The sequence below is a fragment of the Stegostoma tigrinum genome, unplaced genomic scaffold (assembly GCF_030684315.1).
Source record: "Stegostoma tigrinum isolate sSteTig4 unplaced genomic scaffold, sSteTig4.hap1 scaffold_156, whole genome shotgun sequence".
In the NCBI taxonomy this organism is placed as follows: domain Eukaryota; kingdom Metazoa; phylum Chordata; class Chondrichthyes; order Orectolobiformes; family Stegostomatidae; genus Stegostoma; species Stegostoma tigrinum.
Window position 1 is genome coordinate 589,920 of NW_026728097.1, and position 72,089 is coordinate 662,008.

A 72,089-nucleotide genomic window follows, 5' to 3' on the forward strand; every position below is an offset into this window, starting at 1 on the left:
TGGAATACTGCGTCCAGTTCTGGGCGCCCTATTATAGGAAAGATGTGGATGCTTTGGAGAGGGTTCAGAGGAGGTTTACCAGGATGCTGCCTGGACTGGAGGGCTTATCTTATGAAGAGAGGTTGACTGAGCTCGGTCTCTTTTCATTGGAGAAAAGGAGGAGGAGAGGGGACCTAATTGAGGTATACAAGATAATGAGAGGCATAGATAGAGTCGATAGCCAGAGACTATTTCCCAGGGCAGAAATGGCTAGCACGAGGGGTCATAGTTTTAAGCTGGTTGGTGGAAAGTATAGAGGGGATGTCAGAGGCAGGTTCTTTACGCAGAGAGTTGTGAGAGCATGGAATGCGTTGCCAGCAGCAGTTGTGGAAGCAAGGTCATTGGGGTCATTTAAGAGACTGCTGGACATGCATATGGTCACAGAAATTTGAGGGTGCATCCATGAGGATCAATGGTCGGCACAACATTGTGGGCTGAAGGGCCTGTTCTGTGCTGTACTGTTCTATGTTCTATGTTCTATGATAAGGAATTAATTGATTCGCATGAAAATATTCTCCCAGTTGATGAACTTATTCCCTCAAACACCCGCTCTCTCCCATGTCTGTGTTTGATGTATCAGAATACAAACCCATCTCTTCCCGCAGATTTTTCTCCCTCCCACAATCACTAACTCTCCTTTATGTCCCTTCTCCCACTTCGCTGAGGCACTGCACAATCTATCACACACTGCCATATTCACACCATTTAGCCTCTGCTCTTGCGGTCATTGTTGCTGGGTGAGCGTGCCCCAGTCTCACCATGTGGACCTTCAAATCAGTCGATCCATTTAGTTGCCGCAGTTGGGAGTAGAATATCTTTTACAGACATGGACCAGTGATTGTTGGGACATCAGGTTCAGGAAAAAGACACAGGATACGTTTGAGCAAAAGAATCTTTATTGGAAAGGAACAGTTTCTGTAGCTGTTTGAATCATTTATTTCATTTGTTCATTCCTTTACAGCGACAGCATTGTGTGCAGTTCTGCAATTCTCCTCTTGTAGAGATGTGCTCCTATAGGGAACGGTGCAAAAGGGGTTTACAAGGATATTGCCCGGGCTGAAGAGTTTCAGTTACGAAGAGAGATTGGACAGACTGGGGTTGTTTTCTTAGAGCAGGGGTGATTGCGAGGGAAGGTGATCGAGATATGCAAACTAATGAGGCATACGAACAGGGGAGACTGAAGGTGCTGTTTCTCTTTGATCGATCACCATGGAGCCGTAGATTTAAGGTAAGAGGCAGGCCGGTTTGAATAGATACTCAGAAAGACTTGTTTCAGCCAGCAGATGCTGAGCCAAGTGATGGTAAATAGGATTGGGATAGTTCAGTGCTTGTTTTGTCCAGTGCAGCCGCAATAGACTGAAGGGCCTTATGCTGTGTGGAAGACAGCAGTAGTGGACTGGTTCGTATCCCTGCGTCTCACGTGGGAGAGCAGCGTTAAACTCCCCACAGGAGACCATCCTCATATTCCAGGGTGGTTCAGCATTGCCTCGTGGTGGCGAGAACACAGTTTCGACTGTAGTTTTGTGAGACTCTCTGTATGGAGTTTGCGCATTCTCCCCAAAGTTGTGCCGTTTCGGTAAATTGTCCTGTCATGGTTCGTCGTAGTAAATGTGGGTTTGTGGGGTTAGGGTGGAGAAGTGGAAAGCTCGAGTGGTGTTAGGTGCAGAAGCAGTGGGCTGAAAGATCTCCATCTGCATTGTAGGGATTCTGTGATCTCTGACTCTGAGTTGTGTCTCTCTTAGGAATTTGAAATTGCCCGCTCCGTTTACAGGTGTGGGTTATTACTATCTGTCCTTCCATTCTCGATGGGACATGTCAGAGGAAGGACGGTGCTGTCTGACTCAGTGCTGGGCAGGACTACATCCGGGGGAGACAGAGTGTCAGTGAAAGTGCCAACACATGCCTTCTGCAAGCTGCGCCTTTTGTCTGCGTTGAAATCAAAATGATTTGATAGATTTGTTCCAGAGTGAAGTGTTTACTGGAAGCAGAAATCCGAGGGAGGCACTGGATAAACCGATCCCGATTTGAGTGCAGTAACAGCAAATACCTTTCCTGCAGCGCTAATGAGATTGTACAGCACAGAGGAGAGTTTTGCTGCACTGCATTTGGGTTCGTGGGTCCCGCGTGCTTTCACTAAACTGGGTTACCGGGAATAAAGATATCAGAAAGGGCACAGATGGTGCTTACTGGGGTTCACGGTTGTAAAGATATCAGATATGACACAGACAGGGTTTACTAGGATCGTACAGTGTCTCAGTGGTTACACTGCTGTTGGATGGGCAGGTTCGGTGTATTGGCCTTGCTAAATTGCTCTGTGCTGTCAGGGATGTGTAGGTTAAACCATAGTTAATGCAGAGATAGGGCGGCCGCTAGGTCTGGGTGGGATGTTCTTTCAAGGGTCGGGGCAGACTCGATCGGCACTTTCCACACTCTAGTGATTCTATTATTTGAAAAGGAAGGGCATGATGGAGCTTACTTGGGTGTTAAAACATTCCAGAGAACACCAATGGGGTTTACCGCGACAGGATTTTATTCACGAGGGATGTTAGAAAAGTTGGAAATGCTCACACTAACGAAAGGAATACCTCATGGACATTTTGCAGATGATTTGAGTTGTGGAGAGAGGAAAAAGGGGAAAGTTCCCTCTTTCAAGTGAACCAATAACTGGAAGTCAGACATTCAAAACCATTGACGAAAAATAAAAGATAGGAGCTGAATTCCTGTCACACCGAAAAACCGTTTCCAAAATATTTTGAAAGACTCGTTTGCAGTCGCACAAGGAGTGCATTCTCAGGGAGAGAGAGAGTCTGTGGGTGGTTGAGGGATTAGGGGTAGGGTGTGGTCAGGGAAAACGTTGAGAAACAATCTCTGACTTGAAATGTAACGAAATTTCGTGAACGTGTGCCGCTGTATAAGATTGAGTAAAACAGAAGCTCATGGCTTTGGAAGATCTGGCATAAATTTCCATGTGATCAATTCTGACTGCAACTGACCAAACTTTATTTAAAATTGTACAGGAAAGATATTCCCGAATGAACAATTGCTCGGAGATCCGTTTCCAGCTTTAATCAAGTGCCTTAAAAATGCAACAGTAATCAATACCAAGATGTAGAATCCATTTAGTACTCAGTAATCTCCACCCAAGAAACACAGGAACAAGGCACATTGGTTTTGCAGTTTAACTCTCTTCTTATCAGCAGCGCTTTCTTTAAGCTGAAATAAATGCGGGACAATGTTAAAAATTAGATAACTCTCATTCATTTTCGACTATTGCAATGAACTGTATGTGTGGGTGCAAAGTATAATGAGCAAAACAGCTTTGCCCTGAATTTAACCACGTTCAGGGCCAGCCATACGAGAAAGGTCGTGGCGCTCAAATGCCATCTTCATTCTTACCTCCCATAGATGCTTCTTCGCGAGTTGAATATTTGCAGGGTTTTCCTTGACCACTGGGACAGTTCCCCAGGACCAGACATTTCTCAAACCCAGAAACCAATCTTTATCAAAAGAGGCTATTATGCTGAAAAATGCTCTTTATCCTTGTCCTGCTGGTCCGTGTCACTAAAAGCTGGCCCGGGTGAGGTTGGAGCTCACAGCCTGGGCATTTCACGCGCCTCTGTACCGTCAGAGAAGGACCGCGCGCTCACCGATTGCATCACTGGAGGCACAGAGTAGCTCCGTGCCCTCATTCAGTGTTCCTTCATCACAGTTTACTGTTTGAGTATTCCTGTCGAGGGTCTGATGGTGCTCCTTACAAACCCTCTATCACTGTACTTATTTCCTGCTCCCGCTCGTTTCATTATGTGGCGCTGTGACAGTGTCGTGACCCGTTCTTTGTAATGTGGCAGCATGAGCTTCGGCTCGAGTCTGAGTCAAACCACTGACTGTTGTCCCCAATATTTCCTCTTAACATATCCTGAAGTGATACTGTAAGGGATCAGTTAATATTGCAATCAGACATGCAGAGACCGTGGTAAGAATTGCCGAGGTTGTGAGATGAAGTCTCCTCCACACCATGTTTTGTTGACACAGATTATAAGTGTGAAGCTAGATGAACACAGCAGGCCAAGCAGCATCTCAGGAGCACAAAAGCTGACGTTTCGGGCCTAGACCCTTCATCAGAGAGGGGGATGGGTTGAGGGTTCTGGAATAAATAGGGAGAGAGGGGGAGGCGGACCGAAGCTGGAGAGAAAAGATAGGTGGAGAGGAGAGTACAGGTGGGGTGGTAGTGAGGGGACAGGTCAAGGAGGTGGGATGAGGTTAGTAGGTAGTAAATAGAGGTGTGGCTTGGGGTGGGAGGAAGGGATGGGTGCGTTGTATGATGCGTTGTATGCCGTGGTCGACCCATTGACTCAACGTGTTCCTGCCCCACCGAACTCATCTCCACCTATCTGGACTCCATTTTTTCGCCTTTGGTCGAGGAACTCCCTCCCTACATCTGTGACACCACCCACGCCCTCCACCTCCTCCAGAACTTCCAATTCCCTGGCCCCCAACACCTCATTTTCAGCATGGCCGTCCAGTCCCTATACACCTGTATTCCGCATGCAGATGGCCTCAAGGCCCTCCGCTTCTTCTGCCCCACAGGCCCAACCAGTCCTCCTCGACTGACACCTTCATCAGCCTAGCCAAACTCGCCCTCAACCTCAACAACTTCTCTTTCGATTCCTCCCACTTCCTACAGACAAAGTGGGTGGCCATGGGCACCCGCATGGGCCCCAGCTATGCCTGCCTCTTTGTCGGTTACGTGGAACAGTCCCTCTTCCGAACCTACACAGGCCCCAAACCCCACCTCTTCATCCGGTACATTGATGACTGTATCGGCGCCGCCTCTTGCTCCCCAGAGGAGCTCGAACAGTTCATCCACTTCACCAACACCTTCCACCCCAACCTTCAGTTCACCTGGGCCATCTCAATCACATCCCTCACCTTCCTGGACCTCTCAGTCTCCATCTCAGGCAACCAGCTAGTAACAGATGTCCATTTCAAGCCTACTGACTCCCACAGCTACCTAGAAGACACCTCCTCCCACCCACCCTCCTGCAAAAATTCCATCCCCTATTCCCAATTCCTCCGCCCCCGCCGCATCTGCTCCCACGATAAGACATTCCACTCCCGCACATCCCAGATGTCCAAGTTCTTCAAGGACCGCAACTTTCCCCCCAAAGTGGTCGAGAACGCCCTTGACCGCGTCTCCCGCATTTCCCACAACACATCCCTCACACCCCGCCCCCGCCACAACCGCCCCAAGAGGATCCCCCTCGTTCTCACACACCACCCCACCAACGTCTGGATACAACGCATCATCCTCCGACACGTCTGCCACCTACAATCCGACCCCACCACCCAAGACATTTTTCCATCCCCACCCTTGTCTGCTTTCCGGAGAGACCACTCTCTCCGTGACTCCCTTGCTCGCTCCACACTGCCCTCCAACCCCACCACACCCGGCACCTTCCCCTGCAACTGCAGGAAATGCTACACTTGCCCCCACACCTCCTCCCTCACCCCTATCCCAGGCCTCAAGATGACTTTCCATATTAAGCAGATGTTCACCTGCACATCTGCCAATGTGGTATACTGTATCCATTGTACCCGGTGTGGCTTCCTGTACATTGGGGAAACCAAGCGGAGGCTTGAGGACCACTTTGCAGAACACCTCCGCTCGATTCGCAATAAACAACTGCACCTCCCAGTCGCGAACCATTTCAACTCCCCCTCCCATTCTTTAGATGACATGTCCATCATGGGCCTCCTGCAGTGCCACAATGATGCCACACGAAGGTTGCAGGAACAGCAACTCATATTGCGCTTGGGAACCCTGCAGCCCAATGGTATCAATGTGGACATCACCAGTTTCAAAATCTCCCCTTCCCCCACCGCATCCCAAAACCAGCCCAGTTCGACTCCTCCCGCCACTGCACCATGCAACCAGCCCAGCTCTTCCCCTCCACCCTCTGCATCCCAAAACCAGCCCAGCCTGTCTCTGCCTCCCTAACCTGTTCTTCCTCTCACCCATCCCTTCCTCCCACCCCAAGCCGCACCCCCATCTACCTACTAACCTCATCCCACCTCCATGACTGTCCGTCTTCCCTGGACTGACTTATCCCCTCCCTACCTCCCCACCTATACTCTCTCCACCTATCTTCTTTTCTCTCCATCTTCGGCCCGCCTCCCCCTCTCTCCCTATTTATTCCAGAACCCTCTCCCCATCCCCCTCTCTGATGAAGGGTCTAGGCCCGAAACGTCAGCTTTTGTGCTCCTGAGATGCTGCTTGTCCTGCTGTGTTCATCCAGCCTCACATTTTATTATCTTGGATTCTCCAGCACCTGCAGTTCCCATTATCTCCGGGTCAAAGGCCTGTAGATTCATTTTTAGTTTTCATTGCCTTCCAGAGGTGTTTAGAAACCCCTCTCAGGCCACAGTGGTGTCCATCGCTCCCTTCGCACTTTCAATCTTTACTGACTGCGAATGTGACAAAAGAGCAGAGCATCTTCCCCCGTCGCCGTCACTCTCAGCGCATACATTCCAAAGAACTCAACGGCACGACGCCTGCGCAGTGCTCGCCTATAATGTTAATCAGGGACCTTTACCAGCGCGGGGACTGCTGGGTAACGGCCGTGACATTGAAAACCCTCAATCAATACAAATTTTACTGTGATGCGGCAGTTGGAAAAGGGTGCAGTACAAAACAACAATACAGCACAGACGCAGGCACTTCAGCCCTCCAAGCTTGCGCTGACAGATTTTGCCCTTCCATATTAAAACTGTCTTCTCTACAAGATCTACATCCCTCTATTCCCTTCCTATTCATAGACAATGTATATATATTTACTTTTTCCATCTTTCAAGTCTGAATCTATAAATAAGACAATTTTGTTAACTTATTTTAAATAAGTCTCGAGCGGTACCCATCTAAAATTAAAATTGTAACTACATGGCAATGGGTAAATGGAAAGGAGGTGATGGGATAGTGCTAATATGTAAGTGGTCAGTACTCCAGAACCCTCCCTCTGACACTTTCAGGCTGTGACTTACAGATAGTCACTCACCTCCTTTTGGAAGAATTTGTTTTCCCTCAAATCCACTTAAAACCTCCAACTACTTATTTTAAAAGTGTTTCCCCCGCCCCGGTTATTGATTTCTGTACTAGGCGGAGATGATTATCCCTATCTAAGCAATCTATGCCCTCCAGAGCTTTGTTCACTTCAATCAGGTCCCCACCCAGCCTCCTCTTCCACCAGGAAAACAACACAGCCTCTCTACTTTTTCTTCATAACCCCATCACTCCAGCCCAAGCAACATCCTGCTGGATCTCTGCACTTGTGCAGTCACATCATCCTTTGATGTCATTTATGTAAATGATTTGGATGTGAACATAGGAGGCATGGTTATTAAGTTTGTGGATGACACCAAAATTTCTGGTGCAGTGCGCAGTGAGAATGTTATCTCAGAGTACAGCAGGGCCTTTATCAGATTGGCCAACAGGCTGAGGAGTAACAGGTGGAGTTAAGTTTGGATAAATGTGAGGTGTTGCATTTTGGGAAGGCACACCAGGACAGGAGTCATGCACTTAATGGTAAGGTCCTGGAAAACATTGCTGAACAAAGACTTTGGGGTGCAGGTTCAAGAGTTCCTTTAAGGTGGAACCAGAGTTAGATAGGACAGTGAAGGAAGACTTTGGTATTCTTGCATTTGTTGGTCAATGCATTATAGGTGTTGAAGTGTCATATTGTGACTATACAGGATATTGGTTAGGCCAATTTTGGAATGTTGCTGTCAGTAAAGACACTTGAAGTGGTTCAGAAAAGATTTAAAAGGATTTCACTGGAGTTGGAGGGTTTGGGCTACAGGGAGAGGCTGAATAAGCTGGGGCTATTTTCCCTGAAATATTGGAGGCTGAGGGGTGGCCTTGTAAATGTTTATAAAATCGTGAGAGACGTGGCAAAGGTGAGTAGTCAACGTCATTTTCCCAGGCTAGAAGTCCAAAACTGGAGCACATAGCTTTAAGTTGATAGCAGAAAGATGTAAAAGGAACCTAAGGGGCATTTTCTTTTCATGTCGAGGGTGGTACATGTATGGAATGAGCTACCACAGGAAGTGGTAGAGGCTGGTACAATTACAACATTTAAAAGGTATCTAGATGGGTGCGTGAACAGGAAGAGTTTGCAGGGGTATGGGCCAAATGGTATTAAATGGGACCACATTAATTAGGATACCTGGTTAGCTTGGACGCATTGGACCAAAGATTCTGTTTCCATGCTGTACAACTCTGTGGCTCTAAGTTGGAGAGTGGCAGAGTTGCTTCTGAGACTAAGATCCTGAATTTAAAAAGAGGAAGCCGTGAATGGCATGGCACACAAGCTGGCCATAATAAATTGGGGAGCATAACTTAAGGAGATAGAATTGGATAGGCAAGTGAAAACACTTAAAGAAAATATTGGAGAACTGCAACAGTTGTTCATTCCTATCTGGCACAAAAATAAAATGAGAAATGGGGCCTATCCATGACTAGGAGGGAAATTAAGAATAGTGATCTAGAGTCTTAGAAAATAAGAACATGACGTGCTGGTGTTGGACTAGGGTGGACAAGGTCAGAAATCACACAACACCAGCTTATTAGTCCAACAGGTTTATTTGAAAACACAAGCTTTCGGAGCCTCAGACCTTCTTCATGAACAGATTGCTCTTTCGCCCTTGAGACTGTTCTGCCATTCATGCTGATATTGCTGATCACCAACTCAGTACTTTCTCACTTTCAACACCCTTTGATCCCTTTATCCCTCTGAACAATAATCTAAACCTTCTTCACAACGTTCAATATTTTGCTAAACCACTTTCTTTGGTAGTTGAAGTCCACAGATTTACTCCTCTCTGAATGAAGAAACCCCCTTCCCGGAATCAGTCTGGTATATCTCCATAGCACTGTGACTACAAAGACAGACTATCATTCTTTAGATAAGGAGAACAATACTGAACGGAATACTCCGGGTGCAGTTGCCCTGGTGTCATGCAGTGTTGTTCAGTTCACTGGGTGTATGATATGTCGTGTCCGCCCCGGAACTATGACGCTTGGTATGAGTTTCAGCCAATGAGCGAGAGCTACATATATTCTTGCCCGTCATTCACTCCGATTGGTTAGACAATCGCCCGTGTTTTGTTGGTCACTCATATCTGCACCCCCCCCCCCCCCCCCCCCCCCGCCCCAACATTCACATTGACGGCAGCTCCAGGCCAATCACACAGGCCCAGTGCGCAGTGCAGGCATTGCAGCAGGCTGCAGGTGGTGCCAGGTTGGAGGAGGGGACTCAATTTGAGAAGCTCTCCAGGCTCAAGCAACAAAATCCCTGTCCTGCTCTCGAGGCAGGAGTTTGTGAGACGGGGTAGGAATGGAAACCGCGGGAGGTGATGGCCTGGGCAGTTTATAATCTCGTAGGGAAGGCCTGGGGCCCCCATGTATCAGGCCAAGGATTACTAACCGCCATCTTGGTTAGGTCGGGGACGGGAATTCTCCCCAGATACTTGGCCGCCATTTTCGGAAAGGGAAGCCGTGTCTCACTTGGGCAGAAATCGATGAGGCTGTAACTAAGAAGGAAATCCTAGAGGTGTATGGGGAGGATTCACCAAACAGCCACTGGAGACTCAAACCCCGAATCAGACTCACTGATTTGATTTTCAGTCAGCCGACTGGAGTTGGGAACTTGATCCAGAGAGAAGAGGACGGAGAAAGGGAGAAAACTGGAAGAGGAGGACAGAGATAGGGGGATAGATCTGGATTTTAGTTGAAAGAGGAAGGAGGGTAGCGCCAGGAGTTTACAGAATTGAGAAATAAGAGAGAAGAATAATGTTCCTTAGGATCTGGACATGTCTGTTCTGAATTTTTTCCTGCAATGACAGTAAATGACTTTTGTAAACTCCTTTTGCAGGATATTAGAAGAGAAGTATTTGCAGATATTAAACACAAATCAAATTTCCTGCTGTGAATGGTTGACTCATGCAATTTATGAGGAGCTGAGTCCCTTCAGCCTCTGAATGTGGAAGGAGAAATGTTTGACCTGTATGTAGGTGATACAGACAATATTCAGCTGACAATATTGCAGTGAGGAGACTGCATAAAAGATTTACCCTGTTACACATCCAATGTGGGAGCATTCCAGCATATTTCTTGTGGAGAGAAATTGAACCAATCAATCAAGAAGGTTGGGAAAACATTTACACCATTCGCAGTGGGGAGATACTCTGCTCGAGCAATGTGCTGTCAAGGCTTCAGTTGATCAACCATTCTGAAGTGATACAAAGGTGACAGTACTGTGCAGAAACCATGGAAATGTGAGAACTATAGTAAAAAGATTCAATTACCCATCCCAGCTGGAAATCCATCAATGAATTCACATCAGGAAGAAGCCACTTACCTGTTCTGTGTGTGGGAAGGAATTTAATCAAACAACCAAACTCATGTCACATCAGAGAATTCACACTGGGGAGAGACCGTTCACCTGTTCAGAGCGCGGGAAGAGATTTACAGACATCCTGGCTCATGTGACATCAGTGGATTTGCACCGAGGAGGGGAGAAGCCATTCAATTGTTCGGTGCATGGGAAGAAATTCCCTCATTCATCCAGCCTTCAATCACACCAGCAAATTCATACTGAGCAGAAACTATTTGGCTGCACCTCCTATGGAATGAAGTTCAGACACGCATCTGCCCTCATTGGACACCAGCGAGTTCACGCCAAGGCTGGGGGGGGGAGAAAACCATTCGCCTGCTCTGTATGTGGGAAGGGCTGCAGTCAATCATCCAGTTTGCTGAGACACCAGCGAGTTTATCCCAGAGAAAAGCTGTTCAGCTGCACTTCCTGTGGGAGTAGTTTCAGGTGTTCATCTTCGCTCTGCTCATCAGCAAGTTCACACGAGAGAAGGCCATTCACCTGCTCCATTTGTGGGAAGCGATTCACTCAGTCCTTCAACTAGAGATAAATAAGTGAACCTGAATACGTTTATACTGCAGTAGTTCAAGGAGGAAACTCACCAGCATCTTCTCCAGGGTGACTAATGATGGCCCAGCAAGAGATTTCCGTATTTTAAGAAAGAATTGAATTCTGCTACCAAAATTAAGTCTGACAATATTAGATCTGTTTCAACTGATGTAAACACAACTATAATTGGCTGCAGTTTGGTAATCTGGATATATTGCTGATGGTTTGGACAAGTGTCCCTTTTTAAAACCACCAACGGTCATTCTGAATTCAAGATTTGTGTTTGGAGAAAGAAGCAGATGCCTTGTGAAAGGGAAAACATAAAAATCAATTTATAGAAAGAAAGCTGACAAAGGAGATGACCAAACAAGTTTTGTTCATCAATGCTTGCAGGGCCAACTGCTCCTTTCACTGCCCTGTATTGTACAGATTAACAGCGTCACATCTGATAGGGCCAGGGTAAAGAATGAAGTGAAACTGGGCTATTGTCATAACCTTAACTTTGTTTCACATTTTCTTCTTCTTTCTCTTGGCCTTGACATTCCCCTCTGAAATGAAGAAGTTTACCTGTATACCTGGTCAGGCAGCAAGCCTGACTCTCAATCCAGACCGAAAACAAAGACAAAAATAAAGCTTGTCTTTAAGCCTCTACCCTACACTGATGACAGTGCACTGGTGCACTCAACTTTCTTCTTTACCACCTTATCCAACTGTGTTCAGGGAGCTATCTGGAATTAGGCCCCAAGATCCCCCTTTATACCAATGATCCTAATGGCCCTGCCATTTACTGTATACTTTCCTCTTGCATTTAGCCTCCCAAACTGCATTACCTCAATTTTCTCTGAATTAAAGTCCGTCTGCCATTTCTCCATCCAACTTTCCGATTGATCTACATCCTGCTGTGTCCTTAGACACCCTAACTCACTATCCTCAGCTGCACCAATTTTCACAGCATTAGCAAACCAACTTAGATTTTCATCCAAATCTTTTATAAAAATAACAAACCTTGTGGAACACCCCTGGTTACAGATCTCCAGTCAAAAAACACCATCGCCACCCACCCTCTGTCCTCTAACCCAATCCAATTTACCAACGCACCATGGATCAATCTCATGTGACTTAATCTACTGGAACCACCTACAATGAGGGAGCTTGTCAAATATTTCCGTAGAGTACATGCAGACAACATCCACTGCGCTGCCTTCAATCAGCCTCTTGACTTCAAAAAAAACAAAAAAAAACACAAGCCAGTTTGTGAGACATGACCTCTTCTGCAGGAAGCCACGTTGCATGTTATCCACATGAACTTTAGCAAGGCCTTTGACAAGGTTCCTCGTGGCAGGCTGATACAGAAGTCGAAGTGACCTTGGTTACACCATGAGTTGGGTACAGAACTGGCTTTGTCATAGAAGATGAAGAGTAGCTATAGATCTGAAACCAGTGCTTTTCTGTAGGAATCAGACCGCTGTCGTTAACATATTTATTATAAAAAATATTTGGAGGAGAACATAGGTGATCAAATTAGTAAATATGTGAATAACAGATCTGTGGAGCTGTGAGTAGTGAGGAGGAATGCTAGACGATACAGCAGGATATAGATTGACTGGAGGCTTGTATGGAAAAATGGCAGGTGGCATTTAATCCAGACAAATGTGAGGTGATACATTTTGGAAGGTCTAATGAAGGAGGGAAGTGCACAGTAAATGGTAGAATTCTGAGAAGCACAATCATAGAGCAGTATCTAGGTCTACAGGTTCACAGTTCCCTGAAAATGACAAGTCTAGTGGAGAAGATGGTCAGGGCAAAGTGTATAAAAACTGGTCATGTTGCAGCTCGCGAGAACTTCAGTGAGGCTACATCTGCAATGTTGTGTACAATTCTGCTCACCAAACCACCACAAGGATGATCAGCTTTGCAAAGGGTACAGAAACAGGTTACCAGGATGTCACTTTGTTTGGAGGATATTAGTTATGAGGAGATGTTGGATAAAATTGGTTTATTTTCTTTTGAACATCAGAGGCTGAGGGGCAACCCGGTAGAAATTTACAAAACTGGGAGAGACATGGATAGTTGGAGTCTAGAGTAGAAATGACAGTTTGTGTAGGGGACATAAGTTTAAAGTAATAGGGCAAAATGTAAAGGAAGTGTGAAAAGTAAGTTTTTACACACAGGACAGTATGTGCCTAGAATGCATTGCCAGAGGAAGTGGGATAAGCAGGTACAATCACAATGCTTAAAAGACATCTTGATGGATTTGTGAATTGGCAGGGAATAGAGAGATACAAACTGTGCAGGGGAAAGAAAGAGATTTCATGATTAGAAAATCATGCGTTAATGGAGGCTTGTGGGCTAAAGGGACTATTCCTGTTCTGTAGTGTTATTTGAGACCTCAGTTTTTCAAATACAGACTGGAATATTGGTAGAGTAAGAGGCAGCAAGGGTAAGTTTTCCTGGATTGTATGCACGATAAATTTCCGAAAACAGTGCATTCAGTTCAAAAAGAAAGAGCGCTCGTTTGGTCCTACTTCTTGGGAATGATGGGAGCCAAGTAGATCAAGTGTCAGTGTCAGACCATTCAGGAGACCATGATCACGTGTAGGAAGGTACAGAATAATGTCAGATAATAACCAGCATTAATTCAGAATGAGAAAACTCAATTGATGGAAAGTTGTCTTCAAGGGCAAGGTCAAAGCTGGACAGCAATGACTGGAGTGACAGGTTGATGGGACAAAGTATAAATAATAATAAGGGCTACTTTCAAAGAGAAGATGGCTCAAGTACACTCAAAAAGGAAAGGAAGTGCAAACATTCAGGGCTGCTTGTATGACAATTAGAATTTAAGATAAGATTTAAAAAAAACACTTATGATAGGTGTCAAGGAGAAAAGTCCAAATTGACAGTCACAAGGAATACAGAAGGTCCAGAAGTTGGGGCAAGCAGATGAAAAAGCACACAAGGAAGGGAGACAGTTAGGAGAAAAGGTTGGCAGCCAGTTGAGAGGCGCTGGTAACACACTGGCTGTAACAATGTAGGAGAGAAACATGCAGATTCTGGGCTCAGACACAGGGCAAAATTTAGGAGCCCCTTGGCCTTATCGGAAGCAGCAGAGGCAGTGGATCGATTGCCACCATGAGTGAGACAATGAAGCTCTTTGAGCTCCTCAGTTGTTGTTGTAGGTGAGGATGGAGGATACATGGGGGAGGGGGAAGAAATGTTCAATGAGAACAAACTTGTATTAGAGATATCATTAAAAAATAAACATACTGCAGGTCACACAGAAAGCTGATTTGGCTCTTATGCTAAATATAAAGACTGAGAACTGGAGTTATAAACCAGTGGAAACAGATTCCATTGAAATGGTTCAGTACTGACTGTGATTGAAAGCAAAATCCAAACATCCAATAGCTACCTACAAACTCACTTCTGTGTCAGCAAATGAGATAAATGAGTGAATCCCTTCCCACCCTCAGAGCAGACGAATGGCCTCTCTCCAGCGTGAACTCGCTGGCGTATACTGAGGCTAGTTGATCACCTGAACATATGTCTGCAAAAAACACACAAATAGTCTCTCAGCAGTGTGAACATATTGATGATTCATCAGTTGCCCAGAACATTTAAAGCACTTCCCACAGTTTGGACATTTAAAAGGTCTCTCGTCAGTGTGAGCAGCTTGTATGCCAGGACTGTGGTTCACCAAGTGAATCCCTCCCCACAATCAAGGCTTGCATTGTGCCAGTCCTGGTAATTAACTAAAACCGTGTCCACACACACAATACGTGTATGCTTTCTCCTTACATGTTCAAAATCTGATAATGTTCTGTTTACAATAAACTGAGGTGTCCATAAGACCCTGGGATTATGCCTGATGTCAGTTTCCCTTTGAGTACACTGTGAAATCAATTTAAAACAGAACAATGCAATGAAGAGAGAGTCCACACAAACACCAGGCTGCCTATGCAATCAGCTCGTAATGAATCTGGTAGTTTGATTAGATTAGACTCCCTACAGTGTGGAAACAGGCCCTTTGGCCCAACAAGCCCACACTGCCCCTTGAAGCATCGGACCCAGACCCATCCCCCTATCACCCACACACCCCTGAACACTCCGGGCAAATTAGCATGGCTAATCCACCAATCCACCTAGCCTGCACATCTTTGGACTGTGGGAGGAAACCGGAACACCTGGAGTAAACCCACACAGCCATGGGGAGAATGTGCAAACTCCGCTCAGACAGTTGCCCGAAGCTGGAATCGAACCCGGGTCCCTGGCACTGTGAGGCTGCAGTGCTAACTACTGAGCCACCGTGCCACCCCGTAGGATTAATGACACACTATTTAAAAAAAAGTGACCACAAAAGCCAGTGATTCACTAATGTCGATCAGGGAACAGAAGCTGCCACCTGGTCTGGACTTATACAAGACTCTGGCGTCTTTGTGAGTGGACAGACAAAGAATGTTGAGAAAGAGGTGAAATACAGGTATTGACTAAATCCACATCTCAATCAGGACTTTGACATCATGTCACAAACCCTTAATCTTCACTGTTGTGAATGTCCAGTGTGGAAGATCTATGGAACACCATCACGGTGAGGACCCCCTCCAAGTCACACATCATCCTGACTTGTTTGAATCCAGTGCAGGATGAACAGCAATTTCCTCCAATTAAACACTGAGACAGCTTCTACACTGACTGCAACCTTCTGTCTAGTAACTGTGTGAAGCTGAACCAGACTGTTCACAACTCTGATGAAATACTTCACACTAAGATGAGCTTTCTCCTGCATCATCACCAAACTAACTGTTTCTATCTCAGTAACATCACCTGACTCCATCCACATCTCAGCTCATCTGCTGCTGAAACCCTATCCATTCTTTGTTACTTCTAGATTTAACTACTCTAACACAGACCGGTCCCCCACATTCAACCTTCCTGTAATGTTGGAGTGATTCAAATCTCTGCTGTCTCATTTCTAGTGTTATTGGCCCAAAGTGCATCACAGGTGCTAAAAAGATACATCAACAGATCTGTTAAAAGACTATCCAATTTAGCATCGTGATAGTACCATACAGCATGATAAGTTTTTCTCAAAGTGAGAATGGGACCTACTTTCCACAGGACTGTACAGTAGTTACTCTCACCGAATGCTGTTCTGGATAAACGCTGAGGATGAGCTAACATAGGTTTTCCCCTCCCTCTCTCGCACTGTTCTTCCTCATCCCTGTTGTACCATTTTGTTTCTATGTCTCCTGTACACTCAAACATGTCTGTGTAGCTCCTTGAAAAGATAACTTTAATAAAACTTCAAGTATATATTTTTTTTCTTCATGCAGCAAGTCATATGTGTATTGTCTCCTCTTTTCTTGCACTCGCAAAATCCTGCTGAGAAGAAAATGCCAGTTGCTGAAGGAACATTCGCAACAGTGGGATTCAAACCCACATCAATGAAAAGACTGGAGTCTTAATTCAGCACCTTAAGACTGTTCAGCCACAGTAACTGACAAGTCGTGGTCATCCTTATTGTCTTCAATGATGATGTCGCTGCACCAAATTTTAGTCATGGAGCAGGAGAGGCCTCGAGACTGCATTACCATTTCTTAAATCTCTAACAACCTCAACCTCAACACCATTTTTGCCTCAAATCCCTGCAGAGTCTCCAATTTCTCTCAGGTTACCTCTCATGCTTTTCTCTTCTCAAGAAAAGAACTTCTTGCTGTTTAACAGAAAGTGTGAAAGAAACATAGGAGGTCTGGCAATGAGACAAGTGAAATCATGTTAGTTTCAAGATATTTGCACTATTTCTTTCTCTCCGCAGGAATGGCTTCACTAACATCCTACATAATTGTTAAAAATTGTAACAACTATGTAGCAATTAAAGCTAAAATTCGATCTTCTCTCTTAATCATTTGCAGCACCCGCAGAGGACTTTAGACCCATTTCTGTCCTTTTCCATACCCATCCTGAATCGAAAAGAGCGAAAATAACAGACCTGCTGAATTTATCCAGCACATTTTCTGGACATTTTGGGTTTCTAAATTAATTCCCTCAATGTGTCAAATGTCTTAAATGCTTGCTCACAAGGTCTTCGTATCTGCTATTTAAATAGTGCACTGTGAACACTTCAATCATCCATTTTATATGAAACAAGCACACAGTAACTGAACCGTCTTCACGCAAAAATACAAAAATGTATTTCCTTTCTCATCTTTTAAGCCCGTTTGGTTTTTTGTACCATTTAATATGAAGTCTTACAACTGCACCAGAAACCTCTGGTTAAAAAGATTCTGAAAATGTAGTCCGTAACATGAGAATTGGCAAAAGTTGTTGACACACAGAAGAAAGAAAATGTTGTGTGAGATTCAGCAAATAAAGGAACATTTCTTAGACTGTAGCTGAAAAAAATTGGTTTATTGAAACAGACTTTTTCACCATTCGACCGAGTGACTGGAGTTATACAGGGCACTTAAAGATGAGGGCAACAACATCACGAAATTAATTTTGAATGTTAAATCCTGGAGCAAGTACTGAAAATGGATTGCAATGTGAATGAGAAGAATACATTGGAACCTTGGGATTTTCTAAAGCAGTTACCTTTTACTTCCTTGGACTGCAGCGGCGTCAGTGAAAAACCCATTTGTCACCTTATAAAGCAGGATTTGAACATTGACTGTGGAAGGCCAAGTTAACTCAGTTGTTGGAACATACGCTGTTTAAGTGCAGAGTTGTGAGTATGAGCCCAACACTGGGCACCACCTGTTTATTTAGTATTTTCCCTTTGCAAATTCCCTTCCTCCAGCTATTCTTGATGACCCTTACATCCCATGAATCAGCTTAGCGAATCTCTTTTGCACCGCATTCAACGCCAGCATATCCTTTCTTAAATACGAGTAGCTAAACCAATATGGCTTCACCAACATCCAATACAGTTGTTACAAGATGTCCCGATCCTCAAAACACTAACACCTCGCAGTTAAGGCCAAAATTCCATTTACTTTCTTCATAACTTCAGCATCAGTTTAGGACTTTAGACCCATCCTTGTCCTTTTTCACACAAATCCTGAATCGAATAGTTATAATAACTACCTGCAAAATGCTATCCCACTGAAACTTCAACCACTTGCTCAACTTTGTAACCTAAAGTCAAGTCCAGGACCTTCCCCTTCCTTGTTGGGACTTCTACTTAGTGGCTGAAAAAATGCTCTCCTGGATGTATTTTAAAAATTCTGATAAATCCTTCACATTATGACGACTCCATTAATGTTGAGGAAGTTGAAAGTCTCTGCTACCATAATCCTGCTACTTCTACACTTTCTCAAAATCTGTCTCCTTATTTATTTAAAGGGGTTTTCAAAAATGTCACCTGTCCTTATTGCTATATAGATTCCTGAAGCAAAATAACAATATTTCCTCCTCCTTTACCACCTCCACTGCCTTGCATGAAGGCCCTGTATCCTGGAATACTGAGCTGCTAACCATGTCCAAGTGACAGCAATGGCTTTATGACCCCACTAATTTGTATCCTCAAATCATCTGCCTTATTCATCTGACTCCAAGCATTAAATACCATTCACCCGTGGCAAACTCTCTTATATCTTAATTGCCCAATGACAATGCCTTCCAGACTCTCTTGTTTCTTCTCTTTTTGGCCATTATTATTTTTGAACATTCTCTGGATTTCAGCCCACTGCTAAACTTTTTACATGACCCCCAACAGTACTGGAAACCCATCCCCAGCTCCCACAAGGATGCAGTTCCCATTCCAGTTTAGGTGTAACCGCTGTGTGTAATTCTACTCTTCCTGCTGAAGGACGGATGTTGTAAAACTTCAAAAGGTTCAGAAAAGAATTGTAATGGTTATTATTGTAATAGTGTACCATTAGTACACTAAGTTTCAAGCATTTTGGGATGACTCGGTTCCCAGTTGCTCATATGAAATGTACTGACTGTCATTGAGTGAAAAATAAAAACCACAGGTTCCTCGCACTTGTTGGAGGTGAGGATAGAGGAGATAGGCTCTCCATCTCCCCTTTCAAAATAAATTAGTCTGCTTTTGAGATAAAGATCCAATGCACAGTAGTTTTAATAAAATTTATATCATTTTTTCTCCCAACAAGGTAACCAGACATGTGGTGTTTTCAAACATCATGAGAAACAAGCCCAGATAACATGACTTGAATACAGATAATACGAGCAACAAAAATTCCTACAGATTCTTGGGAACTCATTGGTGTTTAACCACAGTGGCTCAGCGGTTAGCACTGCTGCCTCACAGTGCCAGGGACCTGGATTTGATTCCACCCTTGGGCAACCGAGTGTGTGGTTGTTGGCATATTCTCCCTGTGGCTGCGTGGGTTTCCTCTAGGTGCTCTGGTTTCCTCCCACGTGCTGGTTAGTGGATTCGCCAAGCTAAATTGCCCAGAGTGTTCAGTGATGCGTACATTAGGTGGGCTACGGGGAGATGTGTCTGGGTGGGATGCTCTGAGGTTTTGTGTGGAATTCTTGGGCCGAAGGGCCTGTTTCCATACTGTAGGAATACTCCGAATTCTATGAAAACCCGTCCTAATGAACTAGGGAATCCCTTTTCACACACTGCGGGTGGATTGTCTTTACCCAGTGTGAATGTGTTGATCTACAGCAATAAAACGTTATCATTTTCAAAACCTACTCTACAGTTACGTATTTGTTATTGAGATTAATGCGAAAGGACTAATAAATTAAACGCCATTTATTTCAATGCCAGAGGCCTAACAGCTAAGGCAGAGGAACTCAGGGCAAGATTGGAAACATGAAACTGGGTTATCATTGCAATTACAGAGGCAAGGCTCAGAGGTGGACAGGGCTGCCAGCTTAATGTTCTAAGATATAGTTCCTATAGAAAGGATAGAAAGTCGAAGGGGGAGGGGGAAGCAAAGCAAGAGAGGAGGGAAAAGTGGCATTTTTGAGCAAGGATAACATTACGGCGTTACTTAGGCAGGATATATCTGAGAATACATCCAGGGAAGTTATTTGGGTGGAACTGAGAAATAAGAAAGGGATGATCACCTTATTGGGATTATACTATAGCCACCCCCATTAGTCAGCAGGAATCTGACAAATAATTTTGAAAGAAGTTATCTGGAAGAATAACAGGGTGGTGATGGAAGGGATTTTAACTTTCCAAACAGACTGGGAATTCCATGGTCTAAAAGGCTTGGATGGAGCGGAGTTTGCTGAGAGTGTAGAGGAAAATGTTCTGATTCAGTATGTGATGTACCGACTACAGAAGGTGCAAAACTTGACCTGCTGTTGGCAAATAAAGCAGGACAGGTGACTAGGGTATCAGCAGGGGAGGACTTTGGGGCCAGTGACCATAATTCTATTAGTTTTAAAATAGTGATGGAAAAGAGTAGACCGGATCTGAAAGTTAAAGCTCTATATTGGAGGAAGGCCAATTTTAATGGTATTACACAAGAGCTTTCAAAAGTTGATTGGGGCAGATGTTCGCAGGTAAAACAGAAAGTTAGAAAGTGGGAAGCCTTCAAAAAAAAAAGAGATAACGAGAGTTCAGGGACAGTATACTCCTGTTCGGGTGAAGGACAATGCTGGTAGGTATAGGGAATTCTGGATGACGAGAGAAATCAAGGTTTTGGTCAAGAAAAACGAGGAAGGACATGTCAGGTATAGACAGCAGAGATCGAGTGAATGCTTACAAGAGTATAATGACAATAGTATACTTAAGAGGGAAATTAGTAGGGCAAAAAGGGAACATGAGGTAACTTAGGCAAATAGTATTAAGGAAAATCCAGTGGGATTCTACAAATAGATTAAGAACAAAAAGGATAACGATGGAGAGACAGGGCCCCTTAAAAAGCAGCAATGCCTCCTATGTGTGGAATTGCAAGAAATGGGGAATATAATAAAACAAGTATTATGCATCAGTATTTACTACAGAAAAGGATATGGAAGATATGGACTGTGGGGAAATAAATAGCAACATCTTGAAAATTATCCATATTACAGAGGTAGTGATGCTTAAAACGTATAAAAGTGGATAAGTTCCTGGGACCTGATCAGGTGTATCCGAGAACTCGGAGGGAAGCTAGGCAAGTGATTGCTGGGCCCCTTGCTGAGATATTTGTATCATCGATAGTCACAGGTGAGGGACCAGAAGTTGGCTAATGTGGTGCCACTATTTAAGAAAGGTGGTAAGGAAAAGCCAGGGAACTATAGGCCAGTGAGCCTGATATTAGTGGTGGGAAAGTCGTTCTAGGAATCCTGAGGGATAGTACTTGAAATATTTGGAAAGGGAAGGACTGATTAGGGATAATCAACATGGCTGTGTGTGTGGGAAATCATGTCTCACTGACTTGATTTTTTTTGATGCAGGAACAAAGAGGATTGAGTAGCGCAAAGAGGTGGATGTGTTCTATATGGATGTCACTAAGGCGTTTGACAAGGTTCCTCATAGTAGACTGATTAGCAAGGTCAGATCACATGGAATACAGAGAGAACCAGTCATTTGGAAACAGATCTGACTTGAAGGTAGAAGACGGAGTGCTGGTGGAGGGTTGCTTTGTCGACTGGAGGCCTGTGACCAGTGGTGTGTCATTTATAAAGATGATTTGGATGTGAATGTAGGAGTTATAGTTACTAAGTACCAATCCTTGCAGCATACTGCAGGTCAAAGGCCTTTCCAAATGGCCAGCTCTCCCTGGATTCCATGTGATCTAACCTTGTTAATCAGTCGACCATGAGGAATATCGAAAACATCCACCGGTCTGCCATCAATCTTGTTTCTAACTTCTTCAAAAAAACTCAATCAAGTTAGTAAGGCATAATTTCCTATGGACAAAGCCATGTCAACTATTCCCCATTCAGTCCACGCTTTCCAAATATATGTTAATCCTATCCCTCAGAATTCCCTCCAACAACTTACCCACAACTGACGTCAGGCTCACTAAAAGTTTATTGTTCCCTGGTTTTATGTTACCACCTTTCTTAAACAATGGCACCAGATTAGCCAACCTCCAGTGTAACAGCTCACCTATGACTGTCAATGGTGCAAATATCTGAGCAAGGGGCCCAATCGCAAGCTTAGCTTCCCGCAAAGTTCGAGAATACACCTGAAGAGGTCCTGGGGATTTATCCACCTTTATGCTCTGTATGGCATCCAGCACCACCTCCTCTACAACATGGAGCTTTTCAAGATACACATTCATTTCTCGAAGTTCTTTAGCTTTTGTATCCTTTATCACAGTAAATACTGATGTAAAATACTTTTTTGTATCTCACCCATCTCGTGCATTCCCACACATAGGCGGTCTTACTGTGCTTTTAAGAAGCATAGTAGTGTCAAAATTGGCCTCATTTAAAACTTTGACTCTTCGACCAAAGTCTATCCTTTTCCATAATTATTTTAAAACTAATAGAGATATAATCATAGGCCCCAAAATATTGTCCCCCCTGCTGACCCCTCAGTCACCTGCCCTACCTTATTTCCCAAGAGAAGATCAAGTTTTGAGCAGGGACTAATGACACCAGTACAAACAGCCCAAAGATCAAAGTTCATTCCTTGATTTAAGGGCAAAATCCTTCAAATGTGGTTGTGGTGAACTTGCTGGTGTGTTAACAGTTGGGATGATTGAGTGAATCCCTTTCCACACATAGAACAAGTGAATGGTCTGTCCCCAGAGTGAACTCGCTGGTGTCTCAGCAGGTTGGTTGAGTGAGCAAATCCCTTCCCATACTCGGAACATGTGAACAGTCTCTCCCCACTGTGAACTCGTTGGTGTTTCAGCAGGTTGCTTGACTGAGTGAATCCCAGCCCACAATCAGAGCAAATGAACAGTTTCTCCCCAGTGTGACTGCGTTGGTGCATTTCCAGCTGGGATGGGTAAATAAATCCCTTCCCACAATCCCCACATTTCCACAGTCTCTCCCCAGTGTGACCGTGCTGGTGTTTGGGCATTTCAGATGAATCTTCACAGAATCTTCGACACACAGACAATACGCATTTCTCCCTGGTGTGAACAGTGCTTCTTCCTTTAATGTTCAAAATCCTGAGATAATTAGGTTACGACAAACAGATTGAGTGTCAGATCTGGATGTGGTTTTGTTTGATTTCTCTGAATGCAATCACAATTTCAAACTGAAGAAAAAAAAAGTAGAGAGAGAGAGAGAAACCAGAAGAACACACACAAAGATTGTCAAACTCAGAAATTAATCTGATCAATTGTGGATGCAACACTGAGGGGCACTGCTGGATTATCAGTAAAACTGAACTGGTTCATTAAATGTCCTTCAGGGAAGGGAAACAGTCAGCGTTTGCCCAAAACTACAAAAAGAGATAGAGTTTGGACAGACATGAAGGGCAGGCATTTTATTCATCTGAAAATGAATCCAATTCCTGTTTTCTCTCCATACCCTCTGATCCTTCTGAAGGACTAAGATGCAGAAAAATACCTGAAATCTGAAATAAAAACAGAAAATGATAGAGATACTCAGCAGATCTGGCAGCATCTGAAATGGTGATAGATGCAGGAACCATTGCAATCTTGAAGAAGTGTTGAGATGATCATCCACTGCACCAAAATACAGGTTACACACCGAGTGCCAGAAAACGGGCCTAGCTTCAATAGGTGCTTGGTGGCCAGCACCGATACAATGGGGACATTGTTGAACACAATGTTACCCGAGTGTCTGACCCCATTTAGTTCCGTGTTTCTCTCCTATTCTCTTTTCGGAAACAGGCAGCAGCAAGTAGTGAAGAATGCAAATGATATTTCGGCCTTCATTGTGAGAGGATTCGAGTACAGGAAGAGGGATATCTTTCTATAAGGGCCTTGGTGAGACCACACCTGGAGTCGTGTGCACCTTTGTTCTCCTTTCCAGAGGAAGGATGGCCTGGCTACTGAATGATCGGAAAGAAGGTTCACCAGGCCAATTCCTGGGATCACAGGACTGATGTATGAAAAGAGATTTGATCTTGATTAATCCTTCTTTCTTTTAATCTTTCAGCCACCGACAACATCATGAACTAATTTCAAATCCCATTTGCTGATTTGAGTCTTTTACTGCTAAAGCTATACTTGGGTTCCCATTCCCCTGTCATACGAGTTTAAATCCTCACCAGTGGAACTAGCAAAAGCATCAACAAGAATATCTGTCCCAGCTCTGCCCAGGACAATTGTTCAAGCTTGTGCATGTCCCACCTTCCCCAGAAACAAACAAACAGTCTCAATGCCTCAGGAATCCAAACCTTTTAAGTTATAGCTCCAGCCATGCACTCATCTCATCTGTCCTCTTATGCTTTTACTAGCACGTGCATTGTAGCAGCTCACACTGTTACGGGATTAGATCACAAAAGGTCCTGTGGGGGGTATAAAAGAGTCCTGTTGAGAAGGAACATTAGGGAATTTACTTGGGTTTCTGTAAACAGACAGTTCAAAACACATAAGCATTTTAACAAGAGGCAGTTTTTAAAGGCCTGGTTCAGCCACAATCACAAGTTTGTTACTTAATAAAAAGTAGAAGCAAAAGTCTGATCCTACAGCATTCTGAACTGTTTAGGTAATTGTAACCAGAAATGCAAACAACCAATTAACGTGAAAGGGTTAGCTGAATTCCTAGAGCAAATGTTTGTCAGCAATAAAAGCAGCTCACTGTATCATTATGGAAGGAAAAGCAATAAATGGTGTAAACACAACCTCGAAAAGACCAACAACATAGGAAGGGGCAAAGGAAGATTATAAAGAGAGAAGTCAGGGCTGCAGAGAGATAAAACAATTGAAATGTAGATACGGATAATTTGAATAAATTCTTACATCCAAAGATCAAGGGAAGAGTGACAAAGATAGATTACAAAATCCGAAATGAAGATATGGTTAGTGCCTTAGTTATTTGTGAAATCTGAACAAATTTTGTTTCATGGCTTGGTAAAGCTCTAAAGTGACTGAATTTCACACTCAGTGGAACTGGAATAGATGCTTTTTATTAAAACAAGAAAGTAATAATGGAAAGCGCTTAGAGTAGAAAATGAAACTTCAGTTTAAAAATCATTTACAGAATGCAAATCGTTGGGATTGTAAACTGCAGCAGCAAGTCAGAAACACTGTTTGATCTTTTAAGCTGAAGTAAGAGAGGGATTTTTCCACAATTTGTCAACTGTATTACAAATTGTAGTCACTTTATATCAGAGTTGAGTTTAAAAGACTTAATCACAATTCCTAACAATCCACACTACAGTTAGTAGAGAATTTGGAAAAGTTCTTAGTGATAAGATACCATTTTGGTTTTTGGCAAAAAAATGTGGTGCAGCTGGCAAATGTCTGAGGAGGAATATAACTGTCAAAAGCATTGTAAGGTCCCAAAGACAGACGAAGTAGTTTTCGAGCTAACCTCAGGAGATTATAGAAGGGTTTAGGACTGAACATAGTGTTGTCCACGATTGTTTGAACATACGACATAGAACATTACAGCACAGTACAGGCCCTTCGGCCCTTGATGTTGTGCCGACCTGTCATACCGATCTCAAGCCCGTCTAACCTACACTATTCCATGTACGTCCATATGCTTGTCCAATGACACCCTAAATGTACCTAAAGTTGGCAAATCTACTACCGTTGCAGGCAAAGCGTTCCATTCCCTTACTACTCTCTGAGTAAAGAAACTACCTCTGGCATCTGTCCTATATCTTTCACCCCTCAATTTAAAGCTATGCCCCCTCGTACTCGCCGTCACCATCCTAGGAAAATGGTTTGCTTACTGGATTGGGTATATTGATTTGGGGTGTGTGGCTAACAATGACAACAATATTGCATGTAAATAACACCTAGCGAATGGAATAAAAATATCACAATCAGCCAGGGAAAGTTTGAGTGTCACTGTCCACTCTTCCAATCTGAGCTGTATTTAAGAGGGGAATTAGGCCTCATGTGAAAGCCAGGTTTGGAGTGGACTCTGGCCTCTCCCACACATGCGGTAACAGAGCTCTGAATAAAGGTCACTTGTACAACTGAACACAACACAAACTTCTCCCGACAACAATGTGGCACTGGGTGTAAGCTTGACAATACTACATTTGAGATCTCGTATTTTAGTGTATCTCTTAACTTCCTATCTTCAGCTTTCAGGTCCTCCTCCCTTGGTTTTCCTATGTCACTGGTACAATCGGATGTTCACCCTCCCACTCCAGAATGTCCTGAAGCTGCTCCGTGTCATCGCTAATCCTGGCACCAGGGAGGCAACATACCATCCTGGATTCATGTCTCTCTCTATCCCTTACTATTGAATCCCCTGTCTCTACAGTCATATTTATCGTTTCCCTCCCCTTCTATGCAGCGGAGTTACTCCGAGTGCCATGAACCCGACTGATGCTGCTTCCCGAGTGGCCACCCCAACATCCCCCACCTCTCTCCCCCCCAACTGAACAGTACCCAAAACAGTATATCTATTTGAGGGAGATGACTCCAGCACTTCCTTTCTGAGCCTTTTACTTGTCTGATAGTCACCCATTCCCTTGCTGTCTGTGTAATCTTCACCTGCTGCGTGACCAGTCTGTTGAGAATGCGACCACAACCTTCTCAGTTACCATGGATGCTCCATACTGACTGCACCCACAGCTCAAGCTCTGAAAAGCAGTTAACCAGTAGCTGCAGATGGACACACTTCCTGCACAAATAGCCAATAGGGACACTGGTAATGTCCCAGAGTTTAATGCGGAAAACTGTGAGGTGATTCACATTGGAAGGAGTAACAGGAATACAGAGTACTGGGCTAATGGTAAGATTCTTGATAGTGTGGATGAGCAAAGAGATCTCGGTGTCCATGTACATAGATCCCTGAAAGTTTCCACAAGTTGATAGGGTTGTTAAGAAGGTGTACAATGTGTTCGTTTTTACTGATAGAGGGATTGCGTTTCAGAACCATGAGGTCATATTGCAGCGGTACGAAACTCTGGTGCGGCCGCACTCGGAGTTCTGGTCACCGCATTGCACGAAGGATGTGCAAGCATTGGAATGGGTGCACAGGAGATTTACCAGAATGTTGCCTGGTATCGAGGGAAGGTCTTATGAGGAAAGGTTGAGGGACTTTAGGCTGTTTTCGTCAGAGAGAAGAAGGTTCAGAGGTGACCTAATAGAGACATACAAGATGATATGAGGATTAGATAGGGTGGACACTGAGGTCCTTTTTCCTCAGATGGAGCTGGCTAGCACGAGGGGATATAGCTTTAGATTGACGGGTCATAGATATCGGACAGATGTCAGAGGTAGGTTCTTTACTCAGGGTAATAAGGGCGTGCAATGCCCTGCCTGCAACAGTAGTAGACTCGCCAAGTTTAAGGGCATTTAAGTGGTCTTTGGATAAACATATGGATGATAATGGAATAGTGTGGGTTAAATGGGCTTCAGTGTGGTTTCACAGGTCGACACAACATCAAGAGCCTATGTTCTATTGTGCAAGAGGAGCACATCACAGGTGTGATGTCTTCTGTTTTGACTTCTCTCCAGATTAAGCCAGTTTCTGCCTTAAAAAGAATTTAATTAAGCTAGGTCCTCCCCCTTCATTTCAAACATTACTATTATAAACCTAAAGCCCCTAACTTTATTTAAGCTAATATATACTTTAAAAACTGTAAGAAAATTCTTTACAGTATCAAATATCAATTGGCTGTTTCCATTAGGACTGAGAGACTTTCTGAACTGCCCAAACTGAGACTGAGCATCACACTCAATCTTTCAGTTTCACTTTCTGTTTCACCCAACTCCAAAGCACTCTCATTTAGCCAAGCAGCACTCACAGTGCAGCCTTTTCATTTTCATTGTATGCTCACACCCACTCTGATCTCAGCCTCCCATACTGTTTCAATGCAGCTCAATGGAAGCTCAGGGAACAGCATCTTCACGTTAAATGCAGTAATTTATAAACCTCAGGAATCAACACAGACTTCAGCAGTTTCAGGATCAATGGAGTTGTCAGGAAATGGAAGATTCCACCTGGAGGGGTGCTGGAATTTGTGCCCATCAGGAATTTTAAAAGGAAGTTTGCAGGTATTCAAGAATGAAAAATGTATAGACTAAAATCATGAAGTGGGCGATTGGGACTAAATATGACAGTTCTTTCAAAGAGACGAGGTGTTGTTTGGACAAATCTACCCCTCTCAGGCCAATATCTCCTTTCTCAGCTGCAGGGTATAGAACTGAACACTTATCCCAGAGGTGATCAAACCAAAAATTTGAATATCCTGCTTTCAAGTTACAAACTTACCAGGAGTATTCTCCCATGCATAAAATGGTTAAACCTCTTTCCTTTCACTGTTAAGTGTCAATGATACTCAGATCCTGATCACTCCGCTTAATGGAGAACTTGCATTGGGATCCTGGTTTGCAAATTATTCTCAATAAATATCCTGTAAAGCAAATCCACAAGAGACAAATAACGGTCAGGCCTGGACAGAAATCCAGAAAACACAAGATTGTCTGGAAAAGGCAAACATTTCTCTTGGTTTCTGTTAGTTATGTATAAATCCTCCTCTTAAAAGCACCCTGCTCCCCCACACAGAAAGATGCAGAGGTAAAATACACCCATTATTACAGACTGAGGAAGTCAGACATTAATAAATTTGACGAGGGAGCACAAGGGGACTCAGAGCACTTTCAGTGATTTGATCCCAATCATATGAATACTGGGCAAACGGATATGCTTTAATAGATCATAATATTTAAAGCAGGACTTCCTACAGTGAGAGTGCAACAGGTAACATGAAGTTCTAAGCAAGGATTAGCGGATCCGAAACGTTATTTTTTTTCCTTTCACAGATGCTACCAAACCTACTGAGCTTTTCCAGCAACTTTGTTTTTGAACATGCAGTTCTGAACACGTTTTCGGCATTTCTCCTCCATTAAATATCTAACGGATAACTTGCAGCAATTTATACTGCCTGAAGCCAGTACTCCGCCAGCGTCAAAGGTCCTTCCCAGGAAATACACGCCGTGTCTCACAGTCTGGGAAAGAAGTCCAGAAAAACAAAAACAAAAACAAACATTTCTCTTGTCTTAATCTCCCCTCCCAAGCAAGAAAGGCTGCGCTTGCGTTCCACTGCAGGTTGCCACCTATAAATATGGCGATCCGGCATGAGTCCCGAAGATCACTGCCCCTAATAAAGATGGTGGCAATTACCTCTGCCTATCGCAGCCTCAGGTCCGTAGCAGTTTTTCCGTTTGCTGCAAAAAACGGGGCCGGCATGTTAAAATTTGTTTTCTGACATGCATCAACGGCTAATAAAGCCTCTCAGTCAATACCGAAAGTATTTCCCTCCCGTTTTTTTGCAGCTTTCCTTTTTATCCCGTGTACTGTACCTTCCGAAAGCAGCTAACCCTCATTCGCAGAGATATTGCGCCCGCGGACAGAGGCGATCACATGATTTTCACACAGACAAACATCTCACTCGCTCTGATTGGCTGGAGGGTAGGCCGCTTCCATTGGCCCCGCCCCGTGCTCCGATTGAACCAAAGCTGACATCGCTCACAGGGAGATAGCAATAGCTGCAGGTGTTGGAGTCACAGATGACAGTGTGGAGCTGGAGGAACACAGCGAGCCAGGCACCATCAGAGGAGCAGGAAAGTTGATGGTTCAGGACCCTTCTTCAGAAATGGGGGAGGGGACGGGAACTGAAACATAAACAGAGTGGGGGCTGGGGAAGGTAGGTGGGAAGGTGATAGGTGAGTGCAGGTCGTCAGTGGTGAAGATTTTTCCTGCTGTTCATTAGCTCTGTGAGTGATGGTGAGGGTTCATCCCGAGATGGGGAAAAAAAGGGCCATTCCTGATTCTCCTAATGTACGGCAAAACAGCTTGTATTTTATGGAAACTTTTACTCTGTCATTTTCCTCGATGTTTTGGCTGTTTCAGAGACTTGGATAGAGCAGGGTCAGGAATGGATGTTGCAAGTTCCAGGGTTTAGATCTTTCATTAAGGTCAGGGAAGATGGTAAAAGAGGGTGAGGTGTGGCTTTGTTAGCCAAGGACAGTACAACGGTGGCTGAAAGAACTTTTGATGAGGTGGTATGGGCTGAGAGCAGAAACAGGAGAGGAGAGGTCGCACTGCTGGGAGTTTTTTATAGGCCCCTGCAAAGTTCCAGGGATGTGGAAGAGTGGATTGGCAAAATGATTCTGGGCAGGAGTGAAAAGAACAGGGTGGTCATTATGGCAGCTATTAACTTCCCTAACATTGAATGGAAATGCTATAACTCTAGTATGTCGGATGCATCAGTTTTTGTCCAATGTGTGCAGGAGGGTTTCCTGACTCGGTATGTCGAAGGGCCGACGAGAGGGGAGGCCACACTGGATCTGGTACTTGGTAATGAACCAGGCCAGGTGTTTGATTTAGTGGTAGGTGAGCACTTTGGACAGAGTGACCATAATTTGGTTATGTTTACTGTAGCAATGGAAAGGGTTAGGAATATGCCACAGGGCAAGAGTTATAGATGGGGGAAGGGCAATTATAATGTGATTAGGCAAGATTTAGGAGGCATAGAATGGGTTAGCAAAATGCAAGGGATGGGGACAATCAAAATGTGGAGCTGGTTTATGGAACAGATATTGCTGTCCTTAATAAGTATGTCCCTGTCAGGCAGGGAGGGAGCGATAAGGTAAGGGAACTGTGGTTTACAAAAGAAATTGTATCTCTTGTTAAGCAGAAGAGGGAGGCATATGTGACGATGAGACAAGATGATTCAGATGAGGCGATGGAGAGTTACAGATGAGCTAGTAAGGATTTAAAGAGAGAGTTAAGAAGAGCAAGGAAGGGACATGAGCAGACATTGGCAGGTAGAATAAAGGAGAACCCTAAAGCGTTCTATAGGTATGTGAAGAATAATACGATGTCTCGGGTAGGAATAGGGCCAGTCAAAGACAGAAGTGGGAAGTTGTGTGTGGACCCTGTGGAGATTGGAGAGGTGCTAAATGCTTATTTCTCATCTGTTTTCACTGAGGAACAGGAGAATATTGTAGAGGAGGTGACTGAGTTACGGGCTACTAGAATTGAAAGGATTAAGGTTAGTAAGGAGGAGGTGTGATCAATTCTAGAAGGTGTGAAGTTCGTAAATCCCCTGGGCCAGATGGGATTTTTCCGAGGATTGTCTGCGAAGCCAGATAGGAGGTGGCAGAGTCTTTGGCCTTGATCTTTGAGTCCTCATTATCTACAGGTTCAGTACCAGAGGTCTGGAGGATTGCAAATGTTGTGCCCTTGTTCAAGAAGGGCAGTGGGGCTGACCCAGGTAATTATAGACGTGTGAGCCTTACATCTGTTGTAGGAAACATTTTGGGAAGGATTATAAGAGATAGGATTTATTATCATCTAGCAAGCAACAATTTGATTGGAGATAGTCAGCATGGATTCGTCAAGGGCAGGTTGTGACTCCCAAAACTCATTGAGTTTTTTGAGAAGGTGACCAAGCATGTGGCTGAGGGAAGGGCAGTTGACGTGGTGTACATGGACTTCAGTAAAGCCTTTGATAAGGTTCCACATGGTAGGCTATTGAAGAGAATACAGAGACACGGGATTGAGGGAGAATTAGCAGTTTGGATTAGAAACTGGCGTTCCGTAAGAAGGCAACGAGTGGTGGTTGATGGAAAATATTCAGCCTGGAGTCCAGTTACTAGTGGTGTGCCTCAAGGATTTGTTTTGGGACCACTGCTGTTTGTCATTTTTATAGATGACTTGGACGCAGGCATAGGTGGATGGGTTAGTAAATTTGCAGATGACACTAAAGTCAGTGGAGTGGTGGACAGTGTGGAAGAATGTTGCAGGTTGCAGGGAGACTTGGATAAACTGCAGAATTGGGCTGGAAGGTGGCAAATGGAGTTTAATATGGATTAAATGTGAGGTGATTCACTTTGGCAAGAATAATAGGAAGGCAGAATACCGGGTCAATGGAAAGATTCTTGGTAGTGTGGCTGTGCAGAAGGATCTTGGTGCCCATGTACTAAGATCCCTGAAAGTTGCCACCCAGGTTGATAGTGCTGTTAAGAAGGCTTACGGTGTGTTAGGTTTTATTGGTAGAGGGACTGAGTTCCGGAGCCATGATGTCATGCTGCAACTGTAGAAAATGCTAGTGTGGCCTCGTTTTGAATATTGCGTGCAATTCTGGTCGCCCCATTACAGGAAGAATGTGGAAGCATTGGAAAAGGTGCAGAGGAGATTTACCAGGATGTTGCCTGGTCTGGAGCGTAGGCCCTATGAAGAAAGGCTGAGGGACTTGGGTCTGTTCTCTCATTGGAGAGAAGGAGGCTAAGAGGGGATTTAATAGAGACATACAAGATGTTCAGAGGATTAAATAGGGTGGACAGTGAGAGCCTTTTTCCAAGGATGATGACTTCAGCTTGTACAAGGGGACATAGCTACAAATTGAGGGGTGTTAGATTTAAGACAGATGTCAGAGGCAGGTTCTTTACTCAGAGAGTGGTAAGGGCATGGAACACCCTGCCTGCCAGTGTAGTTAACTCAGCCACATTAGGGACATTCAAACAGTCCTTGGATAAGCATATGGATAATGATGGGGTAGTATAGGGCAAGGGGCTTAGATTAGTTCACAAGTCGGCGCAACATCGAGGGCCGAAAGGTCTGTTCTGTGCTGCATTGTTCTACGTTCTATGTTCGAGGTGCTTCACAGATGAGCAAAACATCGATTAAAGATATCAATTTTACGATGTATCATAAAGAATAAGAGAGAGGTTCAGGGAGGAAATTCCATAGTTTGGGTTGTCAGCAGCTCTAACCCTGGAGTGTTGTAAGTGGGGTGGGTCAGAAAAATATCTGGAAAGGGGAATTGCAGGAGTGCAAAAAACACATATGGCCTTCATGACGGCAAAGGTTTCAGAGACTGTCATTAGAGAGTACGGATGTCGCATGGAGCTTAAGGCATTACTCTGCACTCAATCCATTACAAGTCATGACCACAAAGGTACAGAAGATTTCTGATGCCTTAATCAGGCTGATCAATATTTGTATCGATGGGCTTGCAAAATGTCAGTAATCGCCTCTACCTCAGAGTCATGGTATTGTTGGGATGCTGCTACAGAAGAGGAGACAGGGAGCAAGGAATGTCACATAAAACGCTCTCCTCTTCTCACTATTTTCACTGCAAAACCAAGGGAGCACCTAACATACCACCTCTATCTCCCATCACAACACTTTGCCCCACAATAACTCTGTCTGCCCCTGCACAAGGAGAAGTGGGATTCTTTTCCAGGACCATGTGGTGCCCTGAAACTCTGAGTGAAGACCAAAAGCATCTGAGCGATGAGAGCAAAGATTTGAGAAGACTGTCTGCACCTTTGCTGAAACTTACAGGAGCACCAGGTCAAAGCAATAGGCAGCATGTGGAGTACAAACTGGAATTGAGTAAGTGTGCGTCTGTACAAATTTGGACAGGCCGGGGGTTTGGGACACTTGACAAAATTTTCAGTTTCCTTTTTGAATAGTCACCTGAAATGCCTTTTTAGAACCACTTCTAACCCTTATCCATGCTCAGATCTGGAGGGCCAGGTCACTCTTGCACTGGTTTCATCCTGCAATTTTATGAAGTCAGCAACAAGATGAGTTTCAACATTGACTTTGAAGATTATTGAAAGCTATCATCGATTGCCATTAGAATGTTTTGATTTTGATTTATGTTGTCTCGTGTACTGAAGTACAGTGAAGTGTTTTTGAGAGTGGTGCAGGCAGATCATAGCAAACAATGATTTACAGATCAAAGTGTGTGCTTAGACAGAGCAAGGCATGCAAGGTTATGCCTGCATAGGAGGTGTGCAAAGCAAGATCAACACTATTTGGAGTTACAGAGTCCATTCATCAGTCGAATAATGGCAGAGAAGAAGCTGTTCTTGAACCCCTTGATGGGTGTGTTCAATCTTCTGCCCAATGGAAGAAGTTGGATGAGAGCATTACCGAGATGGGACGGGTCATTGATGATGTTGGCAGCCTTTCTGCGGCAAAGAGAAGTGTAAATGAAGTCCATGGATAGGAGGCTGTTGCCGTTGTGGCCTCCTCTACATTGGGGAAACCAAGCGGAGGCTTAGGGACTGTTTTGCAGAACACTTACGCTTGGTTCGCACTTTACAACTGCACCTTCCAGTTGCAAACCATTTTAACTCCCCCTCCCATTCCTCAGACGACATGTCCATCCTGGGCCTCCCGCAGTGCCACAACGATGCCACCCGAAGGTTGCAGGAACAGCAACTCATATTCCGCTTGGGAACCCTGCAGCCCAAAACGTATCAATGTGGACTTCACCAGCTTCAAAATCTCCCCACCCTCCACTGCATCCCAAAACCAGCCCAACTCGTCCCTGCCTCCCTAACCTGTCCTTCCTCCCACCTATCCCCTCCTCCCACCTCAAGCCCCACCCCCATCTCCTCCATACTAACCTCATCCTGCCCCCTTGCCCTGTCCATCCTCCCTGGACTGACTTATCTCCTCCCTATCTCCCCACCTATACTCACCTTTACAGGCTCCATCCCCACCTCTTTGACCTGTCTCCTCTCCACCTATCATCTCCTCTATCCATCTTCAATCCGCCTCCCCCTCTCTCCCTATTTATTTCAGAACGCCCTTTCCCTCCCCCATTTCTGAAGAAGGGTCTAGACCCGAAATGTCAGCTTTCCTGCTCGTATGATGCTGCTTGGCCTGCTGTGTTCATCCAGCTCTACACCTTGTATTCTCTGGATCAGAGTTTGGCTTCTGTGATGATTCGTGCTGTGCACACAACTTTCTGCAGTTTCTTATGGCCTTGGGCTGAGCAGTCGTTGCACCAGGCCATTATGCACCCAGATAGGATGCTTTCTATGGTGCATCTGTAAAGGTTGGTGAGGTCTTCATGGACATGCAGTACAGTAGATAAACAAAACATAAAAAGTAAAAGTTCAAAAAGATGCCAAGTTAGACATGCTGAGACTTTGTCAGATTTGAAACTGTTTTGTGTAGGTAACAGTTAAAGAAAGCTCTTGCAGTTCTTTTGTCAGTGAGTACAGAAGTGCTGGTGAAATAAAGGATTATAGATGTAGCAGCCCTGAGTTAAGAGGAAAACAGCACAGGCATAAATATGCAGAAGATCACGAGGTTGACTAAGGTCAGTGTTGCTTATATGAACTGTGACTGGGCACAGTGGGGAGTTAATCAGATAAGAACAAGGATAAAATAGATCTGTGTCTGTGCAGTGGAGACCAACCAGAGTCAGAAGATGAAGGCCCAAGACAGACACTTTGAAGATCAAGGCTGCAAAAACTATCAGAAGTCCTTTTAACACTGTTGTTTAGCCACTGACAGGAACAGTACAACTGTTTGAGTGTAAGTTGTTGTCTGCATTTATCACTGCAGTTTGCCTGACAGCAGATCACCTTCTACTGACTCTGTCTCAATAAAGTTGATTGTTGCTTTACAGCCCAGCTCTGCTGCCAAGTCTGCTCCTGCCTGACAAGTGTAATCACAAAAGAAGATAATGCTTATTGCCAGTCCAGGCAGGCTGTGATTGTGGATGAGTGGGGAGGATGTTCGACAGAATGGGAAATGTTCATTCTGAAGAGATTGACCTGAAACAGTGACCATTAGTCTACTACTTTGCTGCTATGCCATTTCCCATTTTAATATGCCAATTCAAACTGTGCTGGTTTTGCTGAGTGTTCAGATCACAAGACCATAATGCATCCGAACAGAATTGTGCCATTCTGTCATGACTGAATGGTGTGCAGTTCTGGTCTCACTGCTATAGGAAGGATGTAGTGAAAGGGCTGAGGATTGACAAGGATGTTGCCAGAGTTGGAGGGTTAGTGACTCGCTTGTCAAATTGACTTTATTTCTGTGTATTACAATTGTTGTTCTGCTCCAGTTCTTATTTTAATCAGATGTTGATAATAATGCCCAGACATACAAGGCAGAAAATGATCTATCTCCATCAGCAGGGTATCAACCACCTAATATTTTGAATAATTTTTTTATCTCATCTGCTGTCTGGTTGCATATCTCTTTCTGTTTTCTTTTTGTTTTCTTTTTCGCCACTTTGTCACTTTACAGCCTGGAGGAACATTGAAATCTATAACTAAACTGACCACATGATATCTGTTCTCCTTCTGTCTTCCACCTTCCACGCACCTTCCTTCCATTGATAATAAAATGTGAGGCTGGATGAACACAGCAGGCCAAGCAGCATCTCAGGAGCACAAAAGCTGATGTTTCGGGCCTAGACCCTTCATCAGAGAGGGGGATGGGGTGAGGGTTCTGGAATAAATAGGGAGAGAGGGGGAGGCGGACCAAAGATGGAAAGAAAAGAAGATAGGTGGAGAGGAGAGTATAGGTGGGGAGGTGGGGAGGGGATAGGTCAGTCCAGGGAAGACGGACAGGTCAAGGAGGTGGGATGAGGTTAGTAGGTAGAAAGGGGTGCGGCTTGGGGTGGGAGGAAGGGATGGGTGAGAGGAAGAACAGGTTAGGGAGGCAGAGACAGGTTGGACTGGTTTTGGGATGCAGTGGGTGGAGGGGAAGAGCTGGGCTGGTTGTGTGGTGCAGTGGGGGGAGGGGACGAACTGGGCTGGTTTAGGGATGCGGTGGGGGAAGGGGAGATTTTGAAACTGGTGAAGTCCACATTGATACCATTAGGGTTCCCAGGCGGAATATGAGTTGCTGTTCCTGCAATCTTCAGGTGGCATCATTGTGGCACTGCAGGAGGCCCATGATGGACATGTCATCTGAAGAATGGGAGGGGGAGTGGAAATGGTTTGCGACTGGGAGGTGCAGTTGTTTGTTGCGAACTGAGCGGAGGTATTCTGCAAAGCGGTCCCCAAGCCTCCGCTTGGTTTCCCCAATGTAGAGGTAGCCACACCGGGTACAGTGGATGCAGTATACCACATTGGCAGATGTACAGTGGATGCAGTCCTTCCATTGATGTTTTGTGAGGATTTCATCAGTGCCAGCAGCCGTGATCGAATCGGAGGAACAGGTTACATTGCAATTACATTTAAATCCTCCCCCAACTGAAAAATCCCTCGAAAATTGAACACAATTTCAAGGAAGCTATAAAACACATATGGAGCAATGAATTGAATTGTTAATAATGTTTAATCCGTGTGATAGGATTATAGAACGAAAAAACACTGCTGATGGTTCGAAGCTGAAAGACTAACAGTGAAATGCAAGAGACACTCAGCAAGGCGGGACACAGTCTGACACACACACTACAAGATAACCAGGGGAATGGGGAGGGAATTTGTTGGTTATCCCGGGATACAGGGTCAACAGCGAAAAGTGGGAGACACTGGATTGGGAATCGCGGGATAAAGACACGTAACTGGGTCAGAGAATGGGGACAGCACAGCGAGGCTCCCTGTGGTACTCGCCTTGGACCGCCCCGCTTTTGGGCAGGTCTGAGTTCAGTTTCCGGAAACTGCAAGTTCTGTGAAGTGGGCGGGACTAAATTTGTGATTGACAGGTAGGGGGTGTTTTTCAGTCCAGAAACAGCCTCTGCTCCGCCTTTTCTTGGTGAATGTTTCCCTGCAGTCGAGTTGGTGAGTGTTTAGAACTCTGTCGGTTTCCCGGTAATGTAGGTGAACTGGAGCTCACTGTGTGTTAGATCATATCGCCAACCCTCTCTCATCCCCTTTCTCCCAATCCCCAGTTACACGCTGCTGGCTCAGGGAGCTCTGGCGGATGCGGGGCTGTGGTCAATCTCGGCGCTGGTTTCGGTTCACAGAAGACGGTTTAGTATTTGAGGTAATGACAGATCATTCTGCCCAGCAGGACAGATTCTAATGTTGTCAGCAGGGACCATACAGCCCTCACAGACTGGGGTTAGTTTCTTTCCAGCAGAACAGACCGAGGAAGGGTCATCGGACCCGAAACGCTATCTCTTCTTCCCAGATGCTGCCAGACCTGCTGAACTTTTCCAGCAACTTCCGTTTTGTTGTAGACGAAGGGGGGACATGATTGAAATGTATAAATTTATGAGGGAAATAGAGAAAACAAGAACAAATCTTTCTGCTTAGTGGTGGAATCAGTATCGGGCGACATGGATTGATGGTAAGCGGCGGGAAGTTTTGATGAGTTGAGCGGATTTTTTTCACTCAGATAATGGGGGGAAACTGAAACTCACTGCCTGGCAGCCTAGTCGAGCTACAAATGTTCATAACACTTCCGGAACTATTGAGATGTATAAAATAAACACGGAAAGAACTGGGATGCTGTAAATCAGAAACAAAAAAGAAATTGTTGACAACATTCTGCAGATCTGGCAGCATCTTGGAGAGAAATCAGAGCTCAAGTTTCGGATCGAGTTTTTGAAGCCAGGATGTAGAACCCCCCAATGAGGAAAGAGGGGACCTAACTTCAGACAACCAACGCGGACAAGTGCTTGAAGTATTAGCGGGGAGAATTTTGCAGGCAGTTATCAGAACTCTTTTGAAAAGATTTGGGATTGTTATGGAAAAGGACAAGGATGGACCTGTAATCAAAGTTCTAACTTGGTTGATTTTAATAAGATATGATTTGGCCATAGTGCACAGGAAGCAGATACTTTCAGGTACATGTGCAAGAGGGAACATAAATGGAGAGATAAGGAGAGCGCTAAGGGAAATATGAATTGATACTGCCAAGTGAAATGAAGCAAAATGCTCTGTTGATTTACAGGTAGACATATGGTTAAAGGATAAGGGGGAATGTGTAAGGCCCATTAAGGACCACAGAGGTATCTGTGCGTAGAACTAGAGAGTGTTGGCCTGGGTCGAAATGAATACTTTGTGTCAGTGCTCACTAGTGAAATAGATGAATCAGGGAGAAGGTCTGTGATAGAATGTAAAGAAACTATCACAGAGAGAGAAAGGAAGTACTAAGCAGTCTGGAAGGTTTCAATGCAGATCAGTATCCAAGGTCAAGTGAAATGTCTCCTGTGATGTTAGGATGAAATAGCAGGGTGCTTGCAAGGTTCTTAATTCCCCACTAACCACAAAGGGACCCTTCTGAAGGGCCACCGGACTCAAAACGTTAACTCTGTTTTCTCCTTCGCGGTTGCTGCCAGAAGTGCTGAGCTTTTCCAGCAACTTTGTTTTTGTTCCCAATACTTTTATTTAATCTCTTTGACATCAGCAAGACTTTTGGGAGACTGAAAGCAAAGCTAAGTGCGCATAGAATCCATTGAAATTTGGCAAATTGGATCCACAATTGGCTGAGGTTCAGGAAGCAGAGAGGTGGGTTTTGTTTTGTTTCTAACCGCAAATCTGTGCACATTGGTGTGGCAGAGTGGCCAATGTTGGGCCCTTATTTTTGTTTTAGGTAAATGCCTTAGATTTGAATGTATGAAGGTTGATCAGTTAGTTCAGATGATGCAAAAGTAATAGATGGTAAATAATGAGATGGATAGCCTTAGTTTACAGACCGGCTGATCAGTGGTAAATGGAATTTGATCTAGATTAGTGAATAGCAATACATGGACGAGTTATCCAGTCCTTGAATTCATTTGTTAATCAAACAGTTTGTGATTAGTTGACTAGCCAGGGGAGGAAGGCTATTTCCTTTTCCCATCAACATACACCATGACATAGTCCTGGATTGTAAATGGGGATTTTGGCTGTAAGACAATTTTGCTACATGTTGCTCACTCCATAGTCAGACCTCAAATGAGAGTCTCTAATGTATGGTGCTGCAAATTGTGAGGAACGAAAATCACATTTTGGCTTTTATTGCTAATCAATTTGCTGTCCCCTAAATCTTGATCATCTCTAACAGAAATCATGCAAACATGAACATGAGGAAAGAGGCCACCATTTTAGCAGGAAAACAAATGTGTAAAGCTAAGAGAGCAAATGATGACAGTAAATTTAAGAGACGTACCAGAACCAACATTTGCAGAGTAGGCACCCTCCCTGGATTCAATCCCTCTCCCTTCCTTTGCTGCAAGTGAACAGTTTCCCGACCCTACCACCCAGAAAGACTAAAGAAATGGAAAGGGAGGAGACATTGCTTTGCTCCCAGATGTTGCACAGAGGAGGAGGTTTCACTGGAAAGACAACATCTGCATTGTGAGCCCAGGACTGAAGCAGCCAATAGGAATTGCTGTGCTCCGTGGTGATGCCTCAGGTTTCAGGCACGTGGACACGGGAGCGCCGCCCCCACCTATTGTTCCCCTCCTGCTGCCAGGGTTGCCGGGGCAACCAGCGGGCGGCTCGAATCAGAGCGAGAAGCTGCTCGGGATCTGCCCCTCCCCCTCCCTCCGGCGGCAATTGCTGAATCAGAAGGTGACCATGATCAGCCTCTGACTGTTCTGTCTGTTTATGGTTTGCCTGTTCTGTCTGTGGGGAAAGGTATGGACCATGTGGAAACAAAAAGGAAAGACCATGGAGAAATTTGAAAATAAGGATGGGTCTGAACAGCGGGCCTTAGATTGTTTGTTATGAAATGTTTGTTGGTGAGATGTGGCCAGTGCTGCCTGGAGCAGCATTTATTGCCCATCTCAGGTGCTGTGGAGAACGAGCTGCCATGGGCCATGTCTATAATCTTTGACTGCCTATTATGCTGGGGACCAGGCAAGTCAGCGTTTCGACTGGACCTGAAGCCTGTCAATTTCGGATGGGTAAATCATGTCAGACAAATCTACAAAAGTTTTTTTTTGAAAATGTAACTGATAGAACCCGGTGGATGGGGTCATTTGGATTTTCTCAAAGCTGCTGATCAAGTTCCGCTTAAGAGGTTAGTGTGCAAAATCAAAGTTCATAAGATTGTTGGGAATTTACTGGTGTAGATTGTGAATTGGTTGGCAGACAGGAAACAGTAGAAATAAATGATCTTTTTTCAGTGTCTAAGGCTTTGACAATTGGGACGCCACAAAGACCCTTGGACCTCATGTGTTCAAAGTGTACATCAATGATTTGTATGTGCGAATCCAATGTACTATTTCTAGGTTTGTTGACACAAAAGAAGAGGGATTGTGAGTGAACGGGACATAAAGAGACTTCAGAGTAATTTAGATGATTTGAGTGAGTAGCAAATGCATAGCAGATGCAGTATCAGTGTGAAGTTATCCACTTTGGTACCAAATTCAGAATGGCAGAGTATAATTCAAGTGGTGGTCGATTTGGAAATGTTCATGTACAAAGGGACCTGGGTGTGCTTGTACACCAGTCATTCAATACAAGCTTGTAGGTGCAGCAAGCAGTTAGGAAGGCAAATGGAACTTTCTCCTTCATTTCAAAAAGGTTTGAGTATGGCAGCAAGGTGCTCTTACAGCAGCTGTGTTGGGTTTTGTGAGGCCGCATTGAAATCTATGAGCAAGTTTGGTCTCCAAAACAAAGAAACATTATTCTTGCTGCAGGCAAACAGCAATTTCTTGTGTTGCTGAGTGAGGGACAAAAGTTATCACTGACCATGAATCAAGAAGAAGCTCCAGTTGTTGTCTTGGTTTCAAGTCAGATTTGGAGATGATGTCACTTGTTGACAACACTTTAAAGCATTTCCCAAAGCGGGAAGTGGGTGATGTTCCCTCACTTTTGCTTCATTTCCCTCTTGCAAAACAAGACAGAGTCTGAGGCACTGTTTGGTTTAGGCATACCCACTGCAGGGCCCTGCTCCCCACACCACCACCTCCCCCTGCTACACACACTAAGAAAGGAATGATGTGGATAAAGTAATCCAAAAGGTGTGGTGGGAAATACAAGACAAAATAGAGAGAGGTAGTGTTAGAGGAGCTGGAATCATTGAAAGTGGATGAGTCACCAGGCCCAGATAGATAGTTCCCTGGCGTGTTGAAGGAAATAGCAGATGTTGTGAGGATTAATTTTCAATCTTCACTTGACTCAGGTGAGGTGCCAAGGGGCTGGAGGAATGCAAATGTGCTGTTGTTGTTTAAAACAAGTACAAAGGAAATGCCATACAACTATAGGCCAGTCAATCTTACTTTGGTGGTGGGCAAACTGTAAGAATCAATCCTGAGAGATCAGAGAAAATGTCAATTAGAAATGCATGAACTTGTCCGGGATAGTCAGCATTGCTTTGATGAGGGAAGGTCATACTTAAGCAATTTGACTGAATTCTTTGAGAAATTGGTAAGGAGTCTCAGTGTGGGTAGTGAAGTGGATATTGTTTTCATAGATTTTGTTAGGATATTTGACAAAATCCCACACGGCAAACTGGTCAAAAGTAAAAACCCATGGATAACAGGGTAATGTGTTGAATTAGATCCTCTGTTTACAGTGCTCTGACATATTTCCAGTCGCAAGTTCCAGCAGGAGACTGTAATATAGGAAGCAGTGAAATTGTTTCAGAGCTGAGCATTATGGACTATTCAGCAAATTTTGAGCTGGTACTGCTGTGTTCTGTTATCTGTGAGAGATTGCATGGTCCAGGGCTGATGTGACTCCTTTAATCTGGCTCTGAATTCATGTTCACCATTGCTGTATTTCATCTCTACCCTCCTAGATCTTCTCTCTGCGATTGTCTAACTTCTGTCCCTGCATTTTAGCTCTGTTTTGTGTTTTACTGTTACATCTGCTAATTGTGCCTAAATTAGACTTCCACCACTGCCTATCCCCTGACCGTGTGCTTTTGCTTTACCAACTTGACATTCTCACAGAATTGTTAACAGTCAGAAATTGTTTTTAGTGCTCTGCTATCAACTTCTACTCTGCAAATTACAAGATTCATCCAGTTCACATTTTATAACCTACCATTTTGATTTTTTGGTTTCTGTCTCACTCTCCTTGTTTCGTCCAAATCAGCTGAACACGGTTTTCAGAAGAGGAGATTTTGCAGTTAACAAACTGAAACCAACCGTCACTCAGGATCTGAGAGAGTTACCAAACGTATCACAACCTGAATACAACAGAATATTGGACATGGAAGGAGAAAGCACTGTTCCCAGTGGGGAGAAACTGGTTCTGTTTTTGGGTAAGGCTTCAATCAATCAGCTGGCTTATCAGAATGTAAACACACTCATAATGATTAGAAGCCATGGAGATGAGGGGATTGTGGTAAAGACTTCTTTCATCCATCAATACTGAAAAATCATCAGTGTCGTTACACCAGGAAGAGGCCATTCACCTGTTCTGAGTGTGGAGAGAGACTCACTCAAATCACCCACCCTGCTGACACACCAGAGTGTGGCAAGAGGCTGTTCACCCCCACAGAGTGTGGAAAGAGATTTATCAATTCTTCAAACCTGGTGACACACCGGCAAGTTCACACTGATGAGTGACCTTTTAAATGCCCAGTCTGCAGGAAGTGCTATGAAAGGTCTGGGGAACTAATGCTCCATCAATGTGCTCACACTGAAAGAGACTGTTTGGGTGTTCTGACTGTGGGACAGCATTTCAGTGATCATCTCGGCTCACTGTATACCATTATGTTCACATTAGGGAGAAGCCCTTTACCTGCTCTGACCGTGGGAGGGAAGTCAGTCAGTCACCCCATCTGCTGAGGCACCAGCACATTCACACTGTGCAGTGACCATTCACCTGCCCCAGCTGTGGGAAGGGAATCACACAGGTGTCATATCTGCTGAGTGACCAGAGAGTTCACAAGAAACTGCAGTGATTGGGCTTTACTATTAACCGCGTTCAGGAATTAACCAGGTTCATTGTGATCTGTTTCTGCTGATATTAATAACCACCTGTTCAGGTATATGTTAATGTAGATACGTATCAAATAAACCAGTTTTGTGTAAAACACAGTGTTTCATCTTCTTATTGTCTCTAACACAGGGGATTCCCTTTCAATTGCTGTCCCACTCCCCTCCATCCTCACCTTTAACAAGAAGTATGAAAGCTCCATTGTCACTGAGATGAAGACCATCTGATCAGTTGCCTCTGCCCAGACTGGGAAAATTGCTCTGGAAAATGGGTCTGATTTTCGGCCAATGTATTTACTCACAGAGGAAAGACCATTCAGGTGCTCTTATTGCAGGACTGGCCTCAGGCAATCGTCTGTCTCACTGTGCATCAGTGTGTTCACAGAATAGGGAAGCTGTTCACTTGGTCTGAGCATGAGAAGATTCACTCAGACCTTCCACCTTCTGAGGCGCCAGTGAGTTCATTAGTGATTACAGGAGTTGGATTTCCTGTTAATCAGATGCTAGACACGTTCATTTTCTCATTTTGTCTTTTTTCTACTGGTGTTAATAAATTCCAGAAGTTTTAAATGCAAATATTCAGAATAAAAACACACATGAATTAGCTTAGTGTTAAACCCAGTGTGTTGAGTCTTTTTCGTAGCTCAAACACAAGTGAGTCCCTTTTGAAGGCTCTCCCTCTTTCTCCTCATGACGCGGGTGAGATGTTCAAGGAGCTGAGACCCCAGTACATTTGAGACAATCTGATTGCCTGCCTCTGCTGCTCCCCTCCCTTCCACGAGCTCATTGGATCAAACTGCTTGTCGAGTGCTTCTAGCTTGACCCCGGATTCCCAGCTTTCTCCAGTTTCTCTCCTGTCAGAGCTTGTCTTGCCCACGAGGCCCATGTTTGTTCCACTGACCTATTCTCACTAAATATATTTGCTAATAATGTTAAAGTTCACTGTCCCTTAAAATTTCATCTTCCCAATTTTTTTATTGAAAAGCCTGGATTTCATGGTATTTGCAAAGACTTGAACTTGGTGTTCACCAAAGAGCTGTTCTTGGTCCCTCCTATTTCTCACCTACACGCTGCTACTTTTTAACATCATCCAGAAGCATTTTGTTAGTTTTCACATGGTCACTGACAACTACCCGTTCTAACTCATCACCAGCCCTGTCCATTCCTCTATTGTTATTCAATGATCCCATACCTGATACTGGAAAAGCTGAAATGTCCTCCAGGGAAACATTTGGAAGAACAATCCATTGTCTTCAGTTACTGCTACACATTCCATTCTCAAACTCTGAACCTGTAACTCTTTCCTGAGAGTAAGGCTGAACTACACTGCTCATAGTCTCAGTCACAGATTTGACCTGAAGGTGAATTTTCAATCACAAAACCATACTTTCACTCACACCAGATCTTCTAATTTCCATAAAGTCAGCCATCTCCACCTCAGCCCAGCTCATCTGATCCTGAAACCCTTGTCTGTACCCATGTTAAACTTGATAATTGCAATGCATTCCTGATCACCTTCTCACGTTCACCCCAGACCCGTGTGGAAATGTGAGGTCTCCCAAAATCTGTGTTCTGCCATTCCTGTTGACATTCCCGCTAAACTGTGTGAGTGCAGTCACTCCAACCTTAAGTGGTCTGACTGAGGCATTGACTTCCAGTTTTGGAAGTCATGAGCGTGCACCATCCCTGGAGGCCTGCACAACCGGAATGAAAATGAGAGGGAATTCTGGTCCTGTTCACCCAACACCCTCTTTGTTCCCTGAGAGTGTTGCTGCTCATTTCCCTTGCTGTGTTGAACTCTTAGGTCTGCCTGCAGCAGCAGCAGTGTTTGCTCGTGGGACCTTGGTGCTCTGCTGGATCTTTTTTAAACCTGTTCTTGTAGTGAATCTGTTAATCTTGGCCCTCGTTGGCTGAAATCTAAATATTAGAGCATTTATACAATTTCATTTCTCCACTCCAGTCTCTTCCTTCCCTCTCCCTTGTCTGCTTTGAATTCTCCACACATTGTGTGCAGGAACAGATTTATTATCTTGGAATCTCCAGCGTCTGCAGTTCCCATTATCTCTGAAATCAATGAGATAATGTTTTTAGTGGGGCCATGAGAACCATGAAGAATGTAGAAGAATTAACTGAATTACTGTTCATTTTCAACCCATTTAAAATAACCTTTCTTCAGTTTAAATGTGTTGAATATGGAAGGAATGCTTTAAAGTTTCAAAATTTGTACATGTGAAGGAAGAAAAATTGAATAAGTCCTTTTGCACTCTTGAAATGTCAGAACTGTCTGTCTCCTTGTTTGTTTGTGGTGCTGTGTGACCAAGTTAATCCCATTCTATAATTATTTGGCGGATTTCCTCCCCTGGTTTAATTACACCCATAATAAATAAGAAGAACATAAGTATATGCAGTAAATTTTACTTATTTTAAATAAAATAATTAGTTTTTAAAGCCCAATCAGGTGGTGGGGAAGGTGATGTGTTGTGACTTCAGGATGTGGGAACTCCTGGAGACTGGTGTGATCCCAGACTGATATATCTTCAATAAGTGTCTGCGGCTAGAGGAACCTCAGCCCATAATCATTGAATTAGATGTTATAATACAAACGCTGCAAAATATCAGGGAGAAAGTTACCTGGACAGTTTGTTCCAGGTGATAGTCACAGCTCATAGGTATTCTCATCTTAATTGGTCCATGGTTAGGGGCATGAAAATACATAAGGCAGGTTTGGGGATTTTCTTACATTTCTAAGAACAGCATTTGAAATCTAAATGCAGGTAAGTGTGACAATATGGAGAAACTGGGTTTGACTGTAGCAGTATACTGGCAGACCTTCAAGAAGACATTTACCAAATCTTCGCAACAATGTATCCCAGTCAGAAAGTGACTAAATAATGAAGTTAAGAATACTTCCAAATTTAAAGAAACACTGCACCCATTTACAAAGGTCAGTGGTAGGTCAGAAGATTGTACAAATTTGAGTGAACAAAGAATGATACTAAAGAACAGGAAGAAAGAGTGTTATTAAACTAGGGAGGGTTCAGAAGAGATTTACCAGGATGTTGCTAGCATGGAATGTCAGTTACAGAGGAAGACTGGATACGCTGGGAATGCTTTCTCTGGCGCATTGGATGTTGAGGGGTGACCTTATTGGGTTTATAAAATCAGGATTAATGGTAGGTGCCATTTTCCAAGGATGGGGGTTTCAAGACAAGCGGGCATATTTTAAGGTGAGAGGAGACAAATTTCAAAAAAACACGTTTTCTAACATATGGAATGAACTTTCTGAGGAAGGAGTGGATGTCAGCACAGTTACACTGTTTAAAAGACACTTAGAAATGTATTTCCACAGGATGAGGGTGTCGCTGACTCGGCAGCATTTATTGTCCCCCTCCATCCGTAAACAGTTCAGAGTCAACCACATTGCAGTGGGTCTGGAGTCATATGTAGGCCAGACCAGGAAGGATGGCAGTTTCCTTCCTAAAAGGACAGTAGTGAACCAGATGGGTTTTCCTGACAGTTGGCTATGGATTCACTGTCATCATTCTCCTCTTAATTCCAGATATTTATTGAATTCAAATTCCACCATGGGCCACAGTGGGAATCAAACCCAGGCCCCAAAACATTCTCAGAGTCACTGGGTTAACAGTCCAGCGATAATACCACTAGGCCATCACCTCCCCATTTGGGGGGTAGTGCGCTGACTCTCAATCCCCAGGATTCCCCGGGTCACCACCGTCTAATCAGAGCACACAATATGCCTGATAGCAAAGTGTGGAGCTGGATGAACACAGCAGGCAAGCAGCATCTCAGGAGCACAAAAGCTGACATTTCGGGCCGAGACCCTTCATCAGACAATATGCCTGACTTTGCTGTCTGTTGAATGAAATTAACAGAAAATACAACCAAGTTCTGTCCTTAACAAGCTCTCCTGTATATTACAAATACGAGAACAGAGTTAGTTCTCATATCAGTTTTCTCACGATGCTCAAGCGAAGGTGAGATTTGAATTCCTGATATGCAGAAACAAGAATCCTTTCAATGTCTCAGATAAGTAAATATCATCAAGAATGCCAGAGTCAACGTCCCAGCAGCCTCAGAGAAAGGGAAGTTGACATCAACTCATAAGCTGCTCATGTGCAACTTGCAATTCCCAACACCCAACTTCAGGACTCTGATGTTCTCAGTGGCATTTCCTGATGGGAAAGCTGCAAACTGCACTCAAGCCAGGTAGGTGTTGAACCTACAAACCTAAGATCTGCAGTCAGATGTGTTACTCATTACACCATTGACCTGCTAGTGCTCACATGCTGCAGAGTTGTGGTGTTAACAGGAACATCACCATCACTGCTGCACTTCAGTGGCCCCCACTTTGAGATTAGGTGAATTTCACTGGCAAAAAAGAAACACATTTGTTCTCAGGTATAATGGGAACTGCAGATGCTGGAGAATTCCAAGATAATAAAATGTGAGGCTGGATGAACACAGCAGGCCAAGCAGCATCTCAGGAGCACAAAAGCTGACGTTTCGGGCCTAGACCCTTCATCAGAGAGGGGGATGGGGACAGTTCCCTCTCCCCATCCCCCTCTCTGATGAAGGGTCTAGGCCCGAAACGTCAGCTTTTGTGCTCCTGAGATGCTGCTTGGCCTGCTGTGTTCATCCAGCCTCACATTTTATGATTTTTGTTCTCAGGTAGTTGCTTCAGTATGCCCTTCTATCTGTGCTGGAACTTTCTGTTATTTTACTCACCATCAGCCACTCCAGTGAAATGTATTTTCAGGCTTTGAGTCATGGTTTGTTCAATTAGATTATGGATGATCTGGTAATTCTCAACACCGTTGTCCTGACTTTCCCCACTAGAGTCTCTTACTGATTAGAAATCTGACTTAATGTGCCAGTCTCGACAGCTCTCTGCAGTCAAGAATTCCACAGATTCATAACTCTCAGAGAGAAGAAATTCCTCCTCAGCTCTGTCTGAAATGTGTGAACCTAGTTCTGAAATTCTATTTTCTGTTCTAAGATTGTCCCAGAAGGGGAAACAACTTTGACCAGAATCTGTCAAGCTCCTAAGAATCTTGTGTGTTTCAGGAAGGAGCAGGGCTTATGTAGTCCTGTGACCAGTATTTAGGAGCAGCTAAATACTCAGGAGTGGACAAAAATGTGATTTGTTCCCGGCCCAGCGTGTTGATTTCATCTCTGATGTAAAACCTGCAGTGATTCAGATAGAGTTACACTGTTTATGCTGTTGTCACTGTGAGGAATTCCTGGGCATTTATCAGTTTGTACAAGAACAACAAATCCCTGAATGAGGACTGACCCTGGGAAAGGGCTGTGAGAGCACCAAATCCTAACCACTAGACTACCAGGGAACATCACATTAATTAGCCCCTCAAGGCCATGGGGAATGGAATTGGGGCTGTGAAAGAAACAAAAGATGTGGCTGGGGCAGGTATGCAGCTGATAAAGAAACAAATTGAAACAAACAAAGAGAACAGAATAGGGGGCAGCATTCACACACTAATTGTTAGTCTCGATGGTGAATCCAGAAAACTGAAGTGCTGAATTGAAAGGTGTGCTGCTTTCTTGGAGCTGACATTTAGCGTCATTGGAAGAGTGCATTGAGCTGATGACAGAAATACCAGTGTGACATCAATATGGAGAATTAAAATGTAGAACTTGCTCCAACAGGTTTTGGATACTGAGGACCAATTATACATTTTAAAACTGCAGTGTTAGATTTTTGTTAAAAGCTTCGAGCAATTTGGAATAAGGATCAGGATGAACACAGCAGGCCAAACAGCATCTCAGGAGCACAAGAGCTGACGTTTCAGGCCTAGACCGTTCATCAGAGAAGGGTCTGATGAAGGGTCTAGGCCCGAAACGTCAGCTTTTGTGCTCCTGAAATGCTGTTTGGCCTGCTGTGTTCATCCAGCTTCACACTTTGTTATCTTGGATTCTCCAGCATCTGCAGTTCCCATTATCTCTGGAATAAGGATCAGCCCTGTTTGCATTGAATGGTGGAGGGATCGAAAGGGATTAAATTCAATCTTTTTGCTGATGGAGATTCCAGTGAAAGGAAAGTTTAGGTAAGAGTAATAACGAGAAAGCTTCTCTTGGAGATTTTTGTGTCTTTATCTATGAATATTTCAATAAAACTGCATTTGATAGCCTGGCCACTGCTGGAGGTATTGGGACTAATAGGGGAAATAAGCAGATGTCTTCAGATACCAGTAAGATGGCTTGGGTAATGAATTTCAATCGAACTTGATCAAGAGCAGGGATGTGTTGTTGCAGTTATACAGGCATTGGTGAGGCTGCACCTAGAATGTTCAGTGCAGTTTTGGTCTCCTTTTCTGAGGAAGGGTTCTCTTGCTCTCAATGGAGTGCAATGAAGGTTTACCAGGCCAACTGACATATGAGGCGATATTGACTAGGTTAGGATTGTTTTCGCTGAAGCTCAGATGAATGAGGGGCGATTTCATGGAGACCTATAAATTTCTAACAGGACTGGACAGTATAACTGCAGGGAGTGTGTTCCTGATGGTAGGTGTGTTCAATCAGGGGCCATAGTCTGAGGATTCTCCTATGTCTTATGGTCTTATGACGTTAGATGCCTTCAAGGGAGAGATCGACAAATTCTTGATTTCACGAGAAGTCGAGGACTGTGGGGAGAGTACAGGGAAGTGGAGTTGAAATGCCCATCAGCCATGATTTAAATGGCGGAGTGGACTTGATGGGCCGAATGGCCTTACTTCCACTCCTATGTCTTCTGGTCTTATGAATGCGGGGTAGACAATTTAGGACGGAGATGGGGAGACATTTCTTCACCCAAAAAGTCGTGAGCCTGCGGAATTCGTTGCCACAGGAAGTAGTTGATGCTAAAACATTGAACGTATTCAAGAGGCAGCTAGATATAGCACTAGGTGTAAATGGCAGCAAAAGTTCTGGGGAGAAAGCAGTATTAGGCTATTGATTGGAATGATCAGCCATGCTTGTAATGAATGGTGGAGCAAGCTCAAAGTGCCAAATGCCCTCCTCATGCTCCTATCTTCTATGTTTCTATCTTCTGAATAGTTACAATTTATTTTGACTGAAGTAAGGTGATAAAATTAATTATGTGCCTAACATTTAATTGAAGGTGGCATCCTGCAATTAATCAAATGTGTTAGTTAGTCCCCAATTTGAAACAGATGATTAAACAATGAGGCTTGCAAATTTGGCCTACAACAGTCAAAGACATGATGCATTTCCAAGTCAGAATGGTGTCTGGCTTGTAGGGGAAATTGTAGACACCATTATTTCCCAAGTATCTGGTGCCCTTGACTTTCTGGGTGATCAAATTATGGTTTTGGAATGTGCTGTCTCAGCACCCTTGGTCAGCTGCTTTGCTGCATTAAGCTGATGGTGTTGTACTGCTGGTCCTGGGTACCAGGTGACAAAGTCCTTACTGCCAACCTGCAAACATACATACTAGGAAAAGTAGGCCACTCAGCCCCTTGAGCCTGCTCTGCCATTCAATAAGATCATGTCTGCTCCTGTATACTCCAAATAACCCTTGATTCCATTCACAAAAATCTCTGATCCCTGCAGTTGACAATTCTAAGGTGACCTCAGATTACTTCTGCTTCACAGCAATGACTGTGATCAACATGGGATGATCAATGACATGGCTAAGGTTGTTTGTGGCCAGGAATTGAATCACACACTGTTAATCGCTGCATGGGTTTCACATACAGGACACATGATTACAGATTTCTTTAACCCAGTCTCTGAGTGTCTGATTAGTGTAGTTTGACCCCAGAAGGCTCTCACATTACTCACTGAGCCTGTGTCCTCAGACATGAACAACCAGTTACTCTGCCCACTCCAAGTTTGGGAGAAACTGTTTCCTCAATTGCAGTTTGAGTCATATCTCAGCCCTTTAATCAAGATGATTCTCCCAAACCTTCATTCCTTTTTGTTTCTTGTGATCTCTGTTGACCCTATCAGTTCTGAGCTTCCACTCATTCCCACCCAGTTCTTTCTGTATACTCCATATTGAAGTGGTGAACTGTTCTCTAAGTGAACCAGGGATGTGCCAGGAGATGATGGGAGGCCCGTGTATTTCCAATGTCAACCTCAGAAGAAGGAAGATGCAGGAAATCACTGCTCATGGAGCATGAACCCTGAGATGTTGGGGAACGCTGCCGAGATGGAGGATGCAGAAGCAGGCGAGGATGACTAATTACCTGGTCAGACTTTCATGCTGGAAATCATCAGCACCAAGTTTCTCACTGCCACACGGGAGAATATCAAATTGCAAATAAATCAGGTGGGAATAGATAATAATGAGGTGTAAGTGCATGCAAACAGGAGTCTCACTACTTACCACCAAGCTCTTTGTCTCTGTTAAAATCTTGGGTGGAAAATTTGACTTTTCAGTCTTTGACATTGAGAATTTCATTTTTGAGGTCTCACCATATTTTCCCAACAGACCCACCATTGTCCACGGCGTACAGGGACTGGGAAGATTCTCATCTGTGCACTAAAAACAAGACTGGTTTACGTGATGTTTGCTGTGGGACACATATGAGGTCTTGATGCTGAAAGTGACGGAAAGATTGGGTTTGGTTTTTAAGTGATCACAGGACCTTTGCTGGATACCAAGAGGAAGAGAGACACTCTCTTGTCCACAGGAGTAACCGAAGTATGGGAACAGAAAGAATCCCGAGTTAGAAAAGAGAAGAGGCCTAAACATGCAGCAGTCATCAACAGGACATCATTTATTCTCATCGTATCTTCCAGAAAGTGAGGATACACTGTTTCAAATTACATTCATACATTTTGATTCAATAGAGTACGTAAGTTCCAGTCCAGATTTGGGATTAACAACATCAACATAAATAAAACACAACTTTCAGCATGAACTCTGTTGTAATTAACAGCAGCAACAGCACAATCCATCCCCTGCAGTTGCTTGTGAACTCACTGACATGTCTGTAAGTGACATGACTGAGTGAGTTGCTTCCCATTCATGAAGCAAATGAACACCCTCTTCCCCGATGTGACTTTGCTGGTGTCTCAGCAGTGTCCTCTGCTTTTACATTCAGAATATATTCAGAACATTCAAAATGGCTGTTATCCGTGTGAAAAGGCTGATATGAATTCAGGTCAGATTAGCGAATGAATGCTTTCGTACGCAGGGAGCATGGAAGCGGCCTCTCCCCAGTGAGAATTTAATGATATTTAATCAGGATCCATGAGTGTCTAAATGTCCTCCAGCAGTGAGAGCACAAAGCTGTTTCTCGGTGTGAACAAGCTGGTGTTTGACCCAGTTTATCTTTTAAAGCTCTTTTCACAATCAGAGCAGTTAAATAGCCTGTCATCAATGTGAGACCTAAACCCAACCTCTTCTTCCGCAACATTGATGACTGTATCGGCACAGCCTTGTGCTCCCATGAGGAGCTCAAACAGTTCATCCACTTCACCAGCACCTTACACCCCAAACTTAAGCTCATCTGGACCATCTCTGACACCTCTCTCTCCTTCCTGGACCTCTCTGTTTTCATCTCTGGCAACCAGCTGGAAACCAATTTCCATTTCAAGCCCACTGACTCCCACAGCTACCGAGAATATACCTCCTCCCACTCACCCTCCCACAAAAACGCCATCTCTAATTCCCAATTCCTTCAGCTCCAATGCTTCTGCTCCCAGGATGAGGCATTCCACTCCCGTACATCTCAGATGTCCTTGTTTTTCAAGGACCTCAACTTCCCCCCTTCAGTGGTGGGGAATGCCCTCGACTGTGTCTCCCTCATTTCCTGCAACTCATCCCTCACATCCCCTCCCGGCAATAACAATCAAAACAGAATCCCCCTCGTCCTCACGTACCACCCCACCAACCTCCAATCCAACGCATCATCCTCCGACACTTCCGCCATCTGCAATCTGACCCCACCACCAAAGACATATTTCCCTCCTCACCCTTATCTGCTTTCCAGAGGGACCACTCTCTCCGGGACCGCCCTGTCCACTCCACACTCCCCTCCAGCTCCGCCACAGCCAGCACTTTTCCCTGCAACAGCAGGAAGTGCTACCCCTGTCCTTACACTTCCCCCATCACCTCCATCCCAGGCCCAAAGAAGACTTTCCACCTCAATCAGATGTTCACCTGCACATCTGCTAACGTGGTATACTGTATCCGCTGTTCCCGTTGTGGCCTCCTCTACATCAGGGAAACCAAGCGGAGGCTTGGGGACCGCTTTGCAGAACACCTATGCTCGGTTCACACTAAACAACTGCACCTCCCAGTCGCGAACCATTTCAACTCCCCCTCCCATTCCTCAGATGACATGTCCATCCTGGGCCTCCTGCAGTGCCAGAATGATGCCACCCGAAGGTTGCAGGAACAGCACTTCATATTCTGCTTGGGAACCCTGCAACCCAATTGTATTAATGTGGATTTCACAAGCTTCAAAACCTCCCTTCTCCATACTGCATTCCAAAACCAGCCCAGCTCTCTAACCTGTCCTTCCTCCCACCCATCCCCTCCTCCCACCTCAAGCCACACCTCCATTTCCTTCCTACTAACCTCATCCTGCCCCCTTGACCTGTCTGTCCTCCCCAGACTGACCTATCTCCTTCCTACCTCCCCACCTACATTCACCGCTACTGTCTCCATCCCGGCCTCTTTAACTATTTATTTCAGATCCCCCTTCCCCTCCCCCATTTCTGAAGAAGGGTCTCAGCCCGAAACATTAGCCTTCCTGCTCCTCTGAAGCTGCTTGGCCTGCTGTGTTCATCCAGCTCTTTGCCTTGTTATCTCTCATCAATGTGAACCAGCTCGTGCCCCAGCAGCTGGGACAGAGAATTAATCCCTTTCCCACTCACAGAGCAGGTTCATGGCTTCTCCCCAGTGTGAGGCCTTTGATGGGAATGTAACATTGAATGTAATGTAAATCCCTTCCCAAACATAGGGCAGCGGAACAGCTTCTCCCCGGTGTGACCTCATCAGTGAATCTCCAATTGAGATGGGGAATTGAGTCCCTTCCCACATTTCCCACAATTCCACTGTTTCTCCATGGTGACCATGTCCTTGTCTTTCTCCACGTTGAGCAATCACTTTACACCTTGTCTACACACAGAACACATCTGAGTTCACCGACTGGAGCACTGTCATTCAGGCACAGTGACTGGATAAAGCTCTCTGATGAAGGGTCTAGGCCCGAAACGTCAGCTTTTGTGCTCCTGAGATGCTGCTTGGCCTGCTGTGTTCATCCAGCCTCACATTTTATTATCTTGGAATTCTCCAGCATCTTCAGTTCCCATTATCTCAAAAGCTCTTTTCATCATCAGTTTACTGTCTCCCATTCATGTTGCATCTGTCCCAGTGCTTTCCCAGTTATTTCGCTTTCCACATTCCACAGATGATACACAGGTCCTGATAAATTGAGAAATCCTGTCAGATTTTGAAGTGATGATTGGCTTGATTTGCCATTTAGAAATTTTCCCCAAAAAGTCTCCTTCAGAAAGAAAAGCCGTCCTGCAGCCAGCACAAACTCCTGTTACACCCCTTCCTGACCAATAAATGTTACACGGTTATTGAAAATGAAAATTAACATTTTTGAACCCTTCCTGTATACTCACTGTCAGTGAAGTATAATTTCTAACCCAGGCCCTTCTCTCACGTCACCCTGGTGCATTCTGTGTGGTTACAACAGAGGCAGAGACAGGCTGCTCATACCCCTGCTCCCACTGCTCATGTGCTTTTGATCTCCATGTTGTATGTTTACCCAGTACTGTTTTATCTTTACCAGTGTAGCAGAAACACAAACCTGCAGATTCACTTCCAGTCAGGAACAGATCATTGATTTATGCTAATCTCTGATTTGAAGCACATTTCCAGCATTCACCGTTGTACTTCCTCTGACACTAAACCCAGTTGGAAACGAGATTCTGTTCCGTGTCAAGGAGCTGTGAGCCATGGAAGACAGTAGCTGGGACACATTTCTTACACACAGCAGGATTAACCCACACCGTGGCTTGGCTGTCAGTGAAGAGAGACGTGAAAGAGTGAATTGCCATCTGGCCCCCTCAGTGAGACCCTGAAGGATGTGTCCCGGCTGAAGTTCTGTTGCTGCCATTCGATTGCCCCCCTCACCCTCCCTCCCTCACCCTGAGATTGTCCTTTCTGACCTCCGGGTGCTGTTCAACCCTCAGGACAAATACAACAAGCTACAGTGATGTGTTTGAAGCAAACCTGATTTATTTTACATTTCCCTAGAATGTTAAACTTTAGCCCAATTTGAGAGGTTATAAACATTGTCAAAAACAAACTCCAAATTTCAGAACAAAAGTATCAGAAAATTCCAGCGCAGACCAAGACCATTTTTTAAAATTTATTTGTGAGATGTGGGTGTCGCTGGCTGGCCAGTATTATTTGGCCCATCATGTTTGTGTTCGTTGAGATTGAAACACACAGGTTTACAGCTTTCTGGATTCACCATTGAGAAGAGCAATTTCAGGCTGTGAACTCTGCCCCTATTTGTTTGCATTTCTTGTTTCAATTTGTTTCTGTGTCTTCTACACACCCGGATCCAGGCATATCTTCTGTCGTTTTTTTTTCCAGCCCTAACTCCATTCTTTGTGGCCATGAAAGACTAATAACATTTCTGCAATTTAATCTCTCCTGCCTTCCCCCGTGACAGATTGCTTTTTTTCCCCTCTCTCACCCCCACCTTGCTCAACACCTTTTACATCTCTGATGGGTCCCAGCCCTCTGTGACCGCACTGTGCCCCCAGGTCAGTGGCGCGAGTTTTGAATTCTCTTCCTCCAGAGAAAATCTGAAATCTTTGTGGCGCAGCTTTCCCTCGATTTCATTTTTAAAACAAAAACAGTGAAATTGTTTCACCATTGAGTTTTTTTTATTCTTCATTCACAAATTTGCAACATTATAGCTAAGCTGTGATCCTTTCAGAGTCCAAAAATGTGCAGGTTAGGTGGACTAGCCACGCTAGATTGTCCCCTAGTGTGCAGGTTACGTGGTTGGGTTAACCCTGGTAAATGCTGAGTTATGGGAGTAGAGGGTCAGTGCAGTGATGGGCCGAATGACCTCCTTCTGCACTGTAGGGATTTTGTGACTCTAACCACTTGTGATCATGGTCATGTTTTCCTCATGACAGCCCACACATCACCAGGTTCATTCGGCTCAGGCTGTCATGCTGCCTTCGTGCTTTTGTGGATTGGTACTCAGACCTTTTTTGGTTCACACAGTCTATTTGAGGATAAGAGTGAATTTGTAACTAGAGGTTTCCCAACCAAAATCACTTGCAGATTAGGAAATATTTCTGCTGCTGGCATCACTCACAAGGATCAGGAAAACAAAGGTCATTCACAAATCTTACAGAACACAGGTTGTAATTGCCAGGCCAGACCGAACAGCATAAAACTCTTTTCTCAAGAAAAGAGAAGGCCAAGAGTTAACCTGATACAAATTGGAAGCTTTGTCCCTATGAAATGAAATCATTGGATCTCAAACAAAAAATGGGAATCAGTTCTGAGGAAGAGCAACGCGACCTGAAACATTAATAATTAATTAATGTGCTGAAATATCCCTTTACCCAAATTCAATCAAATTTACTCATTTATCAATCCATCCAGGATTTTCCCATTTCAGCAAATTACAGAAACGTGAACCTTAGGTCAGTTGTTGGGAATTTATTGGAGAATGTTCTTTGGGACAGAATTTACTTATTTTTGGAAATCATATTCTGTAATTGTTGGACTAAAAAAGAACAAAATGTGAACAGTTTTTGATGTCACTTATAAATGACTTAACATTCATTTTACACATGTACAGAGCTAAAAAGTGTAATGTAATTATTTCAGTGAAATTAATGTGATCATAAGTGAAAAAAACATTAAAAACTAACTGCAATGAATGAGCTGAATAATATGTGATTATTTGTACCAGTTTTTGCATTGATAATTCAATCTTATTTGATGCCTGTGATATTTTATGCTATTAAGTGTAACTCAACAACAAAGTAATGAAAGGATGTCAGAAAAAAAGCTTTAGTTTCAGCTTTATGGACCTAAAGAACACTTGTACATAGTTGGATGATTGCACTGGAAACTGTTAAATACATAATGTCAGTGCGGACATGAAAAATAATTTTCTTGGCAAGGTGTTCCTCACTCAAAATAATTAGAAATTTATTGTGATTATGAATCTACCATTTAAAAGATAGTTACTGTGATTGACTGAAAAAAGTTATATTTTACTTAGAAAATTAGACTAAGCAATATACAGGTTGTAAATGTGTTTATTCAACGGAATATCTAGATTGTCCCAGGAACTAATTATGCACACAAAACTCATAATAGCTTGAAAAATACATAGAAACAGTGAGTATTGAATTGAGAAAGACATGACAGTTGTATCGGGCAGTTCAAATGTCTCACTATATTGGCAACATGTTTATGTTGTTCAAATAGGCAGCATGTTGGTCAAAGCAGCAGATTTTCATTTTGGGATGTGCGTCTGTTTAACGAGAATCTGTTCTGTTCTCAGTGCAAGAAGCTCTTGTTGTTGTGTGCGATGGACTGTCACTAACAGTGTAATTTACTCGATCAGCTTTCCTTTGTCTGTAAATCAGGCGGCCAGTAAACTATACACCTGCTTTTCATAGATGAAACACAGAATCATTTCTGAGCGAATAAGTGGCAGATCACAAAGTTATTTCCCTGAGAAAAATTTCTAGCACACATCATCATCAGCATTTTCTGGTAAGATTTGCTGTACAATTCTGATCTCTACCTGTAAAACTGATGATACCTGTGTTGCTTGTCAGATTGAGGATTCAGTGCCTTTATTATGAGCTGTTTTTATACAGGTGGTTGTTTCATTATGAATCTGCCAAGTTCACATTATCCTTTGACTGTAATTCTGTGAGATTACTGATTCAGAGAATATTTTAATCTGCAGAAAGTAATGTTCAGTCACATGCCTCTCCATAATCCCAAAATGCAATTGTGAATCTTTCTCGATCTCACTTGAAATGTGTGATGATCTCTCTCTTCTTGTCTATCTGTGATTCTGTCTCTGTCACTGTGTCTATCTGTCTCTGTTTGTCTGTCTGTCCGAATGACGATCTGCGTCTCTCTCTTTCTCTGTCACAGAGTCACTTATAGACAAGGACAGAGAGAGAGATCATCACACATATAAAGTGAGATCGAGAAAGATTCACAGCTGCATTTAGGGATTATGGAGACGCATACACAGGAACACACAGGGACGGAGAGCACGGGCGGGTTCACAGAGGATACAGAAGGACAGAGCGAGAACGAGAGATAGAGACAGTGTCACAAATGTAGGATGAAGACAATGACAGCCTTAGGCAGGGAGAAATGGAGAATAAGGCGAACACTGCGTGTAACACCTTTATAACTCCACCCCTCCACCATTTGTTCAGAAGGACAGAGCCGTGCATTGTTTCCAATATTCCCATCAGAGATCACTTAGCACTGTTTCCATAGAATTCAGAGTATGCCTACAGTATGGAAACAGGCCCTTCGGCCCAAGAACTCCACTCCGACTCTCAGAGCATCTTACCCAGACACATCTCTCTGCAACCCACCTAATCTACACATCCCTGAACACTATGGGCAACTTAGCTTGGCCAATCCACCCAGCCAGCACATGGGAGGAAACCAGAGCACCCGGAGGAAACCCACGCAGCCACAGGGAGAACATGCCAACTCCACACAGACAGTGTCTGTCTCTTTCTCTCTCTGTCCCTATGTCTTTATCTGTCTCCATCTTGATTGTTGTGTCCATCTGAGACTCTATCTCTCTGTTTCTGTACCTGTGTTTATCTGTCACCCTTTGCCTGTCTCCATGTGACGATATCTCCCCCCACACCCCCGGCCCTGTGTCAGTGTTGGTCCTGATGTTAATCTGTGACTGTCTGTCTCTGTCTCTGTGCCTATCTGTGTCTCTGTTTCTCTTTGTCTACTTGTGATTCTGCATGTGTCTGTCTGTCTGTCTATCTGTCTGTCTCTCTCCCTCTCTCTGCGTTTCTCCCATTTGCTATGTGTATATCTCTATCTCTATCCCTGGGTCTGAGTCTTCATGGCACCCTGTGACTATCTGTGTGTGTCTCTCCCTCCGTCACGACATAAACTGTCTCATTGATGTAATGTTTACAAGTGTAATCGTCCTCTCTCTCTCTCTCTCTCTTCCTTCAGAGCAGAGGGTCAGACAAGAGTCCCACAGCAAAAACAATGGAAGCCACACTACAAAACTCATTCCCAGCCACTATGTGACCCTGCCCTGCCCGCCCTACACACCCTGAGAATGACCAGGGCAACAGAAGGGCAGAGAAAGGACCCACCTCACAACTAAATGTGCCCCTGCAAGAGGCACAGCATGCTGCCTGTGAACAAGGTGAATTGTTCCTTTCCTGGCACTGTGCCCCTTCCAGGAACTACCTCCTAACTCACACTGTGGCATTCCCTCAAATAGATGGACTGCACTGGCTCAACAAAGCAGAGTGCCATCACCTTCTCGAGGGCAGGTGGGAAAGGGAAATGATAGCTGACTCATCGAGTGTCTCTTAGATCCCATGGAGCAACTTCAGACCCGGTCTGTGATTCGCTCCCTCGCTCGCGCTCTCCGTCTCTGTGTGTATCTTTGAACCTCGCCTTGTCCTTGTGTGTTTGTCTCTCTCTCTGTCCCCCTCTTCCAGTGTCCAATATTCTTCCAGTTCCTTCATGGGATGTGAGTGGCCATTAGCCAGTGATTGAACCCTTTGCAGCCCATGCGGTGTAGCTCACCCACAGCATTGTGAGGGTGGCACTTCCTGGACTCAGACAAGTGACAGTGTCAGAATGGGCATATCATTCGGGCCAGTGTGCACTGTGTCTGGGAGCAGAGATTGGAGATGGTCATGTTACAGGCATGGACTGCTCTTGTCCACTCAGGAGTAGTGGGTGCTGCTTTGGAAGACCATTTCTGGAAGGAGATGCTGAATAATCCAAAGTGATCTCTGGAGGTCCTTGGAAATGAAGCACAACTCTGTCCCTCTGAATCGATGGTGAAGGGTGTTGCTCTCATTCTTCATTTGTCCCTGCGTAAATCTGTCATTATCTTCATCTTACATTTGTGACTCTTGCTCTCTATCTTGTGCTCTCTCTCTCTCTGTCCCTCTGTGAATCTTTTTGGTCTCTCTCTGTCCCTGTGTGTTCCTGTACATTTCTGTCCATATCCCTGAATGCAGCTGTGAAATTGTCTCTGTCTCAGTTCATGTGTGATGATCTCTCTCTGTCACTGGGTCTATCAATTTCCCTCTGTCTCTGTATCTCCCTCTGTCTCTCACTCAATCGTTTTGTGTGTGTGTGTGTGTGTTTCTCCCTTTCTGTCCCGATTTCTCTCTCTCCCTTACCACACCCTGCCGCCCCAAATATCTACAAATATCTCTCCCTCCCTCACTACATAAACTCTCTAACTGATGTGACATTTACAAGTATATTCATCCTCTCTCTCTCTTCTTCAATGCAGAGGGTCAGGATTGTGTCCCACAGCAATAACAATGGAAACAACGTTCCTGCACTCGTTCCCAGCAACTATGTGACGCCTCACCACCGAAAATGACCAGGTGACAGAAGCACTTGGAATTCATCTGCCAGCCACCTGCATGTGTCCCTGCAAGAGGCACAATGTCCTGACTGTGATCAAGATGGTTGCTCCTTCCCTGGCACTGTGTCTCACCCAGGAACTCCCTCCTAACTCACGCTCTGGCCTTCCCTAAACTAGTTGGACTGCTTTGTGTCAGTGAAACCAACCACCATCACCTTTCTGAGGGCAGGTAGTGAAGGGGAATGACAGCTGGCCCATCGAGTGTCCCTCAGACCCCACAGAGCAACTTCAGACCAAATCTGTGTGTGTGTCTTTCCATGTGTGCATGTCTATCTCTAGCTCTCTCTCTCTCTCTTCCTGAGTAGACCTGTGTCTCTCTCTGTCCCTGTGTGCATTTGTGATCCTCAGTTTCTGACATGACCTGTAATGTGTTTGTCTCTTTCTATCCCCATGTATATATTTCTCTTGTCTCTCTCACTACCGTGTCTCTGATTCTCTCTGCCCCGGTGCTTATTTATTTTAATCACATCTGGGATGGAAACATTTCTGGACAGGCCCGCATTTCTTGCCCATCACTGACTGTGCAGAGAGCTGTGGGCCTGGACTCCATGATAGGCCAAACCAGACAACGAGCATTACTGAATCAAGTGTTTTCTTTTTCGCAAACAGTGACAATGGGTTCAACATCATTGTTGCATTCTCAGCTCTGAATTCTTTATTGAACTTAAATTCCACCCTCAGTCGTGGCTGGATTTGAACCTGGGTGCCCTGGACTTCAGCTGAGTTTGTGTGTGAGCAGTATTGATCATACGATGAGGCCTATTTCTCTGTCCTTTCGGATTTCATGGTTTGCCTCTTATGTACCTGTGTGTTTCTGTGACTGTCTCTGTCCCTGTGATTATAATGTTGTGATTGTGTTGAAGGATCTGCTGGAGACTGTGTGCTGAGAGTTCCCCTACGATTATCCAGGATTGCAGTAAATGAGCTCTTTCACTGGAATGAGGCTGCAGTTGTTATTCTGACTATTCCCCAGCATTCCTGAAAAGTGGGAACTGGGCACAATGAGACTGTGGGGGAGATGCACTCAGATGGCATAGCAGTGAGTCATTGGCAAGCTTTCAGCATCTGTGTCTCCTTGTCTTTGTGTCTAAATAAGGGGTAGGCCATTTAGAACAGAGTTGAGGAAAAACTTCTTCACCCAGAGAGTGGTGGATATGTGGAATGGTCTGCCCCAGAAGGCAGTGGAGGCCAACTCTCTGGATACTTTCAAGAAAGAGATGCACAGAGCTCTGAAAGATAGTGGAATCAAAGGTTATGGGGAGAAGGCAGGAACAGGATACTGATTGTGGATGCTCAGCCATGATCATAATGAATGGTGGTGCTGGTTCAAAAGGCCGAATGGCCTACTCTAGCACCTATTGTCTATTGTCTATTGTCTATTCTCATTCTCCAGTGTCCAATATTCTTCTATTTCATTCATGGAATATGAGTGACAATCAGTCAGGGTGCGAACCCTTTACAGTCCATGAGATGGAGCTCACCCACAGTGTTGTGAGGGTGGCACTTCATGGGTTCAGACCCAGCGACAGCATTGCAATGGGAATATCGTTCGGAGTCAGTGTGCTCTGTGTCTGGGAGCAGAGAATGGGGCTGGGGATGTTCCCAAAAGGATGAAAGCAGTCAATCTGGAATAGTGGGTGCTGTTATGGAAGATCATTTTTGGAAGGAGATGCTGAATAATCCTGAGTGATCCCTGCAGGGACCTTTAAATGATGTACAACTCTGTCCCCCTGTACTCATGGTAAAGGGGAGTGAGTGTCTGTCTCAGTCTCCATTTCTCCTTGTGATAACAGTGTCATCGTTTTCATCTTAGCTTTGTCTCTTTCTTTATCTGTCTCATGCCATTTCTCTGTGAATCTGTTTGTCTGTCTCTCTTTCTGTGAATCTCACTCCATGTTGCTGAATGTAGCTGCGATGTCTCTGTGATCGGTTCATAAGTGTGATAATCTCTCTCTGCTCCATGTGTCTATCTGTGGTTCTGTGTGTGTCCCTATGTATATCAGTAATCTCTCTATGTCGCTGTGTATATCTGTTTCTTTCATTCATGGATTCCCTACAGTGTGAAAACAGGCCATTCAGCCCAATAAGGCTATACTATCCTTCAGAGCCTCCCACCAAAACCCACACCCCCATAACCCATTTGTTATATACATTGCTGAACAATTTAGCGTGGTCAATCCACTTACCCTGTACACCTTTGGACCGTGGAAGGAAAACTGAGCACCCAGAGGAAAGTCACGCTGACTTGGAGACCATGTGCAAACTTCACACAGTCACTCAAGGATGGGAGACAACCTGGGCCCCTGGTGCTGTGAGGCAGCAGTGCTAGCCACTGAGCCATGGTGCCTATGTATCTATCTCTCTGACCCTGTCTCTATCTGTTTCTCTTGCTCTATCTGAGTCTGTGTCGATCTATGTCTCTCCCCCTCTCTCTCTCTCTCTTTCTCTCTTTCTCTCTCTCTCTCTCTCTCTCTCTGTCTCCATGCGTCTATCTGTGGTTCTCTCTGCCCTGTCACTGTGTCTATTTGTGATTCTCTCTGTCACCACACCTCTCTGTGTCATCCTCTCTCTGTCTCTCTCAAAACCTGTGAAAATCTGTGTCTCTCCCACCCTCGCTATATAAATTGTCTAATTGCTGATACATTTACAAGAGTAATCATTCTCTCTCTCTCCATTTCTGTGTCATTCTGTGTGTGTCTCTCTCTTTCTTTTTGTCCCTGTGAATATATGTGAGTGTGTGCATGTGTGTATGTACAAGACTGTATGTGAGAGCGTCTGCACACACGAGAGTGTGTGTGATTGAGAGTAAGGGACTGAGTATGTTTGAGACCCTTTACTGGGGCAGGGGAAGAAACACATGATTTATAGACAGTCACATAATGAAATTACAGGATGGAATCATTATCACAAACTTTGCAGTCCAATAGACACACTCACATGCATGGTCTTTCTTTCTTATGCACGCACACACACAGAGCCTGTCTTTGGGTCTCTCTCTCTCATGCGCACAAACACACAGAGACACGCGCGCGCAGACACACAGACACACAGAGACTCACACGCGCGCACACAGAGACTCACATGCGCAAACACACAGAGACACATGTGCGCAGACACGCAGAGACTCACACGCACACAGACACACAGAGGCACACACGTGCGCAGACACACGCGTGCACATACACACAGAGACAGACCCGCACGCGCACACGCGATTTACCTTGATGTTGCTGATTATGGACGATTTGAGGGACAAAGAATGGCCGGATATATTGGGATATTTTTCACTGAAGCGTAGGAGGTTTAAAGGTGACCTGATAAGGAGTTTATAAAATAATGAGGGGTATAGATAGAGGTAATGGTAGCTGTCATTTCCCTAGGATGGGACTTTCAAGACTAGGGGACACAATTTTAAAGGCGAGAGGAGAAAGATTTAGAGAAGACATGAGGGGGAAGGTTTTTACACAGAGGGTGGTAAGTGTGTGGAATAAATATCCTGAGTAAGAGGTGTGTGTGAGTACACTTGTATCACTTAAAATACATTTGGGCCGGGGCAGGCAGATAAGACTAGATTAGTTTGGGATTATGTTCGGCGTGCACTGGTTGGACTGAAGAATCTGTTGTTGTCCTGTCGGACTGTCTGACATACGCACGCACGCACACACACACACACACACACACACACACACACACACACACACACACACACACACACACACACACACGTGCATGTACTCACACACACACAAATGTGTATGCTCACATACACACACGTGCACACTTACACACAAATGCATGCACGTGAGCACACACACGTGGTCACACACGTACGTGCTCATACTACACATGCGCTCTGAAACACACGTGCACGCTCACATACATGGATGTGCACACTCACACACACATGCACGCTCACACATACACACATACACACACACGCACATGCACACAGGTGCATGCACATACGTGCACACACACAAACACACGCTCACGCTCACATGTACATGCACATACTTGCATGCTCACACACACACACACACACACACACACACACACACACATACACGCTCACACACACACACACCCACACATGCTGACCCCTTGAGCTCAGAACCTCACTGACTACGCCCCTTGGCAAAACCTGGATAAAGTGCTCCCAAAGGCTCTGGTGAGGGGTCTAGGCCCGAGGCGTCAGCTTTTGTGCTCCTGGGATGCTGCTTAGCCTGCTGTGTTCGTCCAGCCTCACATTTTGTTGTCTTAAAGTGCACCCATGTTCTCCACAGTCCTGTGCCGGGGGAAAAGTGGGAGCAGAGATGGGGAAATGTGGGTGTTTGAGGGGCAGAGATATGATCAATGCTTTAAATTCTCAAACTCTACTGACATTTTCAGGAGGAGGAGAAGAAACAAAGTTTTGAATGTCAAGTTTGAAATGACTGTCTGTAGTGCAGGCCAGGGAGAGACAGGGCAGAAGAGGGTGAGAAAGAGAGTTTGATTCTGGGAGCCACACTGACAGCAGGAAAATCCCGAGAGATCCTCAGCAAATATCCCCACTGTATTTCCATTCCTGTCTCCTGGGGCGTCTGCGGTCAGGCTCTTAGGTGCTATTATGAGACCAATGTTAAATATTTTCAAACTGCACTGACAGAACTAACACACCTTTAAAAAGGGTTTCAAAGAACAAGGGTTGGTAAAGCTTTGCTGCTGGAGAATTAACATTTCAATGACCAGGAAAATCCAACAAAAGACTCCAATCTGGGGAATTACCATCTCTATCACACAGAGGCCTCCCTAATGAGCAGACTGAGCGACATTGCAATGAGTCAGAGGTGGAGTCTGCAAACCATTCACTGAGAAATGTATCAGATTCATCCTGACACAGTGTAGTGAGCAGCTCTCCCTGTTTGGTTGAGATTGTGTGTGTATGTGTGTTTATTATTATTTTAAACCTCTGGTTTATTACCACCTTATGATTTATTTGGTAGTTTGATGTTGCTATGATGTTTTGTAATGCCATGGAGGTGGGGTAGTGCAGATAAGCCTGGCCTCCTGTTGTGTAATTTTGCTGCAAAATGCTGTAGCTCCCGCTTTCAACTAATCTTTTCTCTTTTATCCCCAGGAAATTCTGATTTGGAAAGTTACAATGTGAAGATCCAAAATGTCTGGGGCCAGGAAAGCTTTGCAAAAAAAAACTTCCAGAGGGGGACAACATTGGCCTGATGCCTGTTCCCACTGCACCCCGTGAGGGGCCCATATGAGTCCTGTCTCTTTCTGACCCTGAGGTTTAATGTGGGTTATGGAGGAGGGCAGTGTGATAAAATGTGACAGTGAGAGAAGGATTTGAAGAATTGAAAGAGTAGGTCAAACAGGAGAGCCAGGGAGAGTATTTGAGATTGTGAATTAACTGTAATGTCAGTTTCTGGGGTCACAGGAAATAATTAAACTGAGCCAGCATCGCAGAAGGGAATAAAATCAGATTATCTGACTGCTGGGACACTGCTGCATGTGGGATCTTGCTGTGTATTAAATGCCCCAGTGCCATTGTTACAGGCAGTGGCTGTTTTAATCAGGTAACCCACCATTTCAAAGCTTTACAAAGGGACTGGCATGGAAACTCAACTCATCACCTGATATGTTTGTGTTCAGATGTTGCTGAGACATTGTCTGTGTGACAGAGAGGAAAACCCAGGATCTTGCTGCACTGTCTCTGCTTTGCCTTGCAACTAATGCTGTCTCTTTTTTTTCTCCAAAGGGACCAGTTTTTTTTTTGAAGAACCAAAGGGGAAGCGTTTGGGGCCCACAAGGCATAGAACAAGGGCTTTCTCCAAAGGGGGCATCATCCTGAGGCTTATTGGACAGGCTGCACCCCGGGGTTTGAAGCTTGGGGTTAAAGTAATCGGGGCCTTGGGATTTGACACAAACATGTGTCAGGGCTCCCCAAGGAGGAAATTAAAACTGTAAATGTGAAATCTCACAAAAAGCATGTTCTGTTGTCAGAATAATAATGTGAGAATGTGAAGTCAACATTGGGAGTGACAGATAGACTTGCAACAGGGAGAGGGGCAGGAGAAAAGGGAGAGGGAGGGAGGGAGACATATTTGAGATTCTTAAGTATCTATCATGGTAGTGCCTGGGGATACAGAAAACATTTACGATTTAACCAATATTCCATAACAAAGATTGAGTTTATCTTGTTCCAGACACATTGCTGGCAGTGGGATCTTGCTCTGCCTCATGGGCCTGCAGCAATGCAACTGTCTCGATGATCTCCTCCTTTTAACCCTGCCTCATGGGTCTGGGATTGAAATTTCCCAAAGTTTTCACCAATTCAATCAGAGCCTGGCATTGATAAGGGATGGCTTGTGTGAAGGAGAGACATCAAACCCCACCTCTTGCTGTGTGATTTCTTTAACAATGTCCTTCCTTTCCAGTTCCAATAATTTTCCCCCTCTTGCTCTGTCCATTTATTTTGAAACTACAATGGGACAAGAAATCCTTTCCATGGACCCAGGTTTTCTCCACAGCGAGGAGGGGTGGGGCTCAGGCATTGGCCAGCGGCCTGTTCAACAGGCTGCAGACCGCAGGGCCCATGTGAGTTGTATTTGTTTATTAACTCAAGATTTGAATTCCTCTGTGGTAGCCTGGTTTTCTTTTCGGAGCCTCCAGGTAACTTTTAAAACCTTTTGAATCCTGGGGTTAAAGAAAGAAGCCTGGGTTTTGACACAAACATGTTAATTCTCCTCCCAGGGAGTGTCTGACAGACAGGACTCCCCAAACAGTAAATTAAAACCATAAATGTGAAACTCTCTTCAAAGACTCATTCTCACTTCAGAGTAACATGTGATGTGTGTAGGCCAGGATGAAAAAAATTGATAACCACATAACAAAAACATTATTTGGCCATTTTACTTCAATCCCCTGAGTATCTGCGAGGGCATCTCAGTCTTTCTCTCCCTGTCTCCTCTCCTGAACCCCCTCCAGTTTCCTCTCATTGTTTTTTTTCAAACAAACAGAAACAGTGAGGGAGTTAGAAATAATTTGCAATACAAAGTTTTTTTTCACAAAAAACACAGATGCAGACAAAAAGAGTGAGCCGGAGGGAGTGAGGGATAGAGGGACAAGATGTGTCTCTGTATCTGTGCTGGGAAACGGAGACAGGGTCTGGGGGAGGGGGCATGTTGTCGGGGAGAGAACTGGAGTCTCCAATATCTCTTCACTGCCCAGCTCCAATCACTTTGTTCTAGAAAGTGCCATCCACCAAATTACATCCTGGGATGGAGGGGGTGATTTTTGTCCCAAAGAAACGGATAGCCCCTTCCCTGAATGGAAATTGTGATTCAACACATTTTGGAGCAGGAAGGGGTGACCTGTGGAATCACACTGTGTATCAATGGCCTGCAGCATTACTGGCACAGAATGCTGGGAAACAGTGCCCCCGTTTAGAAAAACAGAATATCCTCAAATATCAAGGTCAAAAACGTTTTAAATGATAAAGATTACAATGCACAAGATTAAATCTGGGAGAGAGAGAAAAAAAAGATCAGAGATGAGGGGCCGGGGAGGGAAGTGAGAGAGGAACAAAGACAGAAAGATAAGAGATTTAGAAGGGAGAGAGAGTGACACACAAAGAGGTGGGAAAGAGAGAGTGAGAGAGAGATATCAGAGGTGGAGGGGAGAGAGACACAGAGAGAAAGAGAGAAGTATGTTGAACTTCACAAATAGCAAGATTGCTCCCTCTTTGTCAGCCTGGAGCCAGAATTGAGCCCTTAACCAGCAAGAGTGAGACACACAATCTGTCTGCAGTCATACTGCTGCTTGTGGGATCTTGCTGTGTGCCAAATTACCTGCAGTGTGGCCTACATTGCAACAAGATGCCCAGTGTCCAAATGCTGCTTACAGAGCCTTTGCTATTACATTTTCTTTGTCTCTCTGTCTCACTCTGTCCATCTCCTTCTCCACGCACCTTCCTCAGACTGGGGTCTTCCTCACTTTCTCTCTGACCATATTCTGGCTCTTTCTTTCTCTCTTACTTTATCTCTTCCCCCTTTCCCTCTCTCCATTGCCATTCCTCAGTTTAGGGCTTCCCCACTCCCACCACTCTCTCCAGACCGTCCCACCATTTTAGACAGTCAATGCCGCAGTGTGACAGGTCAGGGTTACTAAATGGCAGGGGTGACAACATTTCAGACACAGAGGTATAATTCAGAGACAGTGTTGGGGGGTTTGAGAGATGGAGTCAGAGAGGAAAAGCTTAGAAAGGCGGGGATGGGAGTGAGATCGGAGGGCAATGGGAGAGGGTGGTGGGGATGTATGGGAGGTGGGGAATAGATACAAGGGCTGGGGGTAGGGGGTCGCTAGTCATTGGAATCTTGCTGTGCAGTTGTTTATTCGTTCCAACTTGAGCCCCTTCTGGGTGTTGTGTATGGGGATGGGGAGAGGGGAGGGCTGGGGGAGATCAGGAATCCTAACCCTATGTGAAGTTTTGTGAGTCATATCTGTGTTTCAGATGGGGCCACGTGGCAGCAAGCAATAAATGGAAGGTACAGGCACCACTCGAATGAAGTATATTGGCGAGCTGAAGGCTATAGGAGAGGGAGGGGTGGGGTGAGCTGGATACTCCTGTCCATCCATCAAACTGTTTTCTTTCCTGCATTTCATCTTGGAATATCTGGGAAAGACTTCCCTGGACTTTTTGTCATTTTAATGGAGAGGTGGGTGGGTAGGGTGGGGGTGCCAGGATGTGGAAAGGGAGGAGTAGGATCCCACGACCTCCTAACGCCACCCCGTGTTCCAATCCCACCTCTTGGCCCCTCTCGGCCCGTCTGTGAAGTTTGGGGGTAAATGGAGGGAATTGTTCCCTTTGACTGGGACCTTATTCTGATCTCTGGGAGGGGTGAGAGTGAAGGATTGGGGGATCAGTGCAGGCTCTGGGACAGGGGACGGGCTCAGCATTAGAAAGGGGCAGAAACTGCAGGGTCTGATGTCCCACCCACCCTGCACTCCCTCTACGCCAGTGTTCAGGATGAGTTAAGCTCCTCCATCAACGTATGGCCATTTTCACATTTTGCTGTTTGTGGGATCCTGCACAGCGGGGAGTGTGGTGGTGGGGGTGGTGTGAAGATGGGAGTGTTGGAGGGAAAAGGAATACAGCTGAAGCTGGTGAGGTGGTGGTGAGAGGCTAACTCCCGTGTTCAGTCTGAGCCAGCTCCAAGTTGAAATGGGAGACTGTAATATTTGCTGGTGGGTTCAGTGGGGGAGAGGCCTGTTTTAACATTGCAGCCCGTGGCGGAGGGGCGGGCTCCAACAAGGTGTTGAGGGAGTCCCTCAGCAGTCCCACACACAGCTGCCAGTGGGATCTTACTGTGCACCACCGCAGCCTGCACGTCACCCTCGTGTGTGATGCAAGGCTTTCTACAGTGCCCTGGGCTGAGTCTGCTGACGCCCTGATAGTGAGTGTGGTGAGTGGGTGTGTCATCCCTAATTTCCTCACCAACCCCCAGCCCAGACCCACCCCACCTCCCGTCACCCCCTCAACCTCCAAAATGTGACACTGACGTTGCAAATATCCACAAGACACAGCGGGGAGATGGGAGCACATGGCAAACATGAGGCAGGAGAGGGCATTGCTATTGAAACATGGAGGAAATGGAGAGTGTGAGGGACATTGACTTTCTCCTGCTTGAGAATCGATCAACAGAGATGGATCAATGGATAGGGGCAGAGAAAAGGAGAGAGACAGAGGCGGGGAGGGAGAGAGACAGGTGACTGGACACTTTGGAAGGTTCATCATTAACATTTCATGTAGAAACAGCACCAATCCCAGGTGGATTGGGCATGGGGTTTGTGCCTGCTGAATGGGAGGGGACAGAGGGGAGCGTTGGTCATTTCTTTGTGTGTTTGTTACTGCTTCACTGGAGTATCAGAGAACAAGCTGGAGTGGGGTCATGGAGAGAGATAGAGAGGCATGTTCTGGGGAGTGACTCCCCACCACTGAGTTTCTGTCCAGCCTCTAAGAAAATAAACCCTGAGGGCAGTCAGAAAGCATCTGCCCCTTGATCCCAGTTGAAATCTCTTCCATTTCTCAAAACCCCAGGGAAAATGCTGATGAAATGGGGAAATGTTGGATGTCAGTCAGTGGCAGGATTGCCTTTGTTTCTGTTTATTTTTATTTCAATCTAATTTGATCAATTTCTGTCTGTCTGTTTTTTGCTCTCTCTTCCCCCATAACCATTCCCCCCAAAAAAGGCACCTCTGTCTCTGTCTCTCTCTCTGTGCTGGGGCAGGCGGGGAGATACCTGACACTGAAGCTTGCAGACAGAGTAAGGCACACAGATTCTGGGAGTGGGGATGGGGGATGTGTGAGGGGGTGTGAATCCCAGCCCTGGAGTAAATATCTCTCCTGCCCTTCCCCTCAAACAGAAACACTGGGACAGCCCTGAGGCAGTTTGAGACATCTTCCTGTTCCCTGTTCCCTGGGTTTAAAATCAGGAGCTGTGCTGGTGTTTGGGTGGGGAGGGCGGGGTGGGGTGAGGTGAGGAGAGTGTGAGGTTGTGGGTGTTCAGACAACCAGCAGTGGGATCTTGCTGTGCTGGGTGGGGAATGTCTCACATTGCTGAAGCAGCAAGTGGTGCGATTTTGCTGAGCTTTCGGTGTTTTTTAAAAATTTTAATCCATTTTCATTTCTCTCTGTCTTACCTCCACCCCCACGGTGATTTTATTCAGGAGCTGAAACTCGGGATGATGCAGAGTCAGAGAGAATCAAATCATTCTGCCGTGAGGAATCGTCAGACAGGAGCTGGGACCAGAGAGAGCGAGACCGAGAGAATTATAATC

General features: G+C 44.8%; 1 long non-coding RNA gene across 3 annotated transcripts; it reads right to left on the reverse strand.

Moving 5' to 3' along the window:
• Positions 1–17,403: 17,403 nt before the first annotated feature.
• LOC132207778 (uncharacterized) lies at positions 17,404–29,461 on the reverse strand. Of its 3 annotated transcripts, XR_009443808.1 has the most exons (4): positions 29,348–29,461; positions 28,824–29,212; positions 28,257–28,398; positions 17,404–24,360 (listed from the first exon to the last, which is right to left on the reverse strand). It is a non-coding gene; the product is annotated as an uncharacterized LOC132207778 (long non-coding RNA). The 3 variants fall into 3 exon arrangements; XR_009443806.1 differs by having other exon boundaries at positions 28,257–29,212; XR_009443807.1 differs by having other exon boundaries at positions 17,404–24,382; positions 28,257–29,212.
• Between the last annotated feature and the right edge of the window lie 42,628 nt (positions 29,462–72,089).